Consider the following 50,561-nt stretch of genomic DNA (forward strand, 5'->3'; position numbering starts at 1 on the left):
CCTGCCTCAGCCTCCCTAAATGCTGGGATTTCAGGTATGAGCTACTGTGCCTGGCTGAAACTTTCTTTCTAATAGGGACCTCTTAATCATCCAATCAGTGGCCTTTTCCCAGTATTCATCCTTACCACCTTCAGTGACACCACTGATCCCTCCAAGAAAATGGCTTTGAGAGGAAGGAGGGTGCTGTGGTTAAGACCTGGGAATCTGGCTGCTCTTAGAGCCCTCAAGCCATCATTTAAGAAATCCAAGGCAGGGTGGGCACGGTGGCTCATGCCTGTAATCCCAGCACTTTGGGAGGCCGAGGCAGGCAGATCATGAGGTCAGGAGTTCTAGACCAGCCTGGCCAACATGGTGAAACCCTGTTTCTACTAAAAATACAAAAATTAGCTGGGCATGGTGGCACACACCTGTAATCCCAGCTACTCAGGAGACTGAGGCAGGAGAATCGCTTTAACCTGGGAGGCGGAGGTTTCAGCGAGCTGAGATCTTGCCATTGCACTCCAACCTGGGTGACAGAGCGAGATTCCACCTCAAAAAAAAAAAATCCAAGGCCAGGCACAGTGGCTCACGCCTGTAATCCCAGCACTTTGGGAGGCCGAGGCAGGCAGATCACTTGAGGTCAGGAGTTCGAGACCAGCCTGGCCAACATGGTGAAATCCCATCTCTACTAAAAAAATTAAAATTAGCTGGGCGCGGTGGTGGGTGCCTGTAATCCCAGCTACTCAGGAGGCTGAGGCAGGAGAATCGCTTGAACCCGGGAGCCGGAGGTTGCAGTGAGCCAAGATAGTGCCAATGCACTCCTGCCTGGGTGACAAAGCAAGACTCTGTCTCAAAAAAAAAAAGAAATCCAACCAGGCTGGCAGCCAGCCACCTCAGCCACCCCAGCTGAGGCACCAGATGTCCCAGCTCCAGATGAACTCCCAGATGAACAGAGCTGACTGAGTGACCTTAGCCAATGCCACATGGAACAGAAGAACCTCCCAGGTGAGCCCAGCCATCCCACAGAATCAAGTATGTCTTTAGAAAGATAAACTGCACAAACTAATTGAAAAGAAAAAGAAAAATGTTGAAACCCCAGGGGAGTTGGGTGCAACTTCAGTTCTCTAGGAGTCAAGTGCTTGGCTCTATTCAAAAAGGTGCAAGCAAGCAGATTGGATCAGAGCAAACACAGGTATCAGATGGAACATGTTAACAGAAGATTTGGGTTACCACAGAATCACATGGACATGCCCAACACAGTGCAAAGCATACTAGAATGAAGTAAACTCTCCTAAAAAAACCAGTGAAAAAGACACCATCCTCAAAGACTACACATTGAAGAAGTATGGAGGCAAAAACTAAGAACTTGGTAATGCCTGAAGTAAAACTGGGATCTCAGCACAGACTATTTAATATAAAACAATGTCCAACTTACATGAGGAAGATGTATGCTAGAACTTAGCAGTGCTGGTGCTGGGTAAAAATTCTCCTTTAACTTTTTTTTCAGACGCAGTCTCGCTCTGTCGCCCAGGCTGGAGTGCAATGGCGCCATGTCGGCTCACTGCAATCTCTGCCTCCCAGGTTCAAGTGATTTTCCTGCCTCAGCCACCCGAGTAGCTGGGATTACAGGCACCTGCCATCATGCCCAGCTAATTTTTGTATTTTTAGTAAAGACGGGGTTTCACCATGTTGGTCAGGCTGGTCTTGAACTCCTGACCTCAGGTGATCTGTCCGCCTCAGCCTCCCAAAGTGCTGGGATTACAGGCGTAAGCCACCGCGCCAGGTCAAAAATTCTCCTTTATTCTTTGAGAGGGACATAACACTAATAATCCAGAACCTAGTGTATATCCTTTAGTTTGCTTCACCTCATCTTCTTAAAAGTCCTGTATTAAAAACAAAAACCTCTAGCTTTTATATCTGTATTGGTAGAGGACAGATTTGGGGTGAAGATTCTGGTATCCAAAATTAGGTGAACAATTTAACAAAAAGACAACAAAGACAATAAGCAATTTAATTTCAATCTCAGTAGAATTCAAAGAAAGGCAATTAACAAATGTCAGTTTTCTTTTTTTGGGGGGGGGTAGGGGGGGCAGGGTTTCACTTGTTGCCCAGGCTGGAGTGCAGTGGCGTGATCTTGGCTTACTACAGCCTCAAACTCCTGGACTCAAGTGATGCTCCCAGTTCAGCCTCCTGAGTAGCTGGGACTACAGGTGTGCACCATCACGCTGAGAGGAGTCAGCTAGCTTTCCTTAGGTAGACAGCAAGGGAAGGGTCCCCAAAGAGCCCCCAACCCACGGGTCAGTGCCTCATCCCCACATAACAGAAAAAGCAGCCTGGGGATAAAAATCAAGCTGCAGGCACCGATAAGGGAACTAGCCAGGATGGTGGTGTGCCTGGAGACAAGCCCGCGGCTGCACAGATCGGAGAACCTCCAGCCCACTTAGATAAAAACTTGCACAAACCTCCGGCTCACTCAGATAAGGGAACAAGACCTGACATAGAAATGTCTTTGTCTTTTGTATAATCAGCAGGTTCCCAGGAAAAAGTTTCTTCTCCTTTCGTGGGCATGAACACTGTGGGCTCCGACGACTCCGGTGGGCACTTTCCTTTCCTCTTTCGACTGTGAGCTCGGCCTCTAAGAATTACTTCAGCACAACTGGTCCCCGGGACAAGCTTTCACTTCAGCTCCTGATAGGTCCCGGGCCAAGCTGAGTAGCCCCAATGAATCATCAATTCAGCTCCTGATTGGTCCCGGGCCAAGCTGAATCTCGCTTTCTCCAAGACAGCTCACAGACTAAGCAAATTCCTTCCCCTTGCCCAGACCGCAAAGACCCCCGACCCCAACCTCATAGTGGGCAACCCATTCAGGACCCCACTCTCCGCTGCGGAGAGCTTTTTTTTTTTTTTGAGACGGAGTTTTGCTCTTGCTGCCCAGGCTGGAGTGCAACGGCGCGATCCTCAGCTCACCGCAACGTCTGCCTCCCGGCTTCAAGGGATTCTCCTGCCTCAGCCTCCCGAGTAGCTGGGACTACAGGCATGTGCCACCACGCCCAGTTAATTTTGTATTTTTAGTAAAGACAGGGTTTCTCCATGTTGGTCAGGCTGGTCTTGAACTCCGGACCTCAGGTGATCCACCAGCCTCGGCCTCCCAAAGTGCTGGGATTACAGGTATGAGCCACCGAACCCAGCCAAGAGCTTTCTTCTTTTGCTTATTAAACTTTTGCTCCAACCTCACCGTTGTGTTCGTGCTCTGTGAGACGAAGAACTCCGGATACTATCTCAGACAACCAAAGACTGCTACATTTTGGCGCACTGGCGAGACTACAACACCTTGCTAATTTTTGTATTTTTGTAGAAACAGGTTTTCACCCTGTTGCCCAGGCTGGTCTTGAACTCCTGACCTCAAGCAATCTGCCTTGGCCTCCCAAAGTGCTGGGATTACAGGTGTGAGCCACCACATCCAGCAAAAGGTCATTTTTCACCTATCAAAATGGCAAAGATATTTTAAAAAGAAAAGATAAAAATTGGCAAAGTTCAGGGAAATTGCTGATGTGTGATTGTGTGAAACTGTTCTGAAGGGTTACATGAAATACATATTCAAAGCCTTCAACGTGTGCCTACTATTTGACCTAAATATCTCATTTAATATTTTTCCAAAGAAAATAATTTAAGGGTCAAATGTTTTAGAGTATTTAGGATATTTACTGCAACATTGTTTATAATAGCAAAAAAGAAATACTAGAAAAAGCTTCAGTGTACAGCAACAAATGGTTAAATATATAATGTATAATCTATACAATAGCATGCAGTAGGTCTCTTAACTCCACTTAACACATTCACAAAACTCCCCAGGGTGCATCCCTCCCCATTAGCCACCTCCCATCATGTCATAGGTAGATATGCAAAATGCTATATTGAAGGGCCAGGTAAATCTCAGTCAGGATGGCATTACAGCATGGAGAGACAAGTTATTATAGTACAGCACATGCTTGATTCCATGAGTCAAACTGCATGCTTCCAAGAGATAGTTGTGTTTGCTCCTGTGACTATTTCATGCCAGAGGTGCTTGTTGACACTGTGATTTCAATAAACATTACATAAACTAATACAAAAAAATTGCTTGAGACAGGGTCTTGCTGTCACCCAGACTGGAGTGCAGTGGCATGATCATAGCTCACTGCAGATTCAAACTCCTGAACTCAAGCAATCCATTCACCTCAGCCTCCTAACTGGGACTACAGGTGCACACCACCATGCTCGGATAATTTTTTAACTTTTTGTAGAGAAAGGGTCTCGCTATGTTTCCCAGGCTTGTCTCAAGCGATCCTCCCATCTGTCTCCCAAAGTGCTGGGATTACAGGCGTGAGCCACCACTGTGACTGGCCTAAAAATTTTTTGTTAAAAATGCTTTCCACCGGCCGGGTGCAGTGGCTCATGCCTATAACCCCAGCACTTTGGGAGGCCAAGGTAGGTGGATCACCTGAGGTCAGGAATTTGAGACCAGCTGGCCAACATGGTGAAACCTCCTTTCTACTAAAAATACAAAAACTAGCCGGGCATGGGGGCTGACACCTGTAATCCTAGCTACTCAGGAGGCTGAGGCAGGAGAATTGCTTGAACCCGGGAGGTAGAGGTTGCAGTGAGCCGAGATTGTGCCACTGCACTCCAGCTGGAGCGACAGAGTAAAACTCTGTCTCCAAAAAAAAAAAAAAAAAAAAAAAGCTTTCCACCGAATTCTGAGGCAGAGCCAAGTTTGTGAACACTAATGTAGAACCCACAATAAATATTGCTTCCTTCTTGGGAGGACTTTTTTCAGAGATTATTTTTTCTTCTAAGTTACCTTCCTGTCAAAAAAGGAACAGTCTTGGCTACAGATTTTTTTTTTTTTTTTTTTTTTTTGAGATGGAGTCTCATTCTGTCACCCAGGCTGGAGTGCAGGGGCATGATCACAGCTCACTGCAACCTCTGCCTCCCGGTTTCAAGCAATTCTCTGCCTCAGCCTCCCAAGTAGCTGGGATTACAGGCGCCCGCCACCACACCCGGCTAATTTTTGTATTTTTAGTAGAAACGGGGTTTCACCATCTTGGCCAGGCTGGTCTTGAACTCCTGACCTCATGATCCATCCGCCTCAGCCTCCCAAAGTGCTGGGATTACAGGCGTGAGCCACCGCGCCCGGCCTTGGCTGCAGATTAACGGGAATACCTCCCTTGGGCTTCCTAGGTGACACTATGATATTCGGTATGACCTCCCTTGCTCTATTCCTTGAAAGCAGTACAGGTACTGGTCAAGAGTGCCCTGGACCCACATTGCCTGGTTTTGAATCCCAGCACCTCCACATGTTACGCGTCGGACCTCCAGGAAGTTACTTAAACTCTCTGTGCTTCAGTTTCCTGAGTGGCCTAACCCTAAGGGGGGTTACAGAACCTGCCTCATAGTGTTGATTGGAAGAAATAAAGGAACTCAGACCTGCCAAGGGCTGAGGATGGTGCCTATCTAGCACATGGCAATGCTCCATAAGCATAAGCAGCTATTATTATTGTGGTTCCTATTTTTTAAATCAGATATATCCTGCGTAGCCACTAGCAGAATGTGCTAAATAGCTGTCTGGTGAATGAAAGAATGCCCAAATGGTCCTGTGTTTCCTTATCTAGATCATCTCTAAACACCTCCTCATGGTATGGTTTCAGACCTAAATCTTCCCACAAATCTTTAAGGATGCGGTAACTTTTGTTAAATCCCTTCGCCCCAACTTTTCATCTACCCTCTGACAACAAAAGCTGGGAAATAGAGGGAAGCAAAGGAATCATGTACAGCTGATGGGATTTAGACAGCACAGAGGAACTGGTTAGGTTTAAAGAACGTCATCCAAATACCCTGGCAGGAAACCTTGTATACTGACAGTTGCAATATGTGTAAGAAAAGAATGCATCCAATGGTATCCTCAATTAATTAATTAATTAATTTTTGAGACAGAGTCTTGCTCTGTTGCCCAGGCTGGAGTGCAATGGTGCGATCTCAGCTCACTGCAACCTCCACCTCCTGGGTTCAAGCAATTCTGCCTCAGCCTCCCAAGTAGCTGGGACTACAGGCACATGCCACCACAGCTAATTTTTTGTATTTTTTAGTAGAGACGGGGTTTCACCATGTTGGCCAGGATGGTCTTGATCTCCCGACCTCGTGATCCGCCCGCCTCAGCCTCCTGAAGTGCTGGGATTATAGGCATGAGCCACCACACCCGGCCTCTCAATTTTTTTGTTTTTTCAGAAGATGGGAGGCAACATGGTAGGTTCAAATTAAAATTGTTTTGAAAGTATTTATTGTTTAATAATTCTTTCTCCCCTCAGCCCCATCTGGCCACTCTCTCGTTCTGCTTTTCTGATCATCCTAAAGATTGAATACATCCTCCTCCTGTATGGAGGACACGAAGCAACACTAAAATCAATACACTCGATCAGGTCTTCATCAGATACCACGTCACTGTGGGTGGAGTGCTAGTTTTCAACAAATGTGGTGTTCCTAGGGCTCTACAAGGTAGTCCTTTCTCAAGGTCGCTGGGCCACTCATGGAGTTGAAATGCCGCTGCCCATCTAAGTACAACATGGACTCTGAAACACAAGAAAGAGAACCCTGGAGAAACTTGTAACACCTTAGAAAACCATCATATCATCATATAAACACAAGACTACTTGGGAACACTGGGACAGAACAAGATACACTGTTGGGCCGGGGTGTGCCACATTCCCAAAGGAGCAGGCCATGACTCCTGCCTCTTCCTTTGGCTGGATCAGTTTTTATTTCATTTTTTTTTGAGATGGAGTCTCGCTCTGTTGCCTAGGCTGGAGTGCAGTGGCGCAATCTCAGCTCACTGCAAGCTCCGCCTCCCAGGTTCACGCCATTCTACTGCCTCAGCCTCCCGAGTAGCTGGGACTACAGGTGCCCGCCATCGCGCCCGGCTAATTTTTTTTTTTTTTTTTTTTTTTTTGTATTTCTAGTAGAGACGGGGTTTCACCGTGTTAGCCAGGATGGTCTCGATCTCCTGAACTCGTGATCTGCCCGTCTCGGCCTCCCAAAGTGCTGGGATTACAGGCATGAGCCACTGCGCCCGGCCTGGCTGGATCAGTTTTTGACTACCAGTGGCTGCTTGCCTGCCTGGGGGCCACAGGCATCTTTGGCCTTCAGGGCTGCCAAATCTCAAAAGCAGAATCTCCTAAAGACATGCTCTTGTGCTGACAGGCATCAATACACTTCCTACAATTCAAAAGGAGAAAAATGTCCTTAGAAGTTCTTCCCTTTGTTAGGGACAAGCAATAATCACTACTTACCTCCATATGTTTTCGGGAAAACCAATGGCACTTCTTTTTCCGACATGAACGTGAAATGAAAGACATTGGTGGTTGTATGCTCCTTCTCCTGCAGGGAAGCCACTTCACTGTGTACTCTGACTTGAATGTAATTATTCTGAGTAAAGCATACCTAACAGATTATAGACACTATAATCAGTCAACTGCATTAGGAAGGGGAAAAAGGCCGTCATAAGAGAAAACAGTGGCTTTTGGATATAGAAACTTCTAGGCTCAAATGAAAAAAAAAAGTTGTATGTCATCTCTCATCACACACCTACCTGTGAAGAAAGAAAGAGCAATGAGCCAACCTCAACAGGTTTCTGAAACATGATATCATCCACTGCTACCACAAACGGTCGAGAACCACTATTGGGGGAAAGGACAGAATTTGGGGTATATTGCAAAATTCAGATGATCTCAATTTTTTCCCCTAACAACTAGCTGAAGCAAAATAAAAATGAACGAAGAATAAAGTTAGAGAAGGGGGAAAAGATCCTACCAGTGAGGAATGGTAAGAGATGCCATCGTGAGCAGATTAGGGCAAAAATAACTATATCTTTTCCTTTCTACATATCCTCACTGTATTTTCTCAGTAGTTTTTTTAATGTACGAACTTACAAAGTCAGAGAAACAACCTTCTAAAATGAAGATCAAACTCAGCTGGTATCAGTGTGGTATTCATTTAAAAACATAACATATTCCCACACACACCCAGACTGGTCCAAAATGTTTCATTTCAGTGGGGTGACATAAATTGCTTCTCAGAAGTTAAGACTGCCTTACATGTAACTCACCCGAAGCTACAAGCAGTAGCCCACGCAAGTTCATATGCTTTCCTCATAAGGAAACCACCAAAGATCCGATTGAAAATGTTCCGCTCCTACAGGACATAAATAAATATCAATGAATACAAAACTTATGGCCACCTTTGTATACAGAACAGGGGAATTAACAATGCCACAGGACAAAGGCCAGTTTAAAGGTGTGTTAAATCTTGGACAAATATCATGAATGGAAGCTATCCTATTCAGATTTCTCAGTAAATTATAATACCTGAGGGTGGCAAATTTCCAAACTCTTCAGTTTTGAATTCTCCATCCACACTGCATTAGGGGGCAAAACTCGACTCCGAAAACTTATAGTCCTGTACAAATGAATATTTATTAAACCCTGTTAATGCCATGGTCTCTTGTTGAAAAGTAAAAACATTTGCAAGTCACTCCCAATACACTCACAACTGTGGCTCTGGAGAAGGCCAAGGTTTAGGCCAGGCGCGGTGGCTCACGCCTGTAATCCCAACACTTTGGGAGGCCGAGGCAGGAGGATCACATGAGGTCAGAAGCTTGAGACCAGCCTGGCCAACATGGTGAAACCCCGTCTCTACTAAAAATACAAAATAATTAGCAGGCGTGGTGGCAGGAGTCTGTAATCCCAGCTATTTGGGAGGCTGAGACGGGAGGATGGCCAGGAGGCAGAGGTTGTAGTGAGCCAAGATCACGCCACTGCATTCCAGCCCGGGCAACAGGGTAAGACTCCATCTCAAAAAAAAAAAAAAAGGTCGGGTGTGGTGGCTCACGCCTGTAATCCCAGCACTTTGAGAGGTGGAGGCAGGCAGATCACCTGAGGTCAGGAGTTCAAGACCAGCCTGACCAACATGGAGAAACCCCGTCTCTACTAAAAACACAAAATTAACCAGGCGTGGAGGTCCATGCCTGTAATCCCAGCTACTCGGAGGCTGAGGCAGGAGAATCGCTTGAACCTGGGAGGCAGAGGTAGCGGTGAGCCGAGATCGTGCCATTGCACTCCAGCCTCGGTAACAAGAGTGAAACTGTGTCTCAAAAAAAAAAAAAAAAGCCAAGGTTCAAATGTTTTCCCAACGTGGAATCTCACCATCCTTACTTTGGATCCAGTGTGCTGAGAAACATCTCATGTATGGTGGTCCTCTCCTCAGCGCTGGGGGCCATTTTCAGTAACGATGTGGAGCTGAAGGCAATTCTTCTCCCCTTGTTCACTGGAACAAGAGAGAATAAGGAGCAATGATCAGGAGGGTCGCACTACAGCACAGGGTATTCTGACCTGGGATACCTTTCAAAATCTCACTAAAAATTATACACATATCCAAGAGAAAACTGCAGAGGTCACATAAAACTCTCAGTGAGTCTTTGGTTCCACATGGAAATTATATTGGTTCAGTGTGAGATCACTTGATATCATCCTGATCCAGAGCCCTGACCTGCAGTTATCCCATCAAGATGCATTTCTCACTTCATTAAAACGGAGAAAACAGGCCAGGTGCTGTGGCTCATGCCTGTAATCCCAACACTTTGGGAGGCTGAGGCAGGAGGATTGCTTGAGTCCAGGAGTTCAACACCAGCCTGGGCAACATAGTGAGACCCCTGTCTCTACAAAAAAAATTTTAATTAGCCAGGCATGGTGGCACGTGCCTATAGTCCTAGCTACTCGGGAGGCTGAGGTGGGTGGATAGCTTGGGCCCAGGAGATCGAGGCTACAGTATTGTTCATTGTAGCCTCAAACTCCAGGACTCAAGCCCAACACCAGCCTGGGCAACAGAGCAAGAACTGTCTAAAAAAAAAAAAAAAAACTGAGATAACAAATTACTTCACTTAATAAATACTGTCTGATCAATAAAATCATTCAAAGTATGGACTCCAAAGAAAAAAGAATAGCATATTTTTAATTTCAATAAATTATTGGTATGAATAAGACATTTGGGCCAGGCACAGTGGCTCACGCCTGTAATCCCAGCACTTTGGGAGGCCAAGGCAGGCGGATCACGAGGTCAGGAGATCAAGACCATCCTGGCCAAAATGGTGAAACCCCGTCTCTACTAAAAGTACAAAAATTAGCTGGGTGTGGTGGCGCGCACCTGTAGTCCCAGCTACTCGGGAGGCTGGGGCAGGAGAATCGCTTGAACCCAGGAGGCAGAGGTTGCAGTGAGCCGAGATGGCACTACTGCGCTCCAGCCTGGCAAGAGAGAGAGAGACTCCATTTCAAAACAAAAAACAAAAAAAAGACATTTGACTGGTATGAAGAGCCCATATAAAATCTTAATCTCTTCTGCAGTGTAATTAATGTGCTTTTCAAATTTATTTTATTATAAACAAATTAATGTACATTCCCCTTGTCTAAAGAGCTCCTCTTCCTCTGGGCTTTCAGGGATGAGTGGATTTACAAATGCCGGCCTAAAAAGAAGAAAAAAAAGAATATAATTTAAGATATGCCATTATCTAATAAAACTTGAAGATGAACAATCACCTACTACTTTTAAAGAATCGGCTTTTCATTTTGGGTAGTGCTTACTGCTTGCCTTACACGTGAACGCTGGAACAATTAGGGAAGCCTTACAGTTGCAGCCTTAATTGCACACTAGAAACTTAACATTATAAAAAGGATACTGGCATTTGCTAAATGTTTAACCTGATTCTAATCACGAGGAAACAGTCAAATATAGGTTGTAGAACACTCTACAAGAAAACTGGCTTTAGGCCGGGCATGGTGGCTCACGCCTGTAATCCCAGCACTTTGAAAGGCCAAGCTGGGCGGGGATCACCTGAGGTTGGGAGTTCGAGACCAGCCTGACCAACAAGGAGAAACCTCGTTTCTACTAAAAATACAAAATTAGCCGGGCGTGGTGGCACATGCCTGTAATCCCAGCTACTCGGGAGGCTGAGGCAGGAGAATTGCTTGAACCCAGGAGGCGGAGGTTGCGGTGAGCCGAGATTGTGCCAGTGCACTCCAGCCTGGGCAGCAAGAGCGAAACTCTGTCTCCAAAAAAGAAAAAGAAAACTGGCTTGAACTCTTTAAAAATATCAATTTTTGAAGGACAGCAAATGGCAGAGAGACTATTCTAAAGAAACAGGATAACAAAATGCAATATACAATCCTTGATGAATTGGGTCCTGAATCAGGAAGATAGCTATAAAGGACATTTTAGGGACAACTGGTGAAATCTGAATACGGATCACATATTAAATAACTATCACTGTTGAATTTCTCAGATATAATAAAGGCATTGAGGTTATGTAGAAATACCTGGTTCTTAGGAAATACATGCTGAACTCCTGAATGGGTGAAGCAGTCTCAAACTTACTTTCCAATGATTCATGGGAAAAAATATGTAAATGTGTGTATTTATAGAGAGAGCGTAAGAGAATTACGCAAATGTAATACAATTCACGTGAAAGGCATATGTTTGTTGCATTATTCTTTCTACTTTTCTGTAAGCATCAAATTTTTTGAAATAAAAAATAAGGGAAAAGGGATAATATTTCACTGTGGTAGAATCAAAAGATTTGATGAAACAACAATGGAAACAAAAGAATTGAAACAGGCCGGGGCAGTGGTTCACGCTCGTAATCCCAGCACTTCGAGAGGCCAAGGCAGGTGGATCACCTAAGGTCAGGAGTTCGAGACCAGCCTGGTCAACGTGGTGAAACCCCGTCTCTACTAAAAATACAAAAATTAGCCGGGCGTGGTGGTAGGTGCCTATAATCCCAGCTACTCGGGAGGCTGAGGCAGGAGAATCACTTGAACCCAGGAGACAGAGGTTGCAGTGAGCCGAGATCGCACCACTGCACTCCAGCCTGGGTGACAAGAGCCAACCTCTGTCTTGAAAACAAAAAACAAAAGAATTGAAACAACAGCTTGGAAAAGTGACATGCATCAGCTGGGAGTGAAACTTGCAGCAATGGCCTCAGTGCTTGAATAGAAGCCCCAGGCCAGTCACTGGCCACAGCAGGTCAGCTGGGGCTGGCAGGAAGGGCCAGAGTAGATGGGTGTTATTCTTCCCTCAGATCACTAAGGGACCAACATATTTTTCTATCTTAATTTGGCTTTCCAAGTCAGCTTTCCACGCAGCAGCAAAGATTTTTCACTGCAGACTTCTAAATCAAGTTTCTAATACAAATGAGATTTTCCACAGGCCACTGGACTCTGCTCTGTGCAAAGAGCAATCCCTCCCACCCCAGCTCTACCCCCACAATTAGTTTTTCTCAGTTTGGGTGTAACTGTTGTTAGAAACCAAGAATTCAATTTCAGAGAAAAAAGATGACGTAAAGTAAGTTGAAGTCTATATGGTTAAATCTGACTTGAAAATGACCACATAAACTCATGAGGCTCTTTTTTTGAGGTAGGGTCTTGCTCTGTCACCCAGGCTGGCATGCAGTGGTGCGACCTGGGCTCACTGCAACCTCCGCTTCCCGGGTTAAAGCAATCCTCCCACCTCAGCCTCCCACATCGTCTGGGACTACAGACACATGCTACCATACCTGGCTAATTTTTTTGTACTTTTAGTAGAGATGGGGATTCGCCATGTTGGCCAGGCTGGTCTCAAACTCCTGGGCTCAAGTGATCCGCCCACCTCGGCCTCCCAAAGTGCTGGGATTACAGGCGTGAGCCACCACACCCAGCTCTCATGAGGTTTTTTGTTTGTTTAAAATATATCCTAGCTCTGTCCACTGAAAAGGCCTGGTAACAATAACAAACTAGTAACAATGTACAGTTCTAGTGCCCAGATTTTGATGTCTAAATACCAGTTCCCGCTAAAAGGAACCCCAGGACTACTTGGAGAAATGGCTGACTCCAGGCCTGGGGCAGGAAATACGTAAGATGAGCCCAAGATATCTTGTGTCAGAGAGCAAGAAGGTATCAAACAGACAGGTGGAAAGGAGCCAGCTTAGAGGAACTACCACTGCCCAAAGAAGGCACACTCGGAGCATCAAGAGAAAACAATGGCTGCAATTTATTGAAATACATGTAATATATTGCAACCATGAATTCATAATGATGCTTCTCTGGAAGGACAGTGGCTCACACCTGTAATCCTAGCACTTTGTGAGGCCGAGGTGAGAGGATCACTTGAGCCCAGGATTTTGAGATCAGTTTGGCCAACATGGCAAAACCCCATCTCTACAAAAAATTTAAAAATTAGCTGGGCAGCTACTCAGGAGGCTGAGGCCGGAGAATCACTTGAACCAGCAGGTGGAGGTTGCAGTGAGCTGAGATGGTGCCACTGCACTCCAGCCGGGGCAGCAAGAGTGAAACTCTATCTCAAAAAGAAAGAAAGAAAAAATATTAGCTGGGCATGGTGGTATGTGCCTGTGGTCCCAGCTACTCAGGAGGCTGAGGTGGAAGGATTGCTTGAGCACAGGAGGCCCAGGCTGCAGTGAGCCATGCTCATGACACATTACACTGCACTCCAGCCTGGACAGAAGAGCAAAACTTCATCTCAAAAAAAAAACCAAAAAACAAAAAACGGGCTGGGCGAAATGGCTCACGCCTGTTATCTCAGCATTTTGGAATGCCTAGGTGGGCAGATCACTTGAGGTCAGGAGTTCGAGGCCAGCCTGGCCAACATGGTGAAACCCCGTCTCTACTATAAATACAAAACAAATTAGCCAAGCATAATGGGGCATGCCTGTAGTCCCAGCTACTTGGGAGGCAGAGGCAGGAGAATCTCTTCAACCCAGGAGACAGAGGCTGCAGTGAGCCGACATTGCGCCACCGCACTCCAGTGTGGGTGACCGAGCGAGACTCCATCTCAAAAACACACACACACAGAAAAAAAAAAAAAAGAAATTTAAAAACATGATACTTTTCTAAAAAGCCAAAAAACTGGGAAAAGCATGTCATCACTAGCTAGTGAACCAACTCCTTATTCTGAAAACATGTAAATAAAAGACAAGAATGAAGCATTGATCCTAACTCCATTTCAAACCCAATTGCCCTAGTTGTTAAGGGAAAGCTCTTCTTTACAGAATTCCAGCTAATAAATGTAGAAGGAATGACAAAATTTGAGAATTACTCTAAACTGCCTAATGATACTAATTAAAGCAATGATCAGCAGTGGACATTGAAAGCACTGGAAAAAGACTGATTGGAAACTCAGCTATTTGCAGGATGACAAAGTACACCCCTGTAGATTGTTGCTGATCAGAAGAGGAAAAACTGAACTTCACAAAGGAGAGATTAGGCTGTAACTGCTTGAACCCACACAGTAATCTTGGCATCACTGTGAGTGGGACAACCTGTACCTCCTGATATGATGCAATATGAAATACGAGATATACAACATCACCTATGTAGTACTCTCACCAAATATGCTCAACCTAAATCTAATACAAGGCTTTAGATCTAACTTCAGTTTAGAGAAATTACTAGGGATAGAGAAACAAGATCAAAAAACAAACAAACAAACCACCGTGAGAAAGCAATAGAACAAATCCAGAAAGTGGGACACTATTTAGAACGAATGATCCAGCCTCTCAACGAGTGAATAAGAAACAATAGGGGGAAGACACAACTGTCCTGGATTAAAACAGATTTAAGAGATTGCACAACTCAGCTGGGCATGGTGGCTCACGCCTGTAATCTCAACACTTTGGGAGGCTGAGGTGGGTGGATCACTTGAGGTCAGGAGTTCGAGACCAGCCTGGGCAACATAGTGAACCCCCCCCCCTTCTCTACTAAAAATACAAAAATTAGCCAGGCATGGTGGCACATGCCTGTAATCCCAGTTACTCAGGAGGCTGAGGCAGGAGAATCGCTCAAACCCAGGAGGCGGAGGTTGCAGTGAACCAAGATCCCGCCATTGCACTCCAGCCTGGGCAACAAGAGCAAAAGTCCATCTTAAAAAAAAAAAAAAAAAAAAAAAGGATAATATTCTCTTAAGTAACTACATTACTATTGTCATGCCTAACAAAAAGAACTCCTTCATATATTCTAATATTAGTTCATATCCAGTTTTCTCCAAATATATTTTGAATGATTTGTTCAAATCAGGATCCAAATCTGGTCCATATATTACATTTGATTTTTATGTCTGTAAGTCTGTTTTTTTTTTTTTTGATAACAGCTTTATTAAGGTATAATTCGCATACCACACAATTCACCCATTGAAAGTGTACAATTTAATGGCTTTTAGTGTATTCACAGAATTGTGCAACATCTCTTTTTGTTGTTGTTTTGAGATGGAGTCTCGCTCTGTCGCCCAGGCTGGAGTGCAATGGCGCAATCTCGGCACATTGCAACTTCCACCTCCCAGATTCAAGTGATTCTGGTGCCTCAGCCTCCCCAGTAGCTGGGACCGTAGGCGCGTGCCACCACGCCCAGCTAATTTTTGTGTTTTTAGTAGAGATGGGGTTTCACCATGTTGGCCAGGCTGGTCTCAAACTCCTGACCTTAAGTGATTCGCCAGCCTTGGCCTCCCAAAGTGCTGGGATTACAGGCGTGACCCACCTCTCCCGGCCTGAGAATATTCTCATTTTTTAAAAGATGCCTGAAGTATTTAAGAGTGAAATGTCATGTCTGGGATTTGCCTTAAAATAAAAATGGCCAAAATATTGCAATTAAAACTGTTAAGCCCAAGTGATAGGTATATGGACATTCACTATAGTTTTCTCTCCAGTCTTATGTATCTTTGAAATTCTTCAAAATAAAGAATTATGAAAAAATAGGAATTACCCTTTATTTTCAGAATCACGAGCCACCATTACAAATGTTGCATCCAAAACAGGACAAAATTCATCACCATGTAACTGAAGAACAAAGGAAAGAAAATGTACATATGAGAAATGGATTTATTGGGAAGACCTACCACGATTCTAACAGACAGTATGTATGCTGGCCAGGCGCAGTCGCTCACGCCTATAATCCCAGCACTTTGAGAGAAGCCAAGGTGGGTGGATCACTTGAGGCCAGGAGTTTGAGACCAGCCTGGCCAATATGGCAAAACCCCGTCTCTACTAAATAATACAAAAATTAGCAGGGTGTGGTGGTGCATGCCTCTAATCTCAGCTACTCAGGAGACTGAGGCATGAGAATTGCTTGAACCCAGGAGGCCAAGGTTGCAGTGAGCCGAGATTGCAGGCCTCTGTCTCAAAAAAAAAAAAAAAAAAAAAAAAAGAAAGAAAAGAAAAAAGAGAGAGAGAAAGCCTGAAACTGGAAAAAGAAGAGAAGCACGCTCATTAACCACTGTCTGCTAAGGGCCTACCCTGAGCCAGGCACAGCACTAGGCTCTGGGAATGGCAGGATGACAAAGGAGCCTGTGGCCTAGCAGAGGAGAAAAATACCTCAAAGTCCAATCGGGGGCTGGGCATGGTACCTCACGCCTATGATCCCAGCATTTTGAGAGGCCTAGATGGGAGGATCGCCTAAGACCAGGAGAGCGAGATCAGCCTAGGCAACATAGTGAGACCTGGTCTCTAACTACAAATAAAAATTTAAAAATTAGCCAGGCATGGTGGTGCATGCCTGTAGTACCAGCTATTTGGGAAGCTGAGGCAGGAGGATCCCTTGAGCCCAGGAGTTCAAGGATGCACTGAGCTATGATCACACCCCTGCACTGTAGCCTGGGTGACAGAAAACATCCCATCTCCAAAACAAAACAAACAAAACGCAAATAGTATATTGCATGAGATGGGCTGCTGGCATGGAGTTTGAAACTGTGCAAGACTGGGACCCAAAGGCAAGGGTCACAGAGGGGATCATCAGTGTTTAATTTGCCTGCTTTCCTCAGAACCTGAGCTTCTTGCAAGGCGTGCCTGTCCTCCTGATGGCATACCTACCCAGGTGGACCTCCCATCATGCTCACAAACACTAGTATGTTTCAGGGAACTGTAGTGTGCCAACCACTAGTACACGTTTATGCCTTTGTAGCTGGGCACAGGAGCTCCCAAGAAGAGGTAAAATCAAAGATGACTGTGTGGGTTAAGTTAAATGCAGGTTGAGCATCTCTAATCCAAAAATAAAAAATACTCCAAAATCCAAAACTTTTCAAGCACTGACATGACACTCAAAGGAAATGCTCATTGGAGCATTTCAAGATTTTGAACTCTGGGATTAGGAATGCTCGACCAGTAAATATAAATATTCTGAAATCAGAAACACTTCTGGTCCCAGGCATTTCAGGTAAGGAATACTCAACCTGTATTTACAATGCACAGGCCTCTGAGGTTTTAAGATGTTTCTTCCCCCACCCCCCAGGAAGAGGGTCTCACTCTGTCACCCAGGTTGGAGTACAGTGGCACGATCATGTCTCACTGCAATCTCGACCTCATGGGCTCAAGCAATCCTCCCACCTCAGCCTCCCGAGTAGCTGACACCAGAGGCATGTACCACCACACCCAGCTAATTTTTGTAGAGATGGGGTTTTCCATGTTACCCAGGCTGGTCTTGACCTCCTGAGCTCAAGGAATCTGCCAGCCTCAGCCTCCCAAAATGCTGGGATTACAGGCATGAGCCACCACGCCTGGGCCTTAAGATGTTTCTTTATCCCCTAGAAGTCTGTACTTCCAGGAAAGTCATACCATAAAGTAATGACAGAAGCTATTTATAACCTGAGAGTATACTGGGTTCCCTCCTCAACAAATGATACAAGCCTCATCACTACTGCCCTCCCCCTCAATTACAGGAACAGTCTCACCAATCTCATTATGCCTCTGCCCTATTCAAACCTTTTAATAGTTCCTCCTTTCTTCCACCAGCACCTGGGCTAATCCTGTTAGCGTGGCATACAAAGCCTTCCACAACAGAGCCCACGATTCCTCTCCAGTTGTTCACCAAATACTGTGCTCATACCTGCACCTTTTTCTCTAGCCATAGCTAACTAACAACTGAGAGGTCCTGGGATAGAACAGGCTGTTGACTGCCTCCTGTCTATATCTTTACCTGATGCCTTCCTCAGCAGCCTCATTCTTCACAACACTCCTCCCCTCCCCCATCCCTATTCCCCAGACCAAGTTTATCTTTCCCTCCTTCATTCAGCCCCCTTAATAGAAACAGTCCTCTCTTGACAGTGGTTCTCAATGTAAGAGAAGTAGACGTCACTCTAATAGGTGGGCATTTGAAAAATACAGAGTGGTTTTTGTTGTCACATAACTTGGGGGGCATTACTATGGAGGGGGGTAACCAGGGAGCTAAATCCCTCACAATGCAAGCAGAACAATGAATGCTCCCACCAGAAATGCCAACGGTGTCCCTGTTGAAAAATACTGCATAACAATATACTATATCATAATCATTTGTTTATGTGACTGTCTCCCTACTACACCGTAAGCTCCTGGAGGACAAAGACCATTTTCCCCCAGTTATATCCCTAGTATTTAGCACAAAGACTGGCAGATAGCAGATACCTGATCAGCATTTGCCAATGAATGAGGGAGGCAGGTTCTAGGCACTATTAGAATGTCAACTCCAAGAGAATGGAACTTTATCTGTTTTGCTCACTGCTGTATGCCTAGCACAGGACAGGCACTCAATAAATGATTGCTAAATGAATGTTAAGTGAATGGATGTCAGGAAGTGAGCTAGGTGACTCAAACCCAGGTCCTGTCGTTGAGGAGTAGAGTCCACAGTGGAAGAGAAAAGACATATTCGTGCACAGCTCTGTAGGAGACTAGCAGGTGCCAGGAGAGCAAGTCAGAGGGATGGTATTGAGGGAGGAGGCCTGGGGAAGGAACAGGTGTTACATGCTGGGAGAATAAGGAAAGGATTGAGCATGAAGTTATCCTGGAGCACAGGGAGAATGTGGATACAGAGCCAGAGCACGAGAATTTCAGGCAAAGGAAAAAGCATCAGCAATTATACTCATTCACTCATTCCCAGTTGAATAACCGTTATCCAAAATGCTTGGGACCAGAAGTGTTCTGTATTCCAGACTATTTTGGATTTTGGATTTGTGGATTTGGAATGTTTGCATTCAATACTTACAGGTCGAACATTCCAAACCCAATGAGCATTTCCTTTGGGCATCATGTCAGTGCTCAAAGTCAGATTTTGGAGCATTTCAGATTTCAGAGTTGCAATGCTCAACCTATATGTAAATTATGGTTTACCATCATGAATACCCACTAGTGCCAAGCACTAGAACGCAAACATGAATAACTCCCTATCCTTACGATGCTTGAAGGCCAGTGGTGAGCATTAAGAAGGTATATAAATGATAAGTCAAAGGGAATATAGTTGGAAAGGTAGGCTGGGGCTAGTTTATGAAGCCCCTTGGGCCCTAATTAATCAAAGGAGTTTTGTTTTTTGTTTGAGATGGAGTCTCACTCTGTCACCCAGGTTGGAGTACAGTGGCGCAATCTCGGCTCACTGCAACCTCCACCCCCCCTGCCTCAAGCGATCCTCCCACCTCAGCCTCCCGAGTGGCTGGGATCACAGGTACACGCCACCACACCGGCTAATTTTTTGTACTTTTTTTTTTTTTTTTTTTTGAGACCGAGTTTCACTCTGCCGCCGAGGCTGGGGTGCAGTGGCACGATCTCGGCTCACTGAAAACTCCGCCTCCCAGGTTCAAGCGATTCTTCTGCCTCAGCCTCCCCAGTAGCTGGGACTACGGGCATGTGCCACTACCCCCAGCTAATTTTTGTATTTTTAGTAGAGATGGGATATTTCACCATATTGGGCAGGCTGATCTCAAACTCCTGAACTCATGATTCGCCTGCCTCGGCCTCCCAAAGTGTTGGGATTACAGACATGGCCACCACGCCCAGCCAGTTTTTTGTACTTTTTGTAGAGACAGGGTTTCACCATGTTGCTCAGGCTGGTCTTGAACTCCTGAGCTCAGGAGATCCACCTGCCTCGGCCTCCCAAAGTCCTGGGATTGGAGCCGTGAGCCACTGCACCTGGGCTAGTCAAAGGAGTTTAGACTTTAATCCACAGATAATGAATGGTCACTGAAGGTTTCTGAGAAGGGAAGTGACCTGATTCAAGATCAGCTTTGGAAGACTTATGTGGTAAAAATGCATAAAATTAAAAGAGAGAGGTCAGGCTAGAGAAAGTCAGGTTAATTAAAAGACGGTTAAGGCACTCACACAAGAGGCAGTGAGGACTTGAATAAAACACAGGGCCAAAAGGATATGGGGAGAAAGAATTCTGGTGAGTTGCTGTGGGTGATGAATTTGCAAGACCTGGCAAAAGGCTGCATGGGAAAGGGAAAAATTAAAGCTGTCACAAAGGTTTGGAGCTGGAGGACGCAGGAGGCTGGCAAAGGGGAGACTGGAGGAGTATGAGAATTGGAGCCAATCAGTTTGGAACATACTGTTTATTGGAACTTGAGCTAGCAACAGCACGTCTAGGTGGAGAAATATAAGGAGCACTCAGGAAAGTGGGTATGAAGGTCAAGCCCAAAAAAGAAATTTGAGACCACCTCAACAGTATTTACAATAAATTAATATTATTGCCAGGCTGGGGGCGATGGCCCACACCTATAATCCCAGCACTTTGGGAGGCCGAGGCAGGCGGACCACTTGAGGTCAGGAGTTCGAGACCAGCCTGGCCAAGATGGTGAAACCCCGTCTGTATAAAAAATACAAAAACTAGCCACGCACGGTGGTGTGCACTTGTAATCTCAGCTACTAGGGAGGCTGAGACAGGAGAATTGCTTGAACCTGGGAGGCAGAGGCTGCAGTGAGCCAAGATCATGCCACTGCACTCCAGCCTGGGTGACAGAACAAGACCCTGTCTCAAAAAAAAAAAAAAAAAAATTTCCAACAGTGGTTACTGTGTGATAGGCACTGTACCAAAGTACTTCACATGAATGGGTTTTTTTCAAATTTCCCTTACCACAACCATATAACATGGTACTCTGTCACTATTTTCATGTTACATTTGAGAACACAGAGGCTCAGACAAGTGGTTTATCCATAGCCACATGACTAGGAAGCAGCAGCGCTGGGATTAGAACCTAAATCTATGCAAACCAGAGGCAGAGTGCTTATCCCCACACCACTTCTCTGGAATAAAAAGGATCACTTGAGTCATGAGTTATTAGTCAAATAGCCAGTGAAGAATGCAAATTTAAAACAAAAGTGTTTACTTGTCTGACACTGAGTTCCACTGGTTCTCTCTCAATAATTCCTGTATCTCTTTTTCAACCTATTTGTCCAAGAGGCAAATTGTCAAGATTCCCTAAAACGCAGGTCCTGTGCCAGGAATCTGTTGTGCATGGCACTGAGCAGACTAGGAATTAACCAAGAATATTTTTTAAAAGACTGTAGGCAGAACAGGCCGGGCGCGGTGGCTCACGCCTGTAATCCCAGCACTTTGGGAGGCCGAGGCAGGCGGATCATGAGGTCAGGAGATCGAGACCATCCTGGCTAACACAGTGAAACCCCGTCTGTACTAAAAATACAAAAAAATCAGCCAGGCATGGTGGTAGGCACCTGTAGTCCCAGCTACTTGGGAGGCTGAGGCAGGAGAATGGCACGAACCCAGGAGGCAGAGCTTGCAGTGAGCCGAGATCGCACCACTGCACTCCAGCCTGGGGGACCGAGCAAGACACCGTCTCAAAAAAAAAAAAGACTGTAGGCAGATCATAGCAGCAACCCAGCAATGTTTTGTTTTTAAAACAGTATTACTGGCTGGGCACGGTGGCTCACGCCTGTAATCCCAGCACTTTGGGAGGCAAGGGCAGGTGGATGGCTTGAGTCCAAGAGTTCAAGACCAGCCTGGGCAACATGGTAAAACCCCGTCTCTACTAAAAATACAAAAATTAGCCAGGCATGGTGACACACATCTGTAGTCCCAGCTACTTGGGAGGCTGAGGCATGAGAATCACTTAAATCCGAGGGGCAGAGGTTGCAGAAAGCTGAGATCACGCCACTACACTCCATCCAGCCTGGGAGATAGAGTGACACTGTCTCAAACAAACAAAATAAAACAGTATTACTGTCAGTTACATCAAACATGGGAATTGAAAGATTCAATCACTTGCATATAGTACTGAATAAAAAAAAATCTATTTTGACAAATAACTACTACAGAGCTAGCTTCAGGCTTTTTCTGAAAGTGTGAAAGTTTATTTCACCAAAAGGTGAAATGCTTCATCATTCCATAGCAGGAAAAAATGCATCTGAATAATAGGTCTACTACAGTGGCCCCCGACCTTTTTTGCACCAGAGACCAGTTTTGTGGAATACAATTTTTCCACGGAATGGGGTGGGGTGGGGGGGATGGTTTTGGGATGAAACTGCTCCGCCTCAGATCATCGGGCACTAGATTCTCCTAAGGAGTGTGCAACCTAGATCCCTCACATGCACAGCTCACGATAGGGTTCGTGCTCCTATGAGAATCTAATGCCGCTGCTGATCTGACAGGAGGCGGAGCTCAGGTGGTAATTCTCACTTGCCTACAGCTCACCTCCTGCTATGTAGCCCATGGCCCAGAGGTTGGGGACCCCTGGTCTACTGAATACCCTGGCATAACTGAATAAGTCTTTTTTTTTTTTTTTGAGACGGAGTCTCGCTCTGTCGCCCAGGCTGGAGAGCAGTGGTGTGATCTCAGCTCACTGCAAGGTCCACCTCCCGGGTTTACACCTGGCTCAGCCTCCTGAGTAGCTGGGACTGCAGGCGCCCGCCACCACGCCCGGCCAATTTTTTGTATTTTTAGTAGAGACGGGGTTTCACCGTGTTAGCCAGGATGGTCTCGATCTCCTGACCTCATGATCCGCCCGCCTTGGCCTCCCAAAGTGCTGGGATTACAGGCGTGAGCCACCGCACCCGGCCAGTCATTCTTAAATAAGTTTTCCACAATGAAATCTTAGACATACACTGAATCATTTTATTTCTGTGTTGTTATCCTCTTTTAGGTACTTTTTCTTGTCAAATTTCTTCAATTGTTTGTAATAGCTGTTCTGAGTTTTACTCATCAGATGAGCTGTTCCTAACTACTGTAATAGTTCAAATGACTGTTAAGGGTCCAACTGTGTCCCCCAAAAAGATATGTGGAAATCCTAACCCCCATAACTGTGAACATGACTGTATTTGGAAATAGGGTCGTTGCAGACATAATTAGTTAAGATGAGGTCATGCTGGAGTAGCGTGGGCCCTTAATCCAGTATGATTAGCAGCATCCTGACAAGAGACACCAGAGAGACAGAGACACATGAGAGAACACCACGTGATGGCGGAGGCAGAGACTGAATGAAGTGCTACAGCTGGAAGCCAAGGAACGCTAGGGATTGCCAGCAAACCACCAGAAGCAAGAAACAGACAAGGAAGGCTTCTCTCTAACAGGTTGTAGAGGGAACATGCCTCTGCTGACACCTTGATTTTGGATTCGTAGCCTCCAAACTGTGAGTCAATAAATTTTCTGTTTTTATGCCACCAGTTTATGGTACTTTGTGGTACCACTGCCCCTTGGAATCCACGCAGGATTGGTTCCAGAACTCCCTACCACCACCCGCCAATACCAAAATCCACAGATGCTCAACTCCCCTATATAAAATGGTGTCATATTTACATAAAACCTATGTACCTCCTCCTGTGTACTTTAAATCATCTCTGGATTACTTATAATACCTAATACAATATAAATGCCATATAAATAGTTGTTTTAAGGCCAGCCATGCCTGTAATCCCAGCATTTGGGGAGGCTAAGGTGGGAGGACCACATGAGGCCAGAAGTTCAAGACCAGCCTGGGCAACATGGCGAAACTCCATATCCATTTCTCTATTTTTATTTATTTACTTATTTTTTGAGACGAGTCTCACTCTGTCGCCCAGGCTGGAGTGCAGTGGCGCAATCTCGGCTCACTGCAACCTCCACCTCCTAGGTTCAAGCGGTTCCCACCCCTCAGCCTCCTAAGTAGCTGGGATTACAGGCGTGCAGCACCAAGCCTGGCTAATTTTTGTATTTTTTTTAAATAGAGACAGGGTTTCACCATGTTGGCCAGGCTGGTATCAAACTCCTGGCCTCAAGTGATCTGCCCACTTCAGCCTCCCAACGTGGTGGGATTACAGGCGTGAGCCACTGCACCCAGCCCCATCTCTATTTTTTTAAAAAAATGGTTGTTATACTGTATTGTGTATTATTTATATCATTTTTCACTGTTTTTTTCCAAACATTTTCAATCCATGGTTGGTTGAATCTGTGGATGTGAAATCTACAGACACAGAGGGCCAACTGTACAGCAGTCCTGGGAAATGAATACAGTAATCAATTCCATTCACTCCTACCATAACACAGACTTCTGTGAACTTCTCCTAGGCAGAACCAAACACCTTAACATGGACTTGTATATGATTAGAAATAAATATTAAATATAAACACCAAATAGTACGTCAGGCTTTGTCCACAAGGAGGATATTAATAACCCACCATCCATATGACATGAGCTTTCAACTATTTTTCTAGAAGCAGTGAACAACATACCTGTCTACAGACACATAGGTAAATAAGCTTTTCTTGCATGAAGACTAGCTGGTTTTATTTAAACAGTGGACAATCTTCAGGTGCATATTTACCTGGAACATTTGCATCTTCACTTCCATGGATGTCTTCCCGACCCAGCTAACATGGCCACTGAACTTAATGTCCTGTTCTGGGCTCAAGCTCTTCTTACACATATCTGCAAAACAGAAGTCAATCAGGGTCCAAATCATACCAAAAATTTTCTGTTCTGTAAATATGAACAATTAGAAATTATGGCAAATTCCACTACATTTCTTTTTTGTCTTCAAAACTAAAATAACTTTTTTGACACGCAGAAGAAATCTACATGTGTTTTTGAAAAATGTAGAAAAAGCAAAGAATATAAAAAATAAAATTGGAATCATGCAAAACCCACCTAATTATAATAAATATCTTGATATATAGCATTCTAGACATTTTCATATGCATATGTACATTACAATTCCCCATAAAGGGCCGGGCACGGTGGCTCATGCCTGTAATCCCAGCACTTTGGGAGGCCGAGGCAGGTGGATCACCTGAGGTCAGGAGTTTGAGACTAGCCTGGCCGACATGGTGTAATCCCGTCTCTACTAAAAATACAAAACTTAGCTGGGGGTGGTGGCACATGCCTGTAATCCCAGCTACTCAGGAGGCTGAGGCAGGAGAATTGCTTGAACCTGGGAGGCGAAGGTTGCAGTGAGCCGAGATCGTGCCATTGCACTCCAGCCTGGGTGACAAGAGCAAAACTCTGCCTCAAAAAAAAAAAAAAAAAATTCCCATAAAAGGAGAGTACTTCCTGTAATCTCAATAATATCTTGAAATTACTAAGAATTCTAAGTATGCATAGAAAATGATATCACTTACCAATCTTATCCACCAGGGCTGTAACTATCGATAAAGGAGACATCTTGGCTGAGTGGATTTTGTTGTGCATGTAACAAATAAGAACTGCAGGAAAACAGGAGTGTACCAAATTTTAAAAAGGCAGAATTATTCCCCAACATTTAAAATTTACTCCCTGAAATCCATGCAAAGCCTTGTCTCGTTTTGAAGACCCAGCCCCCAATATTCCATTGATCATCTTATCCTAGGATCAAACACTTTTATAAACTGAAGGATTTGGGAGATCCTCCAATCTGACTGCCCCCTCAATTTTAAGATTTGGTGAGGAAATCAAAGCCCGAAGCAAGCCCAGACCCATCAGACAGCTTGTTACCACTCCAGAGAGACTCAGTGCCCAAATCAGAGTAAGAACTCAGCACATGAGTCTGACAGTATCAAACATCTTCAGGAAAGAGAAACAAATCACAAGGACTTGGCTACCTGTTTTCCTCCTGGCTCTGTCCTAATTAATCATGAAACAATTATTTCACTCAGTTATCCCTCCTTCCCCATAACACCCTTGACTCCTATACCACCCTGTGGTTATCTGTATACTTTCCATATTTTAACAAGCATTTATATGTGCCAAGCATGGTTCATGCACCTTATAGATATCAGCTCATTTAAAGTTGTATAATTATACGTTGGGCCGGACGCGGCGGCTCAGCCTGTAACCCCAGCACTTTGGGAGGCCGAGGCAGGCAGGTCACGAGGTCAAGAGATCGAGACCATCCTGGCCAACATGGTGAAACCCCGTCTCTACTAAAAATACAAAAATTAGCTGGGCGTGGTGGTGTCCCAGTTACTCAGGAGGCTGAGGCAGGAGAATCAATTGAACCCAGGAGGCAGAGGTTGCAGTGAGCTGAGATCACACCACTGCACTCCAGCCAGGCAACAGAGCAAGACTGTCTCAAAAAAAAAAAAAAAAAAAAAAGTTGTATGATTATATGTTGATTGGCTCTCTGCTTCTCCCATGATCCATTCAAATTTGTATCACAAACTCTCAGGACAAGATATGTGGCTCAATAAATATTTGTTGAGTAACTGTAAATCCTTCCATCTATGCACCTGCTAAAGGACGCACTGGGGGAATGATAGGCTAAAGGCAATAAACTCCATTTAAAAGTCTTTGTCCAGCAAAGAAATCAGATGGCTCCAACCTATGGCAACAGGAGTAGAAATGAAAAGACTATGAGTTAATAAGAAGGTAAACCTGACAAGACTTGAATAAATTCAGTTTTCTAGCTTGCATAGGTAAGCATGGTGTACTAGTCACTGAAAAAGAGAACACAGACAGGGCACAGTGGCTCACGCCTGTAATCCCAACACTTTCAGAGGCCAAGGCAGGAGGATCACTTGAGCCTAGGAGTTCAAGACCAGCCCAGGCAACACAGCAGAGACGTCATCTCTACCAAAAACACAAAAGTTAGCCAGCTGTGGTGGCACATGCCTGTAGTCCCAGCTACTCGGGACACAGGTAGGAGGATTGCTTGAGCCCAGGAGGTCAAGGCTTTAGTTAGCCATGATCATGCTGCTACACTCCAGCCTGAACAACAGAGTAAGACTCTGTCTCAAAATAAAAAGAGGACATAGGAAGAAAAGAATGGGCCATTTTCAATGTGTTGAATTTGAAGAGCCTATGGCACATCCAAATGAAGGTATTGGGCAGGGCACAGTTGTTCACACCTGTAATCCTAGGGCTTTGGAAGGCCATAGCAGGAGGATCACGTGAGCCCAGAGCTTGAGACCAGCCTGGGCAACAGAGTGAGACCCCTGTCTCTACAAAAAACTTTAAAAATTAGGCCAGGCATGGTGGATCAAGCCTGTAATCCCAGCACTTTGGAAGACAGAGGCAGATGGATCACTTGAGCCCAGGAGTTCCAGACCAGCCCAGGCAACATGGTGAGATCCCGTCTCTACAGTAAAATACAAAAATTAGCCAGGCATGGTGGCGTGTGCCTGTGGTCCCAGCTACTTGAGAGGCTGAGATGGGAGGATGTTTGAGCCCGAGATGTCGAGGATACAGTGAGCGGTGATCGCACCACTGGACTCCAGCCTGGGTGACAGAGCAAGACCCTATTCCAAAAACACAAAACAAATTAACCAGGCATGGTGCAGTGTGCCTATAGTCCCAGCTACTCAGGAGGCTGAGGCAGAAGGAACACTTGAGCCCGCAAGTTCAAGGTTGCAGTAGGCTATGATTTTACCATTGCACTACAGCCCGGGCCACAGAGTGAGCCTGTCTCTAAAAAAGAAAAATAAATCTACTAGCTAAGAGGAAAAATTGATTGAAACTCAGAAAAGCAGGCCAGAAAATGTAGCTTCATAAGTATTCAGCATACTGATAGCAACTGAAACACTGGGAGCAGATGAGTTTATAGAGAATCTGCAATGTCAACCCAAAAAAGGGCAGAAGGGAAGGGTAGAGAAGAGACGGAGGAAAACGTAATATAAATTTAGTTTTTACCACTGATCGGTACACTTAAAAATGATAAAGATGGGCCAGGTGCAGTGGCTCACACCTGTAATCCCAGCACTTTGGGAGGCCGAGGTGGGGGGATCACCTGAGGTCACGAGTTTGAGACCAGCCTGACCAACACGGCAAAACCCCATCTCTACTAAAAATACAAAAATTAGCCGAGTGTTGTCGTAGATGCCTGTAATCCCAGCTACTTCGAAAACTGAGGCAGGAGAATTGCTTGAACTCGAGAGGCAGAGGTTACAGTGAGCCGAGATGGTGCCACTGCACTCCAGTCTAGGTGACAGAGTGAGACTCTGTCTCAAAAAAAAAGATAAAGATGGTAAATTTTATATTTTAACCTCAACTAAAAAAATAGGGCTGGGCGCAGTGGCTCACGCCTGTAATCCCAACACTTTGGGAGGCCGAGGTGGGGGGATCCCTTGAGTCCAGGAGTTTGGGACCAGCCTGGGCAACATGGCAGACCTTGTCTCTACTAAAAATCAAAAAAAATTAGCCGGGTATGGTGGTGTGCACCCGTAGTCTCAGCTACTCAGGAGGCTAAGGCAGGAGGACTGCTTGAGCCAGGAGGTCGAGGCTACAGTGAGCTGCGATCACGCCACTGCACTCCAGCCTGGGTGACAGAGTGAGACCCTGTCTCAAAAACTAAATAAATAATTTTAAAAGATTTAACAATTTTCATTGTTAAATTTTAAAATGCCTTAAAATTTAATTAATATGAACAAATTATAAAATTCAAAAGGCCGGGCGCAGTGGCTCACGTCTGTAATCCCAGCACTTTGGGAGACCAAGGCGAGTGGATCACCTGAGGTCAGAAGTTCGAGACCAGCCCGACCAACATGGTGAAACCCCGTCTCTACTAAAGATACAAAAAATTAGCCGGGCGTGGTGGTGTATGCCTGTTATCCCAGCTACATGGGAGGTTGAGGCAGGAGAATCACTTGAACCTGGGAGATGGAGGATGCAGTGAGCCGAGATCACGCCATTGTACTCCAGTCTGGGCAGAAAGAGCGAAACTCCAGCTCAAAAAAAATAAATAAGCAAAATAAAATAAAATAAATTCAAAAAATAATCATTTTTTGAAAGGGCAGAAGACAAAACCCTGGGGATAACCTACATTTAAGGGATCAACAGAAAAAGAGGAACCTACAAAGGGGACTACAAAAGAGCAGCCAGAGAAGCAGAAGGAAATGTCACCAAAGCCCAAGGATGGGCTGGACGATATAAGAAGCCACAGAGGGGTCAGGTCAGCCCTGAAAAGTATCCATTCAACTGTGTAAAGGGGCCAATGGCGAGCTTGGCAAGAGCAGATTCAATGGCGTGGAGGAGCAGAAGCCGGAACACAGCCGACCGGGAAATATTTAATTAACAGGAAGTTAGCATAAAGAGGCAATGAGAGCAGGTGATTTTCCCGGTTCTTTTCAGAAAGTGAACCATGAAGTAAGGAAGAAAGTGTGAGGTGTTATAAGGAAAGAGGATTTTTTACTTATCTTTTTTTTTTTTTTGAGACAGTCTCACTCTGTCACCCAGGCTTGAGTGCAGTGGTGCGATCTCAGCTCACTGCAGCCTCTACCTCCCGGGTTCAAGGCATTCTCCTGCCTCAACCTCCTGAGTAGTTGGGACTACAGGCACACGCCACTACACCCGGCTAATTTTTGTGTTTTTGAGACAGAGTCTCGCTCTGTTGTCCAGGCTGGAGTACAGTGGCACAATCTCAGCTCACTGCAACCTCTGCCTCCCAGGTTCAAGCGATTCTCATGCCTCAGCCTCCCAAGTAGCTGGGATTACAGGCACGCACCACACCACGCCCGGCTACTTTTTGTAGTTTTAGTAGAGACGGGGTTTCACCATGTTGCCCAGGCTGGTCTCGAACTCCTGGCCTCAAGTGATCCACCCGCCTCGGCCTCCCAAAGTGCTAGGATTACAGGCGTAAGCCACTCTGCCTGGCCTATTTTTCATTTTAAGATGGAAGAACCTTGAATATGTTTATAACTTGAGGGAAAAGTGAAGTTGAGAAAAGGCTCAGGAAATGAGGGAGAAAGCCAAGTGATAAGGCAGTTCCTTGAAGAAATAGAAGGAATAGAATCAAGTGAACAGGTTAAAGGGACTGGCCATCAACAGAAGTTAATGAGCAAGAAAGAGGGTAGTGGCAGGGGAGTTTGTGTATATAAGGACACCTAAGCAAACCAAGGTCAACCAGGCTGTAGTGCAGTGGTGTCACCACAGCTCACTGCAGCCTCAACTTCCTGGGCTGAAGCAATCCTCCCACCTCAGTCTCCTGAGTAGCTGGAATTACTAGCGCGTGCCACCATGCCCAGCTAATTTTTTGGGTTTTGTAGAGATGGGGACTCACTATGTTTCCCAGGCTGGTCTCAAAGTCTTGGCCTCAAGCGATCCTCCTGCCTCGATCTCCCAAAGTGCAAGGATTACAGGTGTGAGCCACTGTGCCCAGCCAAGAATTTTTAACTGGGTTTATTTAATCTAGAGAAAAGTAGTTTTTAGGTGTAAGCTTAACAACAAGCTTGTATCTATATTTTAAAAGTTAGGGCCTGGCGTGGTGGCTCACACCTGTAATCCCAGCACTTTGAGAGGCCGAGGCGGGCAGATCACCTGAGGTCAGGAGTTCGAGACCAAACCGGCCAACATGGTGAAACCCCGTCTCTACTAAAAATAAAAAATTAGCCAGACGTGATGGCGGGCACCTGTAATCCCAGCTGTTCAGGAGGCTGAGGCAGGAGAATCGCTTGAACCCAGGAGGCGGAAGATGCAGTGAGCCAAGATCAGACCACTGCACTCCAGGCTGGGCAACAAGAGTGAGACTCTGTCTCAAAAAAAAAAAAAGGCCAGGCACAGCAGCTCACACCTGTAATCAGAACTTTAGGAGGCTGAGGCAGGAGGATCCTTTGAGCCCGGGAGTTCACGAAAAACCTGGGCAACACAGGGAGACCCCGTCTCTATAAAAAAATAGTTTTTTAAAAAATATATTAGAACCTTTTTTCAGACCCTTTCCCAACCATTCAGCCCAAATATCATTAGGTGGGAGCAAGTAAGGTAGCCTAGAGTAGGGTGCTGGCGTCCAAGCAGGGTGAGGAGGACATCCTTGCAGAGAGGCTGCAAGAGTGATGGCAGAACGTGTCACAGCTTGAGCACAATGAAGAGGGTGAGCCTGCAGAGGGGGACCTGGTATGGGGTACCAGAGCCCAGGTGAGGTGAGGGGAGCATCCGTGATGCATGAGGGGTGGCAGCCATAGAAAATTGGTCACATACAGGGGAACTGATTAAATAAGTCAATATATTAAGGAGAATGGAGCCAGTTGGAGAAGGGAATGACAAATATAGAAAGGAAGGAAATGAGAATGAAAATGAACCCTGTGGTGGCTGAACTGGAAATAGAGCTATCAGTGCGATCCCATGGTTTTCATACATACATCTGTACAAAGATTTAAAAATAACATATATGTATGTATATGCACATATATTTCCCAGCTCCTCCGCTAAGAGGGTATGGGAGCAGTGATACCCAGGAGCAATGACCACTCCCAATGCACATATCTCCATTTCAAAATATCATCCTCCACTTCAAAATATCATTCTCCATTTCAAAAAAGGGCTCCTTGGAGATGTGGGTGATTCTAGGACTGGGGCAGGGAAAAGTATAAGATGAGCCTAGAATATCTTATTGTGCCAGAAAGTGAGAAAGTGCTCAAAGAATAATGGGGATACATCAAAGAAAACCACACAGAAGCTAGCCTGAAGGGACTGGGACACTCCTGGGACCATGTGAACATCAAATAGATGATAGTATCATATTATAGTCCATTCAGTAACATAGGAATTCCTGAGTCCATACTGATTTAAAAATAATGAGTTGAAAGCCTGATGAAGGTCTCAAAGTTACCTGCCACCCCCCCCCCCCCACATAAGGTACTTATTAATTACAAGGGGAAAAGAGTAACTTTACAGTGAAGAACAGTGGCAGACATCATTGTCATCCAGTAAGCAAAGCTGATATCATCAGTAATGAGACAAATCAAAACCATGCACCACTTGATAGGATACAATAAGAACAGAGCATCCCTTCTGTGACATTCCTGCCAGAGATGCATAACCTAAAGCTAATCATGAGGAAGCATCACACAGACCCAAATTGAGGGACAATACACAAAAGAACCATGTCAAAGTCACGAAAGTCAAACAAAGATTAAGGAACTAGTCCTGACATGACAATTAAATCAATATATGATTCAGAACTGGATCCTTCTGCTACGAAGGACCACTGGCAAAAGTTGAATGGGACCTCAGGATTAGACAGTATGATACATCAGTGTTAATTTCCTGATTTTTTATGGTTCTTTTGTAGTTACGTAGAACATCCTTGTTTGTAGGAAAGACATATTCAAATATTTGGGGGTGATGTGGCATCATGTCAGCCGCTTATTCTCACATAATTCAGGGACAAAAAAAAATTTTTTTTCTTTTTTTTTTTTTGAGACAGAATCTCACTCTGTCGCCCAGGCTGGAGTGCAGCGGCGCGATCTCGGCTCACTGCAACCTCCGCCTCCCAGGTTCAAGTGATTCTCCTGCCTCAGCCTCCTGAGTAGCTGGGACTACTACAGGCACATGCCACCACGCCCGGCTAATTTTTTGTATTTTTAGTAGAGACGGGGCTTCACCATGTTAGCCAGGATGGTCTCGATCTCCTGACCTTGTGATCTGCCTGCCTCAGCCTCCCAAAGTGCTGGGATTACAGGCATGAGCCACCGCGCCTGGTGACAGAAAAATTCTTTATACCGTATTTGCAACTTTTCTGTAAGTTTAAGACTTTCTTTTTTTAAAGTTACTAGTAAGAAAGATTATTCAGACTATACCTCCATTAAATAGGAATCTACATTTATAAGAAAAAAATTATGACAATTCAGAAGTAGTAGATGCCCTTTTTTTTTTTTTTTTTTTTTTTGGAGATGGAGTTTCACTCTTGTTACCCAGGCTGGAGTGCAATGGCACGATCTTGGCTCACCGCAACCTCTGCCTCCCAGGTTCAAGTGATTCTCTTGCCTCAGCCTCCCAAGTAGCTGGGATTACGGCGCCCACCACCACAACTGGCTAATTTTGTATTTTTAGTAGAGACGGGGTTTCTCCATGTTGGTCAGGCTGGTCTCAAACTCCCAACCGCAAATGATCCACCTGCCTCAGCCTCCCAAAGTGCTGGGATTACAGGCGTGAGCCACCACGCCCAGCCGATGTCCTTCTTTTTTTGTGCACTTTAGAATATCACCATCTGTGCAGGTTAAAGAATAAAAGAGCCCTTTCCAGTCACAGAATTCAGTGTATATCTGTAGGTATCTATTAGAAAGACTAAAATAATACCAGTACCTCCCAAGCTGTCAAGATCCTCAAGAATCCTGCCAAATCTGTGAAATAAAGCGAACAGTGAATTAAATGCAAATCATGTTGGTCTCCCTTTAAAAATAAATAACACACTTTAGGGTGATGAAAATGTTCTAAAATTGATTGTGGTGATGGATGCACAACTCTCTAAATATATCAAAACCATGGAATTGTACACTTTAAACAGGCGAATTGTATGGTGTGTGAATTATATTTCAAAATTGTTATAAAACAAGGAAATAAAAATGAATACATAAAAATAGCACTGTTTTACCTTACAGTGTTTTGAACAGTCAAATATTTCTCTCGTAATTCAGGCTCACTGCCCAAAGGCAAGAGAACTTCAATATAACTGTCCTTCATTCTCCTAGGAGGCAGTCCATCCTGTGATTTAGCCAAGAAACTATGAAGTAATTTCCTTTCTTCCATTGCCTTCACATGGTCTCTGAGAAGAAAGGATGCAGGATTCATAAAACAAGAGCAGTTCTAGCCTACAATTCCAGTGGTACATAGGCCAGTAAGATACCATCAAAGGAGGAAAAAGAAGGTCTGGGCCTACTTTCACCTTCTCTTCCTTCCCTCCCTTCCCACCCGCCACTTGGTGAAATTGATCATTTCCGGTATCATTTCTCAAGCTTAAAAACATTCTTAAGGCCAGGTGCAGTGTCTCACGCCTGTAATCCCAGCACTTTGGGAGGCCAAGGTGGGTGGATCACATGAGGTCAGGGGTTCGAGACCAGCCTGGCCAACATGGCAAAACTCTGTCTCTAGTAAAAATACAAAAAATTAGCCAGGCGTGGTGGTGGGCACCTGTAATCCCAGCTACTTGGTAGGCTGAGGCAGGAGAATTGCTTGAACGCGGGAGGTGGAGGTTGCAATGAGCCAAGATCACACCACTGCGCTCCAGCCTGGGCAACAGAGCAAGACTGTCTCAAGGAAAAAAAAAAAAGAAAACTTAAAAGTGATATAGATACACCCAAATGAGCCATATATTTACCCTTATCAAAAAGTTTACTCAAAGACCAGAATATTTGAAAATAAATTAAAAATTCAGAGAGATGGACAAAATAGTATATATATATATATATATATATATATATATATATATATATATATATATATAAATATATGCTAAAGAATGGCTTGGCCACTCTACTTTATATTCCCATTTCTCACCTGACAGTTCTCGGATTCTTTGAGCCCCAGTTCTCTCTCTCTCTCTGCCTTCAATTTCAGGAAAGAGAGACAGAGGAGGGAAAATGGACTATATCCAAAGGAAGAATGGAAGGCAGAACAAAAGGTAAAGAAGAACAGAACATGAAAAGGAGACAGAAAGGGAAGAAAAAGAAGAGAAGATTAAGGTGGAAGAGAAAAGAAAGACAAGGGGATATGGAACGACAACGTTGATAAGAACATTAGCTAAGATGTCTTTCTAAGCTTAACTTATAAAGTATTATTTCCAGACATGTTTACCCTACAAAAACTACAGGAGATAGAGGAATGAGTTAAATGACATCAGTAAATCCAGAATGTGGAACATTCTCAAGACAAATGGCTTGGCTTCCTTAAAGTCAAGCTCGTGTGGAAAGAATAGGGGAAGGATGATTATCCATTACTCTAGATTAGGGGAGACTAAAGAGTCATAACCACCAGATGCAACATGCAATCCTTTATTGGATCTTGATGTTTTTTAAACAGCTATAAAAACATTTTTGTTAAAAGGAGTAATCTATTAAAAAAAATGGTAACAGTTGAGGAAATGTGACTATGGATGAGTAATATACTAGCAAGGAATTGCTGTCAATTTGATTACATGAGAGAATGTCTTATTTGTTGGAGATAAGCGAAAGCTGGTTTTATAAAATATTTACTGGAGATGCACGCTGAAGTGTCGTGGTGTCTATAATTTACTTAGAAATGGTTCAGGCAATATGTGTATATTGGAAAATTTGGCAAAATATTAATAAGTGTTGAATCCAGGTGGTGGGTACACAGGTATTCATTCTTTCTACCTTTTAGTAAATTGAAATTTTTGTATAAAGAATTTAAAAATAAGTCATTAGATGATTTCTATACCAACAATAGATTATTATATATCTAGTGATCGCTCGTGTTTTTTCTATCTCATTTTAGCCTCAAAATTCTGTACACCAAGAGGGACATGATCCTACTTTACAACAAGGAAATATTGCGAGATTCAATATGGGAGTCCTGACTAATTTTGAATTGAAAAGAAGCAATAAAGGAGTCAAGCTGCATGAAACAGAGAAACTTAGAGACTTGGGTTCAAGTCCCAAACCCTGACATTTAATCATTCAATCTCTGAGTTTCAGTTTCATGTGTAAAAAAAGGAACAGGAACATATGTCGTAAGCACGTCACAAGTTTTGTTATGAGAATCAGTGAAGTAATATACATCTAAATGCACTTTGAAAATGCAGAATATACGTAAATCACCTTCTTTCATGACAATGAGGTGTCATCTGATGAGTATGTTGAAATGCTGACCTTCTCCCCCAAGCAAAATACTTCTCAACCTATCTCTGAACACAGGGCTCCCCATCCCCACTGTGAGACCATCAACTGAGCCTAAATACAGCCTAGTGTAACACCTTGGGGATGAAAAGAATGAATGAAAACAAAGATGCATACCTCCAGTTTGTGGATGCTCCTACTATCTCCCGCAACTTATCTCGAACTGAAACAAAAATAAAGAGGTCATTCCATGAAACAAAGAAATATGAGAAACGGATTATGGCAGTGAGCTCAAGAACTACAAAAAGCAATTCATGCACTCAAAAGATTTAAAGATCCATAGATTTCCATTTAATGCCACAACAAACAGCTCAGGGACAGGATCAAGCCTCTGCTCCCTAAAAACCTGAAAGAACTATACTGTCTCTTTAGTGCACAAATGAATACCTTTGTGCCAATCACTAGGGTTTATATAAACAAACAAAAAAGGATAACTTCAATTATTCACTTAACGGGGCTGTATCAGTGTTAGCCAATAAGAGCCATTATGATGGAGATATGAACAGGACTCCCACCTATCTTCTTTTTTGTTGTTTTTTTTTTTGAGACAGAGTCTCACTCTGTCACCCAGGCTAGAGTTCGGTGGCACAATCTCGGCTCACTGCATCCTCCACCTCCCGGGTTCAGGCGATTCTCCTGCCTCAGTCTCCCAAGTAGCTGGGATTACAGGCGCTGTGCCACCACACCTGGCTAATTTTTGTAGTTTTGTTTTGTTTTGTTTGAGACAGAGTTTCGCTCTTGTTGCCCAGCCTGGAGTGCAATAGCACGATCTCAGCTCACTGCAACCCCCACCTCCCGGGTTCAAGTGATTCTCCTGCCTCAGCCTCCCGAGTAGCTGGGATTGCAGGCAGGCATCACCATGCCCGGCTAATTTTGTATTTTTAGTAGAGATGGGGTTTCACTATGTTGGTCAGGCTGGTCTTGAACTCCTGACCTCAGGTGATCCACCTGCCTCAGCCTCCCAAAGTGCTGGGATTACAGGTGTGAGCCACCGTGCCTGGCCCCCACCTATCTTCTTATACGCAGTATCAGATCAAATTACTTAGTTCAGAGACTAATACTAATATCCAAATCTGAGTCTCATTATAATTAATTTCTCATATATTTATAGTCTCCTAGTTGTTAGAAAAGTTTAAGCCAGAAAAATGAAGCAAAGACTTACATCAAGCTAAGGCAAAGAATGCAATTTTAGTTAATGCCCTGCCCAAAAGTGCAAGCATATATTAGTGCTTACAAAATTTAAGCTCTTAAAAGAAAAGCTGATACTAATTACCACACACACCATGATTCACATGTATAGGTGAACATGCTATATGAATAAAGGGAAAATCAATTAGAGAACCAGCAATAATTTGAAACTAAAAGATAAATCTGTAGTATTTCAAATACTGTGTTGAGTTTATGTGTTTTTCCTAGCACTTCAAAATATACATTCCAGTTATAGGAAATTAACTATAGCAATTCTCGGTCCTTCAATAACTAACTGATCAAAACCAAATATGATTTATATGAACATGCATTTTAACTTTCATGAAAAACGGTTGATTTTTCTATCAAACAATTATGGACACACCATAAATTTGGTGTATAATTACAATTAAATGTTAGAGAACTGCAAACAACAACCATTAGTAACTTAGTCTTATTTTTTATTTTTTCCTCCTACGTTCCTTGAATAAAAGAATGGACGGGGCCGAGGTGGGTGAATCATGAGGTCAGGAGTTCAAGACCAGCCTGGCCAAGATGGTGAAACCCCATCTCTACTAAAAATACAAAGATTAGCCTGGCATGGTGGGCGCCTGTAATCCCAGCTACTCGGGAGGCTGAGGCAGAGAATCGCTTGAACCTGGGAGGCAGAGGTTGCAGTAAGCCAAGATCCCACCACTGCATTCCAGCCTATGCGACAGAGTGAGACTTCATCTCAAAAAAAAGAATGAACAGGCCAGGCACGGTGGCTCACACCTGTAATCCCAGCACTTTGGGAGGCCAAGACAGGCAGATTACTTGAGGCCAGGAGTTCGAGACCAGCCTGGCCAACATGGCAAAACTCCGTCTCTCCTAAAAATACAAAAATTAGTTGGGCATGGTGGAGCATGCCTGTAATCCTAGCTACTAGGGAGGCAGAGGTTGCAGTGAGCTGAGATCCTGCCACTGCACTCCAGCCTGGGGCGACAGAGCAAGACTCCATCTCAAAAAAAAAAAAAAAAAAAAGAATGGACAGAAAGTACCTCAAATAGTACATGGACTATTGATGCTCACTGACATAAAATAATTACTACTAGCTTAATCAGTGTAAGAAGAGAGGCAAGTACTGACGGCCAAGAAGGAAAAAATTTTAAATTTTACCTACATATATATTTATATACACACATAATATAAATTTATTTGGACCCTTTAAAAAAGCCACAATTTTAATTATAATGAATACTCCTAGTTTAATAAAGACAATCCATAGTTTACATATCATATTGGTAATTGAAATTAACTTTAATTAAGCATGGACTAACAGGATCCCTCGAACATAACTATGGACTAGGAGTGTTTACTTGGTACAACTAATGGGCCCATCTCTTTTTTTCCATGCCTTCAGAACCTACACACAGGAAGTGGAAATCGCCTAACTAAAAGAGTTCAGTCCTCAAGGCTCCCAGGAACAATAGTTCAAAATCTGAATGTGACTTCTACCTGAAGCTATTAATATTATGCAGCTATCCTGGTCATTTTGTCAATGAAATGTTTATGAAAGATCTACCTTTAATATGCCTCATTTGCTCTAAACTATCACTCTATATACCTTTCAAATAAAAGTAAAACAAGGTTTTTTACCACATAGGCATAAAACAGAGACACCATGCTTGCCTTCATGAATGTGGAAGATTCCCTGTTTCTTGCGGTTCTGGGGTCCTTGGGTCAGTCCTCTTCCAGGAGTAACCTGCCCCTTGCCCAAGGCAGAAAGCCTATAAAACAAGATAAAACACAGAGTAGATTCCACAGCTTCTTCCCTGGCAACCCTTAAGACCTGCCCTCCTCCCAGAGTATCTGGCCATATCACCCTTAGTATATATTGTCTTGTAGGAGTCTGTAGTTGTTTCACAAGTGTATGTACGTTTTCATGAGGCCACTCCATAAATCATCTCTCCCACTAGAGTAAACATTTCTTGAGAGCAGAGACCAATTAGGTAATTATCTACAAAATAAATAAAAGATGGCAACTAGGTTTAATGGATTTATTATTGGTCTTTCTATTTTATTAGTTTCAGAAGTCCATAATCGATTTGGTAAACAATTGAGCAAACTCATTACGAACAATTTATTCTGTTCTTTATTATCACACCATATTTCCTCAATAAATAAGATAAACCCAATTATAAAGTAAACTTTGAAAACTGAATTAGCCCTTTCCAGATGCAAAGAAAGTATTTATTTAACTTACGCAGAAATTTTCTAGAGTCCCAACACAATAAAATAAAAGCTATCTACTGGCCACGGTGGCACAGGCCTGTAATCCCAGCACTTTGGGAGGCTGAGGCAGGTAGATAGGTTGAGCCCAGGAGTTCAAGACCAGCCTGGGCAACATGGCAAAACCCCACCTCTACAAAAAATACAAAAATTAGCCAGGCGTGGAGGCATGCACCTGTGATCCCAGCTACTCAAGAGGCTCAGGTGGGAGGATCACTTGAACCCAGGAGGTCGAGGCTGCAGTGAGCCAAGATTGCACCACTGCACTCCAGCCTAGGCAACAGAGTGAGACCCTGCTTCAACAAAATAAAAAATAAAAGCTGTCTACCTAAATGTGCCTAACCTACTCTCCCAAAATAAGTTGATTTTGATTCATTATCGCTTAAGTGTTGACTCCTAATCACACAATATTATGTCAGGGGTAGCACACAGGCAATATTACAGATTAATAAACTGATCTGCGAGAGCACAGTTGAAGAAGGCAAGGCACTGAATAGGTCAAGAACCCCGCAGGCCAGGCGTGGTGGCTCATGCCTGTAATCCCAGCACTTTGGGAAGCCAAGGCAAATGGATCACTTGAGGTCAGGAGTTCGAGACCAGCCTGGCCAACATGGTGAAATCCTGTCTGTACTAAAAATCCAAAAATTAGCTGGGTATGGTGGCAGGCACCTGTAATCCCAGCTACTTGTGAGGCTGAGGCAGGAAAATCGCTTGAACCCAAGAGACGGAGGTTGCAGTGAGCCGAGAACACGCGACTACACTCCAGCCTGGGCGACAGAGCGAGACTCTGTCTCAAAACAAAAACAAAAACAAAACAAACAAACAAAAACCAGAACCCCAGATACTGTCACTCATTCTAGTTCAATTTACTAGTAAATTCTCACTACCTAATGTGGGAATAAGCAATGACTAAGAACAAAAAAAAGAGATATTTTTAGTTTTCTTTAGAGACCAAGCTACTATAGGTTTCTCTTCTGAATGACAGCATTCAGAGAAAGCCTCTCAGTATTTACAGTATTCTGTAAAATCTACATGCAGTTTTGACACTGTGCTGTTAGAACAAATCCTTATCCTTTCACCAAGTCAAATCATCTAATTGCACAGAACACAGAAATATGAGCACATGCTCATTGGCTAATTGAACTTCTTAGTCACCAGGCATCTTATTTGGTTGCAACACAATCCCTGCTGGTCCACTAAGACCAAAATTCTTGCTGGAGGGTTTGGGATTTTGGATCTCTGTTTATTCTTCAATCACACAGCTAACAAGCCTCTCTCTTATATATTTTAACTTCACTTTTTCACGATAAATATTCAATTCCTGTACTTTTGTATGCAGATTAATATTTGTCTTTTTTTTTTTTTTTTTTTAGACGGAGTCTCGCTCTATCGCCCAGGCTGGAGTGCAGTGGTGCGATCTCGGTTCACTGCAAGCTCTGCCTCCCAGGTTCATGCCATTCTCCTGCCTCAGCCTCCCGAGCAGCTGGGACTACAGGCGCCGCCACCACACCTGGCTAATTTTTTGTATTTTTAGTAGAGACGGGGTTTCACCGTGTTAGCCAGGATGGTCTCAAACTCCTGACCTTGTGATCTGCCCACCTGGGCCTCCCAAAGTGCTGGGATTACAGGTGTGAGCCACCGCACCTGGCCGTCTTTTTGTTTTTGACCATCTAATCTGGATTTTCTCAGAACATGATTTGAATTTTCCATTTTTTTTCATTATTTTGTTTTATGTATCTTCTATAGGTTCATATGCCTTACTGAAGGAAACAGAGTAAGTATTCCTTCATTCTTCCATCTCAGAAACAAGCAGCCAGGCATGGTGGCTCACGCCTGTAATCCTAACACTTTGGGAGGCCGAGGTGGGTGGATCACCTGAGGTCAGGAGTCCGAGACCAGCCTGGCCAACATGGTGGAACCCCATCTCTACTAAAAACATAAAAATTAACCAGGCATGGTGGCGCACACCTGTAGTCCCAGCTACCCTGGAGGCTGAGGCAGAATCACTTGAACCCAGGAGGCGGAGGTTGCAGTGAGCTGAAATGGCCCCATTGCATTCCAGCCTGAGCAACAGAGCAAGACTCCATCTCAAAAAAAGAAACTAGCATTCTACAACTGAATATATCTGGTTTTAAAGAACACACTGGAAAAAGCTAATCCTTTCTATTGCTACCATTAGCTGAAAGAGCAAAAAAATCATGACCCCCAACACATTAATAGCAACTATAATAGATACGTTAAATGTATCCAACATAAGAAATGGGATCTGATTCTGAATGGCTAAATACACTGAATACGCATCACTAACAGGAGCTATATACCAGTCTCACATACCTGAATACATACACATACACAGAAATTGTTTTGTTACACTAAGAAGCAGCATTTTCTGAAGAGGGATGAAAATCATTCCATCCTGCTTGTGTGAGAGGCAATACAGTATAGTGGTTAAGAGCCCAAAGGCTGGGCGCAGTGGCTCATGCCTGTAATGCCAACACTTTGGGAGGCCAAGGCAGGCGTATCACTTGAGGTTAGGAGCTTGAGACCAGCCTGGCCAACATGGTGAAACCCTGTCTCTACTAAAAATATGAAAATTAGCTGGGCATGGTGGCGGGCACCTGCAGTCCCAGCTACTTGGGAGTCTGAGGCAGGAGAATTGCTTCAACCCAGGAGGCGGAAGCTGCGGTGAGCCGAGATCGTGCCACTGCACAGTGAGACTCTGTCTCAAAAAAAAAGAGCCCGATCATACTGCTTGTAGCTGAGTGACCTTAGACAAGTTACCTAACCTCCCTGATCCTCAGTTTCCTCATCTGTAAAATGGGAATAATAATACTACCTATCCCATAGGATTGTCAAAAGGATAAAGGAATTAACACATATTAAACCCTGAAGGGCACATCTAGAAGAGCATGTCTAATATACTGACAAGTCCTCAAAAAACTCTAGCTACCATTATTCCAGAAAGTCATGCTTCTCCAAAGTCTCCGCTAAAGATCAAAAAGAACCAGGCTGGGCACAATGGCTCACGCCTGTAATCCCAGCACTTTGAGAGGCCAACGCGGGAGGATCACTTGAGACCAGTGTGGGCAACATAGGGAGATCCCGTTTCTACAAAAAAATTTTAAAATATTAGTCAGGCGTAGTGGTGCACATTTGTGGTCACAGCTACTCAGGAGGCTGAGGTGGGAGGATCACTTGAGCCCCGGGGAGGTCGAGGCTGCAGTGAGCCATGATCGCACCACTGCACTCCAGCCTGGGTAAAAGAGCAAGACTCTGTCTCCAAAAAAAAAGGAAAGATAGCTTAAGCCGGGCACTATCATGGACCACTGCCAAACATAGAATCAAATAAGGAGAGAAAAGAAGGGAGTTAATGAATACAGAGAAACACTTGGGGCAATTTATTTGGAAAATTGTGGTCCTAGAGCCCCATTGCTTTGCATGCCGCCTTAAGAAATTTGGAAATACATTCCTGTGGCACAACAAAGGCATAATTGGAACACTTTTTAAAAAATGTTGCTTATACCAATAGCATATTGGTAATAATAAATCTATATCATACTGTCAACATAGTATTCAAGAGTATTCGGGTAATGGTAACTTTTTTTTTTTTTGAGACAGTCTCACTGTCACCCAGGCTGGAGTGCAGTGGCGACATCTTGGCTCACTGCAACCTCCACCTCCCGAGTTCAAGCAATTCTCCTGCCTCAGCCTCCCGAGCAGCTGGGATTACAGCTGTGCACCACCATGCCCAGCTACTTTTTGTATTTTTAGTACAGACAGGGCTTCACCATGTTGACCAGGCTGGTTTTGAACTCCTGACCTCAAGTGATCTGCCTGCCTCGGTCTCCCGAAGTGCTGGGATTACAGGCGTGAGCCAACGCACCTGGCATGTAATGGTAACTTTTCACTACATTTGGTATCCTATTTACTGATAATCTGATGGAAACTGTGGACCTCGAGCTGGCGTGGGAAGGGTTGGAATACATTTTTGCTCACACACACAATGGTATATACTATTTCAGGAGGTGCACAGACCCTTTTTGATACCCCCAGATCCCCCTATATTTGAAGATTCTGATTCAAACCAACCTCCTTAAGAAACTGAGGCCCCAATTTCAGATGACTTTCCCCCAGTGCCAGTCAATAGGCACACCAGCAGAGTCCAGATAGAGCCCAGTTCTTCCGATCTCCCCCAATACATGCACATACACAAACACATACACACACACACACACACACACACACACACACACACACCGCACTGAGGTGGAGGAGGTGGGAGAATGGTTTTAATCAATACTCAACACTTCAGTACCTCAAGGTTACTGGCTTATCTCCTGATAAGCCCTCAGGAGTCTTACTTATAGCAAAACCTCTAGGCCTTTACTGTGGAGAGGCCTTTGCAACACTCAAATCCCAGGACCTTGTGACTGAACCTTTCCAATCAAAGGAGATCAAGAAACTCAAGGCCTCCATGGCCCACCTAGGGAGTCACAAAAGTCACCCTGGCTCAGCCCTGGGTCCCAAGCTTACAGCAGTTGGCAAGGAAGAGTGTGCAGTGCAATAACAGGCAATACTACTCATATGCCCTCCACTCTGAGGAAATAACCTCTATTTAGAGACTAAACAAAGTCAGGTGCCTCTTGCAAGTCTAAAAAAGAAAAGAAGCTACAAAGGTTGCCCACCAGTCAAAGAACCTAATCATCTCAGTCTATATTCACTTGTGAACCCCTCCTCTCACTAGACACTAAAAGATTATCCGCTTAAGGTTCAATAGTTTTTTGTTTGAGACAGAATCTCACTGTGTCGCCAAGGCTGGAGTGCAGGGGCACGATCTCAGCTCACTGCAACCTCTGCCTTCCGGTTCAGGCGATTCTCCTGCCTCAGCCTCCAAAGTAGCTGGGACTACAGACGTGCACCACCATACCCGGCTAATTTTTGTATTTTTAATAGAGATGGGGTTTCGCCATGTTGGCCAGGCTGGTCTCGAACTCCTGGCCTCAAGTGATCCATCCACCTCAGCATCCCAAAATGCTGGGACTACAGTCGTGCACCACCACGCCCGGCCTCAATAGAATTTTCAAGAAGGGAACACAGGGTTATGAGAAAAAGCACTTGAACAAGACCATGGAGCTTTTGTAGAAGACCTTTCACATTGCAAGCTAAAGTCAACTGTGGCCCCTCTCATAATAACTTTTAGTCTGTCTTCAAATAGTTTAACAAAGGTTTTTTGTTTGTTTTTAAGTACTATAAACAAGACAGAACCCTTACAACTGAAAACAAAGTCCCCAGGAACAGTGAGATCCAGGACCCCCAAGAGAACTGATGGGGTTAATGTGAGTCAAAAGCACTATGAGTCACATCAGGGGGACAGGCCCACTGGCAGCGAGATAACTTCAGAAACTGGAGCAGGTGTGAGCCCCCTGGGATGCAGCCAGGCAGAAAACTTGGAAAGGCTGGCACGCTCGGGTGAAAGGGATTAGGGAGAGCCAGACACGCTCTGGAGTCTAAGGCCCTCAGGCCTTAACTGTGCCAGCCGGGAAGATTACATATACAAAAAGGCATCCTCCCTTACCCACGTGGCCCAATCAAAGCACCCAGCCTCTTATAAGGGCTTTGCGGCTCATTAAAGATAAAGTTCAAATCGGCACCAGGGCCCTAGACGCACAGTCCTAGGGTCCTGGGAGCCAAAAGGTACCCTGCAATCTCTGCCAATGTTACAACAAACTTAAGTCAGAGCCCAAGCAGGTCAAGCATTTAATCCTAAAAATGTTCTCCAAAGGAGGATGAAGGACTAGAGGTAACATAGAACTCCAAATACTATCTTTCTGACAAGGGGCTACCCCAACGCGGCTACCAACCACACCCCGGATGAGCAAGGCGAAAGGAATTTTAGGGAACACCCAACTCCCTCCCTTAAAAGTGCTGCTTTGCTTTTAATATCAAACTCAGTGCTAGAAGTCACCAAAGCGGGGGCGAGGTTCTCCCAACCAAAGGCCGGCAGGCTCATGTCCGGCCGGAGTCACAGTGGGCGAGCGCTCCTTATCATCGAGCCCAAATGCCCATGCGTGGCCCACTTCTTCCGCCGGGGCCAGCCCGAAGCTCTAGGGGAAGACGGTGGCACCCCAGGCTACCGCCCTGCCAGCCCCTTCCACGCCCCGCCACCTACCGCAGTGCTGCCCGCCTCATTGCGCTAGGCTGCCGTGCGCGCGATGGAGAACCAGGCCCCGCGCGCTAGTCGGCGGAGGGAAACTGAGGTGATAAAAGACGCACGAGCACCAGACCGCGCCCTTGCTGAGGACAGCCCGGGAGCCGGACAGCGGTGTCCGGGGGCGGGACGGCGGCGTCCGGGGGGCGGGGCCGCGCTGTGCCGGGGCGGGGCCGCGCTGTACCGGGGCGGGGCCGCGCTGTACCGGGGCGGGGCCGCGCTGTACCGGGGCGGGGCCGCGCTGTGCCGGGCGGACCCTACCCGTTCATTGGCTGGAGGCTGAAGTCCGCCTCTGCGGAGCTTCCCACTCAATCAGCTGTGCGGGTCGTGTTGCTAGAGCGAGGACCGGTCTATTCTCGGTTGAGTAAACGAACCACGCAGCAACGCCAGGGCGTGACGTCGAGAAGAGGCCCGGCTCTGCCTAGTGGAGCTTGTCTCCTTTATCCTTGATCCCCGCGCCTTGGCTCCGTCTGTTCTTGCCCTTGGAATCTCCTTGCACATTGGAATCTCCTGGGCAGCTTAACAAAATACTGATACTTGGCCGGGCGCGGTGGCTCACGCCTGTAATCCCAGCACTTTGGAAGGCCTAGGCGGGCAGATCACCTGAGGTCAGGAGTTCAAGACCAGCCTGGCCAACGTGGCAAAACCCTGTCTCTACTAAAAATACAAAAATTAGCCAGGCGTGGTGGCAGACGCCTGTAATCCCAGCTACTCGGGGGACAGGCACGAGTATCGCTTGAACCTGGGAGGCGGAGGTTGCGGTGAGCCGAGATCGCACCACTACACTTCAGCTTGGGCGACAGAAGGAGACTCTGTCTCAAAAAAAAAAAAAAAAAAAAAAAACTGATGCTTGAGACCCACTGGCTGGAGATTCTAGTTTAGTCCTGGGTGCGGTCTGGGCTTCGGGATGATGTCTAAAGGTGCCCCCAGGTGATGGCTAATGTAACCAAAGGCTAAGAACCACTGACCTAACAGGAAAAAATTGTTCCTCTTCTCTTCTCGGCCTGACCCCTAATGTTTGACATCTTGGCCGAGCTAGAGAGATTCAAGGCCAGAGAGTTTAAGATTATTTCACCCTATGATCTAATTCTCCATTTCTTTCAATGAATTATTATTGAGCTGTTTGCATTGTGCGAGGCACTATCGCAGAGGTTGGGGTTGCAAAAAGAAAAAAGGACAAAAATCCCTGCCCTTAAGGGGCTTGCCTGTTGGTAAGGAAGGAAAACAAATCAACAAACAAGTTAGCAAATAACATGATCTCAAATATGGTAAAGCGGTTTAAAGGGGAAATAAGGTAATGAGTGGGGATATTTTGAGAATATAAGCAAGTCTTGCTTTGCCTCTAAATATGGCAATTTCCTAAAAGGCAAGGGCCATATGCTTTTTCGTAATACCCCATACTTAGTAAAAATGTATTGATTTGAATTAAGCTAGCTTTCTGTTTTGAATCACTTCATGAGTTACACATGGAGCATGGTCTTTGGCTTTCTCTTTCTACTGAATTTTCCCTGCTTTTATCAATCTCACATCTGGAAGACTCCCCTTTTAGCCTACAAGGATCTCTCCTTCATTTTTGTTCACATTGTCTGTACCTTTTCAGTGATTGTCTTGTTGGTTTTGGGTCAGCCATATTTCTTTATACTCTACCACACCTAACACAGAGGGCAATAAATATTGTATTGAATTATACTATTTTTGTTCTTCTTTTTACTTGAACTTTTCTTTGAAGCAATAGGAGGCTCAGGGAGAAAAAATAAGTACAAGAGAGAATTTTTTGTAAATGGTATAATAGGTAGGTACAGTTTATAGTTTTTCCTGCAATCAAGTCACCTTCCATCAATTTCCAAATTATAAAGACACATTCTCATCAACATAATAAGCACCATCGATTTTGGCTGGAACAGCTGAAACCAGGGACTTAATGCCATGCAGATGCCTTCTCTCTATTGCTTATCTTTGCTTTCCTTTGCATACTGGCTTCATTCTTTTTTCTCTCTATGTAATGACATTCTCCATATGGCAATAGAAGCTCCTGAACTTTACATCTTACAACCACAGCCACACACATACAGACTGACTGAAATTTCTATGGCCCAAGTACAAAAAAGTTCTGAGAAGAGATTCATTGGTCCAATTTGGATCAGGTACACACTCCTGGACTAGCCAACTGTGGCATCAGGGTAAGGAACCCTTGCCCTGACTTACCAGGAACCCCCTTACCCAGACTCATGGCCAAGTACTGGGTCACAATCTAATAACACGGCTATTTCTGTAACTGTACAGATGGGAATACGGAGCACCTTCTTAGAAAAGGAGTACCAAGGCTGGGCGTGGTGGCTCACGTCCGTAATCCCAGAACTTTGGGAGGCTGAGGCAAGTGGATCAACTGATGTCAGAAGTTCAATACTGGGCTGGCCAACATGGTGAGACCCCTGCCTCTACTAAAGATACAAAAATTAGCTGGCTATGGTGGTGGGTGCCTGTAATCCCAGCTACTCAGGAGGCTGAGGCAGGAGAATCGCTTGAACCTGGGAGGCGGAGGTTGCACTGAGCTGAGATTGTGCCACTGCACTCCAGCCACGGCAAAAAGAGCAAAACTCCATTTCAAAATAAATAAATAAATAAATAAATAAATAAATAAATAAAATAGAATAAAATTAAAAAAAAGATTAAAAAACCACTCTAAAGATAAAGAGGCACAAACATGATAAAAGGAAAAATTCACCATGAAAATATTAATATAAAAACTTTGAACTTGCTTGCACCCAATAACGTAGTCTCAGTTAAAAATGCATTGATAAATTTGACTTTTTTTTTTTTTGAGACAGAGTCTCACTCTATTGCCCAGGTTAGAGTGCAATCGCACTATCACAGTTCACTGCATCCTCAATTTACTGGACTCAAGGAATCCTCCCACTTCAGCCTGCTGAGTAGCTGGGACCACATGTGTGCACCACCATGCTCAACTAATTTTTTTAATTTTTAGTAGAGACAGGGTCTGCCATGTTGCCCAGGCTGGTCTCAAACTCCTGGACTCAAGGGATCCTCCCACCTCGGCCTCCCAAGTGCTGCGATTACAGGCATGAGCCACTGCACCTGGCCAAACTTGACTACTTTAAATTGAAAGACTTCCATATGACCAAAGACACTATTGACAAAAAAGTATCCTAGCCACAGATTCAGTACATGTCTGTAACAAAAATAACAAAAGGGGAGGGATTAGAATAATGAATTATATAAAAGGGCTACTACAAATGCATAAGAAAAAGAAAAACAAAACAATCAAAAATGGACAAAAGTCAGCCCAGCGCGGTGGCTCACATCTGTATTCCCGGAACTTTGGGAGGCCAAAGCAGGCAGATCACCTGAGCTCAGGAGTTCAAGACGAGCCTGGTCAATATGGTGAAACCCCAACTCTACTAAAAATACAAAAAAATTAGCCGAGTGTGGTGGCGGGTGCCTGTAATCCCAGCTACTCAGGAGGCTGAGGCAGGACCATCACTTGAACCCGGGAGGCAGAGGTTGCAGGGAGCTGAGATCACGCCACTACACTCTAGGCTGGGCAACAGAGCAAGACTCTGTCTCAAAGAAAAAAAGGACAAAAGTCATCAGTTAGCATTTTACAGAAGAAGAAAAATATATGGCCAATAAACATATGAAAAGATCACTATCACATTAATCAAATTTAAACCATGATAAGATGCCATTTCATGCCCATCAGATAAGCAAAACCAAAAGGTCTGAAAATATCAACTGTTGGTAATAACAGAGAGCACCAAGAATTCCCATTCACTGCTAGTACAGGTTGTAAATTGGTATGCTCACTTTGGAGAGCAAGTTAGCACCATTTCACAAAGTTGAACACGTGTATACCCTGTGACCCAGCATTCCAGTCTTAGGTAAATACCCTACAAATTCTTGCTCCCATACACAAGGACATACACAAGAATATTGTTTCAAACAACACTGTTTGAAATGGCCAAAGAAAAGAAAAACAAGGCCAGGCGGGGTGGCTCACGCCTGTAATCCCAGCCCTTTGGGAGGCCGAGGCGAGCAGATTGCCTGAGCTCAGGAGTTCGAAACCAGCCTGGGCAACATGGTGAAACCCCATCTCTACTAAAAATACAAAAATTTAGTGGGGCCTGGTGGCAGGCGCCTATTATCCCAGCTACTTGGGAGGCTGAGGCAGGAGAATCACTTGAACCTGGGAGGTGGAGGTTGCAGTGAGCTGAGATCATGCCACTGCATTCTAGCCTGGGCAACAGAGCGAGACAGACAGGAAGGAAGGAAGGAAGGAAGGAAGGAAGGGAGGGAGGGAGGGAGGGAGGGAGGGAGGGAGGGAGGGAAGGAGGGAGGGAGGGAGGGAGGAAGGAAGGAAGGAAGGAAGGAAGGAAGGAAGGAAGGAAGGAAGGAGAAAGAAAGAGAAAGAGAGAAAGAGAGAAGGAAGGAAGGAAAGAAAGAAAGAAAGAAAGAAAGAAAGAAAGAAAGAAAGAAAGGAAAGAAAGAAAAGAAAGAAAGAGAGAGAGAAAGAAAGAAAGAGAAAGAAAGAAGGCAAGAAGGCAAGAAAGGAAGAAAGAAAGGAAAGGAAGGAAGGAAGGGAAGGAAGGAAGGAAGGGAAGGAAGGAAAGAAAAAGAAAGAAGGAAGGAAGGAAGGAAAGAAAGAGAAAAGAAAGAAAGAGAAAAGAAAGAAAGAGAAAGAAAGAAAGGCAAGAAGGCAAGAAGGCAAGAAAGGAAGAAAGAAAGGAAAGGAAGGAAAGGAAGGAAGGAAGGGAAGGAAGGAAGGAAAGAAAGAAAGAAAGAGAAAGGAAGGAAGGAAGAGAGAGAGAAAGAGGGAGGGAGGGAGGAGAAAGAAAGAGAAAACAAATCTAAATGTCCATCAACAGGAATTTTTTTTAACTTTGAATGCTCCAAGGAATGATTTTTAATCCAATTAATTCATAATGCATTGCCAAATCAGTTTCAAGGTCAGTACTCCTTCCTTGGATAGATTTCAAATGCTTGTAATTTAATATTTCCATCTTGTATCCCTTTCACATATATGAATACGTGTAAACACTCTAAATAAGGGAAAGTCTACCCTGCGTGGTTGGTGTCAT

General features: G+C 44.6%; 1 protein-coding gene across 5 annotated transcripts; it reads right to left on the bottom strand.

The window, feature by feature from the left end:
* Nucleotides 1-6,278: 6,278 nt before the first annotated feature.
* ACOT9 (acyl-CoA thioesterase 9) lies at nucleotides 6,279-45,626 on the bottom strand. 5 transcript variants are annotated; one of them, XM_002831458.6, is made up of 16 exons: nucleotides 45,427-45,626; nucleotides 38,658-38,755; nucleotides 37,081-37,107; nucleotides 35,916-35,961; nucleotides 33,539-33,709; nucleotides 33,250-33,287; nucleotides 25,380-25,463; nucleotides 24,587-24,690; nucleotides 15,804-15,877; nucleotides 10,458-10,525; nucleotides 9,222-9,333; nucleotides 8,376-8,466; nucleotides 8,117-8,202; nucleotides 7,601-7,688; nucleotides 7,302-7,452; nucleotides 6,279-6,584 (listed from the first exon to the last, which is right to left on the bottom strand). In XM_002831458.6, the coding sequence occupies exons 1-16, from the start codon at nucleotides 45,444-45,446 to the stop codon at nucleotides 6,496-6,498; spliced, it is 1,347 nt and encodes a 448-aa protein (XP_002831504.2). In that variant the 5' UTR covers nucleotides 45,447-45,626; the 3' UTR covers nucleotides 6,279-6,495. The 5 variants fall into 5 exon arrangements, with proteins under 5 accessions (XP_002831504.2, XP_063577267.1, XP_002831503.2 ...); XM_063721197.1 differs by lacking the exon at nucleotides 45,427-45,626 and adding an exon at nucleotides 38,905-38,980; XM_002831457.6 differs by lacking the exon at nucleotides 37,081-37,107 and having other exon boundaries at nucleotides 45,427-45,604.
* Nucleotides 45,627-50,561: the final 4,935 nt, after the last annotated feature.

The sequence above is a fragment of the Pongo abelii genome, chromosome X (assembly GCF_028885655.2).
Source record: "Pongo abelii isolate AG06213 chromosome X, NHGRI_mPonAbe1-v2.0_pri, whole genome shotgun sequence".
Classification (NCBI taxonomy): domain Eukaryota; kingdom Metazoa; phylum Chordata; class Mammalia; order Primates; family Hominidae; genus Pongo; species Pongo abelii.

What these genes read in the sequence shown, in the direction of transcription:
- ACOT9 (XM_002831458.6), bottom strand. Translation starts at nt 45,446, where the DNA reads ATGAGGCGGGCAGCACTGCG. An exon ending in ATGAGGCGGGCAGCACTGCG is followed by an intron (nt 38,756 to 45,426) that starts GTAGGTGGCGGG and finishes CTTGTTTTATAG; the next exon opens with GCTTTCTGCCTTGGGCAAGG. An exon ending in CTCAGCACACTGGATCCAAA is followed by an intron (nt 8,467 to 9,221) that starts GTAAGGATGGTG and finishes TCATTTGTACAG; the next exon opens with GACTATAAGTTTTCGGAGTC.